The sequence below is a fragment of the Xenopus laevis genome, chromosome 2S (genome assembly GCF_017654675.1).
Source record: "Xenopus laevis strain J_2021 chromosome 2S, Xenopus_laevis_v10.1, whole genome shotgun sequence".
Classification (NCBI taxonomy): domain Eukaryota; kingdom Metazoa; phylum Chordata; class Amphibia; order Anura; family Pipidae; genus Xenopus; species Xenopus laevis.
In genome coordinates, this window is record NC_054374.1 from 165,731,638 (window position 1) to 165,799,642 (window position 68,005).

Sequence of the window (68,005 nt, forward strand, 5' to 3'; positions counted from 1 at the left end):
AACATGTGAATAAAATGTAAATTCCTTATCGGAGGGATGAAGAATTCTCCAAACATCATTCAAATTAGTTTGATCTAAAAAATTGGACTTTTTCTGAGATTTATTATACTGAGTATTGCATTTGTCCAAAAGCCATAGATGAGACTCATTAAAATCACCTCCTACTATTAGATTGGTAGCACTAAGGGAGGTTATTTTTTGGATGATGTCAGAAAAAAATAATGATTTATTATCATTCGGAACGTAAACAGAACAAAGATTCCAAGTTTGATTATTAATTAAAATTTCCACCCGTGCGAATCTGCCCATATTATCCTTATCAGAGCTTATTTTGTGATATTATCATTTTTTGTTAAGCAAAATAGATACTCCTCCCTTTTTTTTAATTGCTGGAGAACTAATAGATTCTCCTACCCAAGACGCACAAAGCTTGAGACTATTTACCTCATCTAAATGGGTCTCTTGTAGTAAAGCAATATCTGCTCCTCTTTTTTTTAAACCTTGTAGTATTCTTTTACGTTTAATAGGCGAGTTAATTCCGTTGACATTCCAAGAAACTATTGTAAGTTTATCCATTATCAAAATATTTGAGCATCAAGTGATGGGAAGTGACCGAAATGGGGGTTCTAGCCTTTGGAGAGAAATAAGAGACAATATATATGCCATAAAACAAATCATAATGAAAAAACAGAATTTTTAAAGTAAAATTTAAAACAAAAAATAATGTAGATAGTAAAGTGTAACTGTGAGAACTATCAAACATAAACATTGTGAATGAGAATCAAAATGATAGACTCAAAAACACCTTCACTTTTTTTCCTAGAGTGAAGTCAGCTTAATAAATTCTTTCCAGAATTTAATCAACTAGAAACGAGGATCGCCCCCTCCTCTAAATTAATGGAAGTAATTAATAAACTCTTTGAAGCAATAACAATGCATTAGAAGTACTGAATCAAGTGTCCATCTCTGCAGAATGATCCTTGTCATGAGGAGATCTTGACCTTTGTCCAGAGGAAGATTTTATATCCCTTTTTTTGTAAGGGGTGACTTTTCTAGCAATGTGAAAGTCTTGATCACTGGGTGTTGAAATCCGATTTGGGTGAAATGATCTCTTTCATCAGAAATGTCATCAGTAGCTTTTCTCTTGTTCAAATCTCGTTCAAAATGAGAAATAAACCTCTCGGCCTCCCTAGAATCTTCAAATGTGTGAGTACCTGTTGTAAGGAAGATTTTTAATATGGCTGGAAATTTTAATTTGAGACGAAACAAGGTTTGACACGCTCCTGAGAAAGCTTGTCTTTTGTTTAGAAACAATCTGAGAAAAATCCTGAAAAATCTGAATTTTATTTTTTTCCAAAAAACAGATTCTTGGATTTTTTGTAAGCCTGCAAAATTTTTATCTTATCAGCATAGTCCAAAAGTTTTGCCAAAACTGTTCTAGGTTTTTGACCATTTGAGTCCTTAAAGGGGAAGGAAACCTAGTCCGCGCTAACCCCCCTCCCCCCTCCCGTGTGTTGCCCCCCCTACCTCCTCCCCCTGGCCTACCCCTCCCGCTGGGCAAATGCCCCTAACTTGTTACTTACCCTTCTGCGCAGGTCCAGTCCAGGGAGTTCACAGGCGACATCTTCTTCCACGCGATCTTCTTCCTCCTTTGACCGGCGTTTTGGCGCATGCGCAGTAGGATCGTTTAGCCGGTACGGATCTACTACGCATGCGCCAAAAGTCACGCGCATGCGCAGTAGATCGTACCGGCGAAACGATCCTACTGCGCATGCGCCGGTCAAAGGAGGAAGAAGATCGCGTGGAAGAAGATGTCGTCTGTGAACTCCCTGGACTGGACCTGCGCAGAAGGGTGAGTAACAAGTTGGGGGCATTTGCCCAGCGGGAGGGGTAGGCCAGGGGGAGGAGGTAGGGGGGGCAACACACGGGAGGGGGGAGGGGGGTTAGCGCGGACTAGGTTTCCTTCCCCTTTAAGAGCGCCGACTCTGTGAGCTCTTTCCACCTTTAAAATGGGAATGTCTTTTTGAAGGTTTAAAGCTTTAGGTAGCCACTGAGAAATTAGTGCATCCAAAGTCTCTTGTTTATAATTCTCCAATAAAATGAAGATTATTCCTTCTGGACCTGTTTTCCAGATCATCGTTTTTGGTTTCTAATTCCTTGACTTTTTTTTGCAGGAATAGCATTTTATTAGCCATGGAAGAAGAGCTATCCTCCAAAGAGGAAACCCTCTCCTCCATTTCCACCACCAGATTTTTCTGTGAGGAAAGCTGTTCAGTAAGCTTGTTTACATCCATTCTTATTGAGCCTACAGCTCTCTCAATAGATTTCTCCAAAGCAGGGTTAATAAGATTAGCTATTTCAGTAGCAATTTGCTTGTAATTCAAGCTGTCAAAATTGATAAATTTTGAGTTGTGAGGTAATTGCGCGATAGAGTTAGAGTTCCCATCAGCCATCTTGGATTTTAATTGAGCAGCGTCTTTTTTAGACTTATTATCAGGACTAGAACGTCCCGAAGCGGCTCCTTTGGAAACCGGATTACCTTTGGGTGAGTTTGCCGACATGTTAACTTTTTACTAATGCCACAAAGGGACTGAAAATTTAGTTGAAGGGAGGGTAACGACGGAGCGCTTCTAGTGAGCCGCCTCTCTTCTTGGCGCCATACCAGAAGTTATGCGCTCCCGTTATTAGTGCAGCACAGTTGAAGCAGAAATGAAGTTTATACAGACCTTGGGGCAAATTCACTAAAGGACGAAGCGCCTAACGCTAGTGTTTATTCGCTAGCGTAGTGCATTTTCGTTAATTCGCCAATTCACTAACGGACGCTGGCGTAAATTTGCTAGTGTTACTTCGCACCCTTACGCCTGGCGAATTTGCGCAACGGACATAACTACGCAAATTCACTGACGCGCGCATTTTTCTGAACGCTATCTTTTACGCCAGACTTCCATCGCCACCTCAGACCAGGCGAAGTGCAATAGAGTAGATAGGGATTGCTTCAAAAAAAGTGTAGGGCAAAATAAAAATTTTATTTGCTGTTTTGAAGGTTTCCCAGGCTTGTGTAGTGCTGCTACATATTCCTCCATTGTAACTTCAATTTGGCGCCATGTCCAAATTAACCATCACTAGCGTAACTTCGCTTTGCCTGGCGAATTATCGCTAGTGCAACTTCGCAACCTTACGCTTCACCTGAGCGCAACTTCGGATTTTAGTGAATTTGCGTAGCGCCGGCGAAAATACGCCTGGCAAAGTGCGGCAAAGCGTGGCGAAGCGGACGCTGGTGCAACTACGAATCTTAGTGAATTTGCCCCATGTCTGAAAGTATCACCACCAGACCACCTCCAGTGCGTAAGGTCCGCATTGATGTTAACCAGCACCTTGGACTTATTCCACGGATCCTCGGGTACGGGGGCCGAATGCAGAAAATAACGCAGTCTGAAAGAGAACGACACCCAATGGTGACGCAGTTTACCCTAGTGATTGGTTTAATTCGAAAAGTCTTTTTTGAAAGTAAGTGCTGTTGCTCCCTGTCCGACCATTGAATCAGAGCGTCCATTGACTCCACAACGTTCATCATTACTTATGCATACGTATGAAAAGCCTTAAACGAATGGACTCCGCGGTGGTTCAATATATATATATTGCTTTAAAGCAATGACACACACTCCAATAGCAACAATAGTATCACTAGGGCTATTGGAATGTGTTGGTTATTATATAACTACATTGAAATCCTGAAATATCTACAATTACAAAATAAGTAACAATATTAATACGCTGAACCTCAATGTTCAGCCATGACTAATCATAATACGAAAAAGAATCTAAATGCTAATGAAACATTTTTTTTTTTCAAATTTTTCAAAAATCTAAATTTTTTTTTAAAATTAAAAAATATTCAAACAGCAAAATAACGAAAGGCAAAATGAAAGAGGAAAGCAGAATCTGTATGTTTAACATGTGCACCCTTCTACTGGTCAGTTCTGGGGAATACATTGACTCTTTAGATATAATAATGATGTCTTGGTAACCTTGCTACGGGCTAAGACCAGAACGTTTGATAACCAATGGGTCTTTTATCCAAAAATTCTGAAATCCTATGCTGCAGCCAGGCAGGAACAGTAGTCTTGTATCATATTGGCTTTGTATCAATGACGAATTGGCCAAAGAACAGCAGGGAGTGAAGAGGAGCTGCAACATTTTGATCAACTGTCAGTTCCTCTTCATTTCTGGCTGTTTTGATCTTTCAGGTGTTTGACCTGAAGAAATGGAACAGTAGAAAGGTGGCCTTGGTCTGTATGGCCCCTCATATGTTATTTGTCAGATTGGCCTGTGAGATGTGAGTCCATAGACGCTGTGCTCCATGATAAACATTTTGAAACAAACAAAAAGGTATACTGTAGTTCACACAAAAAAACACTGTTGTATAAATATAAACACATTTTAATATTTAAATTCCCCTCAGTGCTGTACAGAATACAACTTCATGACATTTTTACGAATCACTTCATCTCTCAACCCATAAATGATTGGGCTGAGGAACCTGGGCAGGCAGGTGAAGAGAAGAAAGGTGGAGACGGTCAAGATTAAAATCGTGTTGAATGGGTATCTCTCTGTAATTGATGAGAGCAAAGAAGTCATGCAGAGGAGGAGCTGGAAGGCATGGAGCATGACAGTTTTGCTTGCCTTAATGGCAAATGACTTTCCCGAGCCAATCTTTCCAGCCACCAGCAAAACCTTGATGTAGGTGAAGAGGATGATGAGTGCGACCAGGGTAAAGCTTATGGTGAAGGTCAGAGTTCTGATAGTGTTTTGTTCTGGAGTCACAGACAGAGCTCCCTGACTACAGACCATGGGACGGAGTTTCCCAAAGGATGAGCTGATGGTGATGAAATCGGCGAGATTTGGGATGAGCGCCACCGTCCAGATCACAACTATGGCAACTGTCGCATTCCTTACAGTACAAAATTCTGCATGTCTGAGTGGAAAAGAAATGGCCACATATCGCTCTAGAGACATGACCGCCAGGTTGTATGGGGTCACCCTATATGTGGATGTGGCTACAGTATATGTAAAGTAGCAGAATGGCACGGGCAGGTAAATCAAATACCAGGCGCCCAGGAAGAGAAGGAGTCCTGTAACCAGGTAAACTGTGTCGTTGACCAACATGTGGGCAAAAAGGAGGTAGCGAGCATTGTCCCTGAGGTGAGGGGTCACGTAGATGATTCGGAGAATGACGACGATGGAATAGAGGAAACAGCAGAAGCAAAAGAGCGTGAGGAACACAACTGAATCGGCCGATCCTCTGGTTGCAAGTGAAATCTCAGTGACATTGTTGCTGATCCCTCTGGAATTCGACATGGAAGTGGCTGGTTGGGGGAATCAAAAAGAAAAGGGTCAAAACAGAGAAAACACATAAAGGAACATCTGATTAGATTGGAAAGTTCAATCAGGACCAGTAGAATGACCTTTTCGTTTACGATTTATTCCAACAAGATGAAGTGAAGACAATACAGGCTCTTTATCACCTTATCACAAAGCTCTCTGGTTGGGGGAACCTAAGGCCACTGATTATGTTCTCCCTCTCCATATTAATCACACGAATTACTCAATGAGCCGAGTAACCTACGGACACGTGTCTATGGAGATTCTCATTCAACCAGGTTATGATGTACAGTATCTACTAGAGTTGAATCTAAAGCAAATGGACTTTGTTGGGGTCAGTTATCTAAAAGTAAAGAAGTAGGATGGCACACACTTCTTTACTATATGGAACAAGGGAACCAGTGTCGGACTGAGACACCAGGGGCCCACCCAAAAACCTTACACCAGGGGCCCACCCAAAAACCTTACACCAGGGGCCCACCAAAGAACCATAGACCAAGGTCCCACTCTCAGTATTATTATTATTCTTCTCCTCACTCAACCTCTATTCTCCTAGTCTCTATTCTTTACATATTATAATCTATTATTTCATCTATTAAGCCTCTTTGTTCTCATGAAATAGGAAATGGCCATGAAATAGGCCAAATCTTTAGCAGCACAAGGGCCCCCTAACACCTGGGCCCACCTGGAGTTTTCCTGGTATCCCGGTGGGCCAGTCCGACACTGAAGGGAACCAAGTCAAGCAGCAAGGTTTCTGGATAGAGCACCACCATACATAGTCTTTTGAACTATTGTATGCTACTCAGTTATCTAAAACACTGGGTAAATTTGCACTTGGGCAATAACCCATGGCAACCAATCAGATGCTTGCTTTCAATCCTTGTCCTGCAGCTCGCTGAAAACAGCTAATATGGCCTATGGAGTGTGGTTTTATTGTGCCATGAAAATTATACTTCACACAGACAGAAAATCCCAGCCATACTGTTGGGCTTTAATTATACAATTTTTGGTATGAATGAATGTTTTTACCAAACATATTCATTAAAAGGAGCTTACTCTAACTGCACTCTCTTTTGATAGCTAATTCTGGTTTGCCGTTTGGAGAACTTGTTTTAAGTACTTGACTTTAGGTTCTTTGTCTCCTGTGAGTAGTACATTGTCTTCTGCTCAATTCATGGCCCATGAAAAAACATCCTATGGTTAGGAATCTGCTCATGAAACAGTGGACAATATCCAAGAACATTATCTTGGTTCAGAAAGTTGACCATGACCTGAGTTCACAGGAGAGAAAGAGTGGAAACTACAGGTATGGGATCCGTTATCCAGAAAGTTCCAAATTACAGAAAACCTGTCTCCCATAGACTCCATTTTATCCAAATAATCCAAATTTATAAAAAAACTTTTCTCAGTGTAATAATAAAACAGTAGTTTGTACTTGATCCCAACTAAGATATAATTAATCCTTATTGGAAGCAAAACTAGCCTATTGGCTTTATTTAATGTTTATATGATTTTCTAATGGACTTAAGGTATGAAGATCCAAATTATGGAAGATCCATTATCTGGAAACCCCCAGGTCCAGAGCATTCTGGATAACAGGTCCCATACCTGTATCTTGTACTTGATCCAAAGTAAGAATTTATAAAATACCCTTTTTCTCTGTAATAATAAAACAGTAGCTTGTACTTGATCCCAACTAAGATATAATTAATCCTTATTGGAAGCATAACCAACCTATTGGGGTTATTTAATATTTACATGATTTTTTAGTAGACCTAAGATATGACGATCAAAATTACGGAAAGCTCCATTATCTGGAAAACCCCAGGTCCTGCGCATTCTGGATAACAGGTCCCATACCTGTACACGGAAAGCTTTTCTTTGTTTATAGACACCCGGCCATCTAAAAAAACATACTTTGATGCAGTAAGTTCACTTCAGAATAGAATTGACTGTTGGGTTTATGACTCTTGAGTTATACTTCCCGGGGAGTGGAGACTCTGCTAATGTGTGGAAGAATGAAAAGTTGAAGTTCATGCCTTATCTTATCAGCAATTAGCTTTTATATGTCCGCTGCAGGCAAACAGCTAATATCTGATTGGTTGCTATGAGTCAATGCATAAATGACTGCAAATATACACACACACACAAAGATACGATCTATTATCCAGAACACTAGGGAACTGGGGTTTTCAGGATAGGGAATCTTTCTATAATCTGAATCATAGAAAGCACATTAAAGGGGAGGTTCACCTTTAAGTTAACTTTTCATATGTTATAGAATGGCCATTTCTAAGCAACTTTTCCATTGGTCTTCATTATTTTTTTTTTTTAGTTTTTCAATTATTTGCCTTTTTCTTCTGAAAGCTATGCATGTATTTTTATTGCTGCTTCTGATTACTCATCGTTCTATTCAGGTCCTTTCTATATTCCATTTCTTATTCAAACCAGTGCATGGTTGCTAGGGTAATATGGACCCTAGCAACCCGATGACTGAAATTGCAAACTGGAGAGCTGCTGAATAATAACAAAAAAAACACAAATAATAAAAAACGAAGACCAGTTGCAAATTGTCTCAGAATATCCCTCTAACTAACAGTTGATTTAAAGGTTAACAACCCCTTAAAGGCTTATAAATCATTTAAGCATTAATCCCAATAGGATTGTTTTGCCATCTACTGTATATCAATTTGTGCAGCTTAGGTGGGATCAAGAACAAGCTACTGTCTTATTAAAGCTCATTAAAAGGAAATCCTTTGTAAAAATTTGAATTATTTGCTTTTAATGGAGTTTACGGGAGTTGGCGTTCCTGTCATTTGGTGTTTTCTTTATAATGGGTTTTGGATAAGGGATCCAGGGGATAGCTCTTTGAGACAAAACTGCTAATGACTATTATCTAGCATCGGGCTGGGGGTGCTGGGGCCCACCAGAGCTGCCAACTCACCCAGGGCCATGAAGCAAGATGATACCTTTGCCTCAGGCAGCAGCGAGTGGCCAGTTATAAAGGGCGGCTAAAAGTCGTCTCTTGTAACTTTAAGAGACTAATTTTCATTTTTTTAACCCAGAAATTCAGTTCCGCTAGTCAGGGCCGGAACTAGGGGTAGGCAGAGTATACGGCCTCCTATGGCGCCATCATTGAGGGGCGCACTTATAAGAGGAAAATTATTTTTCTTTTTTTTTAATTTATATGAGAATTTAACCCGTAATGAAAAAAATCCTCCCTCCTCTCCCCCAGCCTACCTGCCCCCCCCCAGGCAAATGCCCCTAGTTTTTTACTGACCCCTCCGTGCAGATTCTGGCCGCGGAGTTCACGGCAGCCATCTTCTTTCTTTGATCTTTTTCGGAAGTTTCCGCGCATGCACAGTTGGAGTAATTTTCCGGTCCGGAACCACTGCGGCGAAAGTCACGAAAGTTTCAAAAAAATTTTGGTGACTTTCGGCGAATGTGCAGTTGTTCGAAATTTACTCCAACTGCGCATGCACCGAAAATGCCATCACGACAAGAAGATTATCAGAGAAGAAGAAGATGCCGTGAACTCCAAGGCCAGAATCTGCACGGAGGGGTGAGTAAAAAATTAGGGGCATTTACCTGGGGGGGGGGGCAGGTCAGCTGAGGGGGAGGGGATTTTTTAATTACGGGTTGAATTCTCCTTTCATTTAATAATCTGCATGCCACAACCCTCTCTTTAATTGGGATCCACATCCCTGCCACTTTCCTCACCTCCCACCTGCGGGTGAGTAGTAGCCACCTTAAGCGCTTCTCATTTACATACTCTGGCGCGGTGGTGCGTGCGCACGTCAATGGTTGGGCAGTAGAGAGGGGCAGAGAGTTGGTGTGACTTGGGACTCGCTGCTTGAACTAAAGACATTCCAACAGAAGTAAAGAAAACCCTGGGCTTGTTGTCTGACACTTCCTGCTGGCACACGTACAGATTTGGAGGCCATATTTTTGCTGTTGCTGTTGGCACAGGTACATTGATATTTGGGGCAATATGATCTGATGTATTTTTGGCTGCTGCTGGCACAGGTAAAGATTGGCAATATGATGGCTCAGTGTCGGACTGGCCCACCGGGATACCAGGAAAACTCCCGGTGGGCCCAGGTGTCAGTGGCCTTTTGCTTCTAACCATTTGGCCTAATTCATGGTCATTCCCTATTTCTTTATGGCAACAAAGAGGCTTAATAATGGAAGAATAGAGTATAGTATGTAGACTTGGAGAATAAAGAGGTTGAGTGAGGAGAAGGTTTGGAAGGTGGGCCCTCAGCCTAAGGTCTCCTGGTGGGCCCAGTCTGACACTGTGATGGCCGCTGGGCTTGCTGGTACAGGTACAGGGGGTAGTGTGGCTGCTGGTACAGGGTGGAATATGATGGCTTCTGGTACAGGTACAATGGGCCAATATGATGACTGCTGGGCTTGCTGGTACAGTGTGGCAATGTAAGAAAATTATCCTACTGAAAAACAAAACCGTAATGGTAAGGTGGGAAATCGTAAAGCTTAATGTGTTGGGGGGCGCTGTTTGAAGCCCATGATCCGATCCGATGCTGATTTTTAAGTGTGAAGCAGGGGCGGCATCTGGGTTGCAGCAGCGCCAAAATCGCTCCTGAACTCACCCCCCTGGACCCCTGCTGCAGCCACAAAGGCCCCCTCCAAAATCCTTCCCAAGCCATGACCCCCCTCCAGCTCTTCTCCATGCCCTTCTTTTTTCTTCTTGTGTAGCCAGTTAGGGAATTGATGAGCAGCAGCAGGGTTACATGCAGGGAGTGGGTCTGGGGCCCTCCAGGTTTTTTCTTGTGTTTTGCCGGCCAATCCTCCCTCCTTCTCTAATTAAGTGCTGAGATTTCAGCAAATTTTTTTTAAATAAACTGTTTCCAAACTCTGATGAATACAGACTGTAAGAACAGATTCCCCCCCCTCTATATTTCCAAACTGTATCCAATACAATATAATACAATTCATCTTTAAACAGTCCCTCCCCCATGTTCCCTTATTCTTCTTTCCTTACTTTGTGCTCAATTTCTAATACCCAAGGACATTCTGGAAAGTTGTACAAAAGCATCTGACTGAGGGCTGCGCTGGAAGAGAAAAGAGTCGGGATGAAAAGGGAATGAGAATAAAGAGACAATGGGGAAAAGAAAGGGAAAGGGAGACTTTGGACAGAGGAGGAGACAGAGGGACAAGTTGAAAGGATTTGGGAAATAGAGAAGGGGTCTCATTGCACCTCTATACAACACATTCCCCTCTGATTGGAGAGAAGCATTACTGCAACAAAACCTGTTATTAAACATATTTGATCAAAAGTAACTTTCTATGAAACACCCCTCAGACTGTAGTTCAATATCTGGAATATCTCTAAATGAATAAACACAATGATAAGGGCGACAGACAAGAAATAAATCACAGAAACAAACACTCACATTCAGTGGGATTAGTTGGCACAAGCGCAGGTGAGACGGCTGGTCGTGTTCCTACAGCAATTGTGACATGTTGTGGCATCCGGGAATATTTATACTCCCTGTAACTCCCTGTAACTCTCTGTTGCCTGCAGCGTCATTTACCCTTAGGGTGCTGGACTATGTGCCATGCATTGCTTCACTCCTTAGGGGTTTTATTTATATTCATGTTCTTTGCCTGTAGATTTAGCAAGGTCTCCCCTAAGGCTCACACTGGATATTAAACAGCTGCTCTTTCCTTAAGGGGCCCCCATTGGACATAATATACTTTATATAATATATTGTATCAATAGCAGGACCGGCCTTAGGGTTTTCTGAGGGGCCCAGAAGACTGCCTGCAATGTCCACATTCGCTCATAATCAGCCAATTTTTGCATGATCTCTGTAATTTAGAGAGGGTGAGGTTAGAGGTACCCACCTTGCATTCCAAGAATGTCAGTTTTATAAGATTAGTAAAGGTCTAGGGCAGTGATCCCCAACCAGTAGCTCGTGAGTAACATGTTGCTCCCCAACCACTTGGATGTTGCTCCCAATGGCCTCAAAGCAGGAGCTTATTTTTGAATTCCAGGCTTGGAGGTTTTGGTTGCATAAACAAAGCCTCAATGTAGGTTGACAATCCACATAGGGGCTACTAAATAGCCAATCACATCCCTTATTTGGCACCCCAGGAACATTTTTCATGCTTGTGTTGCTCCCCAACTCCTTTTACTTCTCAATGTTGCTCACAGGTTCTAAAGGTTGGGGATCCCTGCTCTAGGGTTTGTCCAAAATGTCCAATATTTTCCATTTTGGAATGTTACAAAATGAGGGCAATATAGGAATGATGGGGCCACTACGGAGTGTAGAAAATTAATATATAGGGTCAGAGTGGGGTACATGGCCCATAACCTCAGCCTAGAGAGGAGATAGAGACATTCTATAGAATCATTACCTGTTTGATGAATCAGGCATTGATTCGTTTCTCCTGGCAGTGTCACATGACTAACTGTATCACGTGATGTATGATGGCTCTGCGCAGTGTGCAAGATGCTTCCCCTGTTGTAATGAAGGGAGAAGACCGATATCAATACAAATACAAATCCAGGCCTGACCAAAAGTGTGTGTATGTATATGTGTATATATATATATATCTACAAGTATCAAAAAGGGTCCGCGCACACAGGACTTAGGTGAGAAAGAAAAAATGACGTTTATTCAATGTTTCGCCCCAGTCACTTGAGCCGTCCTTATTGTTTTTTAAGTTCCAGCACAGAGGCATCCATTTTGTGTTCTGGGTGCACCGACCCCACGCTGTTTATATATATATATTGTGATGTTTGGGGGATCACAGCGGGGTTTTTTTCACCAAACATGCAGGCCACTCCACGTTAAAGGAAACATTTAGTTTATTTTCTTCAGTTCACATAAATCTCTCATAGACAAGCAGTGGCATAAAAATCAAAACAGCTTCAGTTCAGCAACAAATAAGTCCCAACAAAAGAGCCGGGTACTTGCCAAGAAAACTTGCAGTGTCCAGTCTGCCGGGAGTGAACTCCCTAGTCTTTTAGAAAAGAACTTTCTCCAACTCCACAGTGAGTAGCCACACATGAAAACCAAACTTTTCTGTTTAACACAGCAGTGACTTTCCACCCCCTCTCACCTGCTGCTCACCTCCATTAAACACCCCTTGGATGTCCAGCCCACCTCTGGCTGGTTAACCCCATGGTGTCTTTTAAAGAGGTAATTTTAAAACCTAAAGAATGGGGATATATACTGGTCATCTACAATATATCCCCCCCAGCTTCTACATATCCCCACCCCCTCTGCCTCAACCCAGGGGAGGTGGAGGCACCAGAAGAGCCCAAACAATGGACTCGGGAAAGAGCATCAGCATTCAGGTGCTGTTTTCCCGGGTCTGTGCTCTACCCTAAACTTGAACTCCTGGAGTGCCAGGAACCACCGTGTTACTCTGGCATTTGCCCCTTTTTTCTGCTTCATCCATGTGAGTGGGGCATGATCAGAAACCAGCCTGAACCTTCTACCTAAAAGGTAATAACGGAGCAAGTCCAAGGCCCACTTGATGGCCAGGCATTCTCGCTCAACTATTGCATAGTTTTTCTCTGCTGTAGTCAACTTTCTACTGAGGAACACCACGGGATGCTCTTCCCCATTAATGACCTGAGATAATACAGCTCCCAAACCTACATCTGAAGCATCGGTCTGGACAATAAATTCCTTGGAGAAATCTGGAGCCACCAAGATGGGGTGATTACAAAGTGCGGACTTGAGCTCCAGAAAGGCCTTTTCAGCATCAGTGTTCCACTCAATCATAATTGACTTACGACCTTTGGTCAGGTCTGTTAATGGAGCAGCTATAGTGGCAAAATCGGGGACAAACCTACGGTAGTACCCAACTATTTCCAGGAAGGCTCGTACCTGTTTTTTTGTTTTAGGGCGGGGCCAGTTCTGGACTGCATCTATCTTATTTAACTGGGGTTTTACTAGCCCTCTTCCAACGATGTACCCAAGGTACCTTGCCTCTTCCATACCTAGGGCACACTTTTCTGGGTTCACTGTGAATCCTCCCTCTCTCAAGGAGTCAAGAACTGCCTGGACTTTAGGCAAATGGGACTCCCAGTCCCTACTAAAGATAACAATGTCATCCAGGTAAACGGAGGTGTACCTGTGATGGGACCTCAAAAGCTTGTCCATTGCCCTTTGGAACGTAGCGGGGGCTGTTTGTAAACCAAAGGGCATTCTCCTATATTGAAAATGGCCATCTGGAGTGGAAAATGCAGTTTTCTCCCTTGCTGCCTGAGTTAGGGGTATTTGCCAATACCCTTTCGTGAGGTCCAAAGTGGTGATATACCGGGCAGGACCCAACCTCTCTATAAGTTCGACTACCCGGGGCATGGGATAGGCATCAAATTTGGAAATTTCGTTGAGTTTTCGGAAATCATTGCAGAATCGCAGAGTACCGTTGGGCTTGGGTACCAACACAATAGGACTCGACCATTCACTCTGTGACTCTTCAATAACTCCTAATTCCAACATTTTTTTTACCTCCTCTGAGACAGCCTTCCGGCAAGCCTCTGGAATACGGTAAGGCCTTAGACACACCTTTACTCCCGGCTCTGTAATTACGTCATGCTCTATGACATTAGTGATCCGAGGCAAATCAGAAAAAATATCTTTGTTTCTCTGCAGAAACTCCCTGACTTGCTGGGTCTCAGCTTTTGACAATGCTGTTGCCACACGGACACTGTCAGCACCAACCTGAGACTCAAGTTTCCCACTAGCCAGTGCCGAAACTGGTTCTCTATCCCTCCAAGGCTTTAACAAATTTATGTGATAGATTTGGTAGGGCTTTCTCTTACCAGGTTGGTGAACCTTATAGTTCACCTCACCCACTTTTTCTACAATTTCAAATGGGCCCTGCCACCTGGCCAAGAATTTGCTCTCTACAGTGGGAATCAACACTGCTACTCTATCTCCCACCTGGAATTGCCTCACTTTAGCGGACCGGTTGTATACCCGGCGCTGAGCCTCTTGGGCACTTTGCATGTGTTCCTTAACCAGTGGCATCACTTCTGCAATTCTTTCCCTCATTTGAGAGACATATTCCAAAACACTTTTGTGGGGAGTAGCTTCACTCTCCCAAGCCTCCTTTACAATATCAAGCAGTCCCTGGGGCCTGCGCCCGTACACCAACTCAAAGGGGGAGAAACCTGTGGACGCCTGAGGCACCTCTCGAATTGCGAATAAAAGAGCAGGTAATAAACAATCCCAATCCTTACCATCTTTTTGCACCACCGCCTAAGCATTGTTTTTAAGGTCTTATTAAAACGTTCAACCAAGCCATCTGTCTGAGGATGGTAGACAGATGTATGTAACTGCTTTATCTGGAACAAGTTACACACACCGGCCATAACCTTTGACATGAATGGGGTACCCTGGTCAGTGAGTATCTCCTTTGGGAAGCCTGTCCTTGAAAACATTAGGAACAGCTCATGGGCAATGGCTTCAGATGTGGCATTCCTTAAGGGAATAGCTTCCGGGTATCGGGTGGCATAATCAAGGATTACCAAGATATACTGATGCCCTCGGGCAGATTTTACCAGGGGACCCACTAAGTCCATGGCTATACGTTCAAATGGTACTTCGATAATGGGTAAGGGCACCAAGGGGCTACGAAAATGAGAAGCCGGGGCTGTTAACTGGCAGGTGGGACAGGACGCACAGTAGGTTTTTACTTCAGACTTTAAAGGAGAAGGAAAGGTTAAAACTAAGTAAGCCTTATCAGAAAGGTCCATCTAAATATACCAGTAAACCCCCAAAGTAATGCTGCTCTGAGTCCCCTGTCAAAAGAAACACTGCATTTCTTTCCTTCTATTGTGTACACATGGGCTTCTGTATCAGACTTCCTGCCTTCAGCTTAAACCTCATTGCCCTGGGCAAGAGCATGCTCAGTTTGCTCCTCTCCCCCACCCCTTCCTTCTCTACTGTAATCTGAGCCCAGAGCAGTGAGAGACTCAGGCAGGAAGTGATGTCACACCACATTAATACTGCAGCTCCTATGCTAAACAAACAGAGTTTCTAGAGCTTTTTACTCAGGTATGGTAAAACATTCTACAGAATAAATATAGCATTCTAGCTTGCACTATTGCAGCTAATCTATTGGCAATAAAATGCCTCTGTAGCTTTCCTTCTCCTTTAAACCTGGCCAGAAAAAACGGTCTGTGATTCTTGCTTCGGTCTTCTCTGCCCCCAAGTGTCCACCCAGGGCATCATTATGCGCTAGGTCAAGTACCATTCGTCTGTATGGCCGGGGAACTAACAGTTGTTCAACAACCTCCTCACGGACCTTGGTGACTCTATAAAGCAGATAACTATTTACAGCAAAGTGTGGCCATCGGTTATCTGCACCTGGTTCTTGGGGAACACCATTTATCACCACCACCTGTTCTCTAGCATTAACTAAGGTGGGATCCTGCATCTGGGCCGTGCTAAAGGCTCCCCTTGACACATCCAGATCAGGAGATACAGGATTTGATGAATCATTCTCATCATCCTCCCCTAGCATTACCTGTAATGGAGAGAAACCCCCCCCCCCCTCAGAGGACAGTTCGGTCTTCTGACTGGGATCCTCTATTGCCTTATTACTTTTCTCCTGAGTTTGGGGCAGTGACACATTATCATTTTGAAAATCATACATCACATAATTTTCAATATCACTGGGTATATCAATTATCACATCCCTTGGGTTTTGGGGACCCAATCCCACCCTCAAGTCGGTGGTTTCCTTCCACACACTTTCCCACAATTCCCAGAACTTTGGAAAGTCACGTCCCAAAATAGCGGGGTGCAACAGTTTACTCACCACCCCAACTTCACGCACAATGGATTCACCGGCAATAGTGATGGTCACTGGGACTAGCGGGTAGGACCGGATATCCCCATGGATACAAATTACCCGGAGTGATTTGGCTACTGGTTTGAATTCTCCAATAACACTGTCTAGTACCAGGGTTACCATACTCCCCGAATCTAGGAGAGCCTTGACAGGAATCTGATTGATGTAAACATCACACTCTCGGGGGCCACCTTTCTCGCTCTGCAGTCCTCTCAAACGTGGCAAGAAAGGCCTCCACATCATCCGTGGGACTCAACTTTTGGAGAAAATAACTTGCCCGGGTGGTTACCTGGTTCCCCTGAGGCACGGCAGCAGACTCCCGTCCTGGAGCACATTGCTGTACAGCCTCAGCCAATGCCTTGGCTGGGGCAATTGTAGCCTCGTGTAAGGCGGTGGCTTGTAAAGTTACAGACTCTCGCAAAACAAGCAACTGAGCATCTGTGGAGTGCTGTTGAGATACCATGGCCGATAGCTGGGCCTCCAGGCTCTTTTGCTGAGCATCTGTAGCCTGCTGCTGCACGACCATGCTCTGCTGTAGCTGAACTGTAGCTCGAGCCAGTTGCTGCAACAGTTCCTCCATCTTAGCAAAAATGGGTTACTGGCTCTTTAAATGTCAGTTTTCAGAGAGAGAAGAAAAAAAAATGTCTTTACCCTTCGGTAGTGCCTGCGCGCATCCGAGCACCAGTTGTGATGTTTGGGGGATCACAGCGGGGTTTTTTTCACCAAACATGCAGGCCACTCCACGTTAAAGGAAACATTTAGTTTATTTTCTTCAGTTCACATAAATCTCTCATAGACAAGCAGTGGCATAAAAATCAAAACAGCTTCAGTTCAGCAACAAATAAGTCCCAACAAAAGAGCCGGGTACTTGCCAAGAAAACTTGCAGTGTCCAGTCTGCCGGGAGTGAACTCCCTAGTCTTTTAGAAAAGAACTTTCTCCAACTCCACAGTGAGTAGCCACACATGAAAACCAAACTTTTCTGTTTAACACAGCAGTGACTTTCCACCCCCTCTCACCTGCTGCTCACCTCCATTAAACACCCCTTGGATGTCCAGCCCACCTCTGGCTGGTTAACCCCATGGTGTCTTTTAAAGAGGTAATTTTAAAACCTAAAGAATGGGGATATATACCGGTCATCTACAATATATCCCCCCCAGCTTCTACAATATATATATATATATATATATATATATATATATATATATATATATATATATATATATATATATATAAAATATATAATAATATATACTAAACAGTAAAATATCATGAAAAATGAGACGCAGAACATTAGGTTCAGCCATTACAGCCAATGTCAAATTATACCCGTATGAAAGCCAAAAATATATATGTTTTATCTGAACTTAAACTGGCCCAATATGTGAGCCTAAAGAATAAAAATACCTGTAATGATACAGAGCAACCACAAGATGGCACCATTGCAATGGGAGCTCTGTAGCCCTCTTTAGGGAAATGCTATGGCCAGTGGTGTAAAAGTGGCGATTTTGCCAAACGAGTGGATCTCTCCCCGATATGCCCACATTAATGTGGGCGATATCGGGCTGATCCGATCATGGGCCCTAGGACCCAAGGATCGGATAATAATGCAAGGAGTATGGGCGGTTGGATAGTGGGACCACATTAACGAACAGACGTGGCCGCGATCCAAAGGGATTTTTAACCCTGGTCGACTTTCGGACAGATATCAATCAGGGGAAGCCTGTCCGAGGGCCCCACACATGGGCCAATAAGCTGCTGACTCGGTCTCTCTGCAGATTTTATCGGCCTGTATATGGCCACCTTTATTAGATGTTACCGGGCCCTACAGCAGATTAATTTTATGACCCCTATCAGATCCAAAGATTGTCCTGTTTTACCTATATATATATTGAAATTGCTCATTACCCCTATACCACCTAGGCCCCCCTGCAGCCACAGGGTCTGCTTCCTCTGTAGTTACACCCATGGCTGTTGCCTATAGAGCACTGACCAGTCTTACTACTATAAGTACTTCAAGGGTTAGATGTATTTATTGATGCACAGTGAACTGGGAACTCAAATTTCATGCATTACAATTCCGTTGCGTTTTTTACAACCAAAAAAACTGATTTCTTCCCCAACAAGATACAGAACACAAAATGACTTTGTAACACATAAAATGAATTCTGTGCACACACAAAAAAAAGTCACAAAATGATATTTGTGCCCTCTAAACAAATTTGTTGTAATATCAACACAAAGATAATGTTGTGGTCCGAAAATTAAACCCAAAATTTGAGTTGTGCCCAACAACCTGGGTAGTTATTTTCCTAAAACATAGGATTCTAAAGGAGTCAGGCAGAATGTTGTGCCGTGTTCCCTGCGTATCAAACCTTCAGGATTAGAGGGTGGGACATTTTATACACTGTCAGTATCTCTAGAAATAATGATAATAATAATAATGACACATCATTCTTTAAAGAGATGTGGGGGTCCAATCTTAGGATCTCGGCCCTTCTTTGCATCAGTGGATATAGTGGGATTCTACCCTTTCAAACCAATAAGTCAATGTGCAAGAGTTAATGCATGGTGGTGTATGAGACTCAGTGTAATGTATTTGGCCCTTTAAGAGTAATATGGATACATTGAGGATACCTGATCTTTAAAAGCCAACTATTGCTGAGTGGACAAGCAAATAATGGGGGTGTGGGCCCTTTAAGAGGAATAGAAATTTGGTGATGGGGCAAGTGAAAGTCAGGGCTTTATATGGTTCCATAGCAGAATAAGGCAAAGCAGTTTTCAGTTTTTACTTTAAGTGAACACTGCCTGATTTCTAGCTCATCCAGGGTCATGGGGGTATAATAGTGGTTTGGGCTCTAGGGCAGCACCTCTGAGATTGGATATAATGGGGTTGACAGCATTAAAAGCCAGTGGATCATTGTATTGATGAGTGTATAGTGAGTGGCGGTCCCTTTAAGACTCCATGTATACCTATGATCAATATCTACAAACTATATACACTGGGGGTTTATACATAATGAGAGAAGTGCATGTAGCCATTTTAAGAACCAAATAGTGATAGTGAGTATGGTTGGTTTATTGAGGCATCATTGTATATCAGAAAATGCATGTGGGATAAGTAACCCTTTTAAACAAGTGAATGTAAAATTGATGAGAGGGCTATTCTAAGCACTTTTGTCATTGATATTCATCATTTATTTCCATTCCAAGATATTAAGAGATACATGTACTGTTAATATGAATGAATTGTGTTACAACAGCGCCACCTGCTGGTCAGTTTCCCACCAGTCTGACCAGCAAGTAGTCAAGGAAGTTGTCAGGAGAAAGAAAGAGGCTGATGTTCTTCTGCTTAGGAATAAAATTAGAAACCTTTCTCACATCTTTCCCAAGCAGAAGAACATCAACCTCTTTCTTTCTCCTGACAACTTCCTTGACTACTTGCTGGTCAGACTGGTGGGAAACTGACCAGCAGGTGGCGCTGTTGTAACAAAATTCATTCATATTAACAGTACATGTATCCCTTAATATCTTGGATTTAAAAATAATAAATAATGAATGTAAATGACAAAAGTGCTTAGAATAGCAGCCTCATCAATTTTACATGCACTTACTTTAAAGGTTTACTTATCCTTTAATCAGGGACTGACCGGGCCGGTGGGCCACCGGGAAAAAACCTCTAGTGGGCCCTACCAGCCCAGATCCGCAACCTGGATTTCTTCCTGGCTTCTGTCTCAGGGCCCCACCTCCGGACCCTGAGGGCAACTGCCTCAGGGCTTTCCTTCCGACGACCTTGCTGCTGCTCGTGTTCGCAAGTTTGTACACAGAGAGGAGGAGGAGAGAGGAGGGTTACCGGACGGGAGGCCCTGAGGCCACAGCCCCGGTGGACCCCGAGCCCCCCAGTCCGACACTGCATTTAATAGTTAAGAAGTACCTGTTCCAGGGCCCTGGTCACATTGTTGAAGGCTTTCTAAACAGAACTCTAGGTTGCACACTGATGGGATTACACCAACGATAGATGGAGCTACAGGTTGCTCTACTATCTAGCCCTGACTAGCCTTAAAGGAGAAGGAAAGGTTAAAACGAATTAAATTTTATTAAAAATGTCTATATAAATACACCAGTAAACTCTCAAAGTAATGCTTCTCTGAGTCCTCTGTCAATAGAAACAGCACATTTCTTTCCTTCTATTGTGTACTCATGGGCTTCTGTATCAGACTTCCTGTTTTCAGCTTAAACCTTCAGGGCTTGGGCTTGAGCATGCTCAGTTTGCTCCTCTCCTTCTCTCCTTCTCTCCTTCCATCTGAGCCTAGAGCTATGAGCAAGCAGGAAGAGATTCAGGCAGGAAGTGATGTCACAGCAAGCTAATATGGCTGCTGCTATCCTAAACAAACAGAGAGCTTCTAGAGCTGGTTACTCAGGTATGGAAAAGCATTCTACAGAATAAATATAGTGTTATAGCTTGTACTATTGTGGCTAATCTATTGGCAATAAACAGGGAGTGTCATGTAAGCCTGAAACTACCTCTTGCTGGTCCTTATTCCCCTAGGCCTCCTTCTTCAATGGGACCTACCCCAGGGTCATAGCAACATTCACCCCACTCCATAAGAAAAGTCCAAGGAAATGAGTAGGGCTCCTGCATTATCTAGTGCATGGGGGGAACTAACTTCTCGAGCATAGGCTCACTAAGAACAACTGTATTGGGGTATTTCTAAAGCACCAACATATTCTGCAGCGATGTACAACAAAAGGGTTTATATATCAAACATACACATGTAACAGCCTTTAGGAAACAGAGTACATGTTTGAACTTTAGGCTGGTAGTGGTTTTACCCAGGCTGCCTTTAGGGTGTAACATATGAGCTCTTTTCCAAGGTGGACCCTCACTTAACTGTTGGAGGAAAGGTTAACACCATTGTATCTCCACCATGAAACAGATTCTTCAAATAACTTGGGTGCCAGTGGTTCTCCTTGTTGGAGGCTTGTAGCCTCTGGCTGCTCTACTAACTAAATAAAATAATAATGTCCCAAACAAAGGGGCAGGCCTATCAATGGTCGAGGGGAATTTTCGAATTCAAAAAATTCTAATTTCGAGCTATTTTTTGTGTACTTCACCTAGGGAATAGTCCAAATTCAATTTGAATTTTAAAAAAAATCAAAAATTTTATATTGAAATTTATCATGCACTGTCTCTTTAAAAATTCGACTTCTACCATTCGCCATCTAAAACCTGACGAATTGCTGTTTTAGCATATGAGGGACCTCCTAGAACCTATTTGGTGTCAATTTGAAAAATCTAAGTTTTTTTTGTCTTAATATAGCAATAAAACTGGCAAGAAGTTAGACGGATAGTACTGTACAGAACTAAATATCTAACACACTTCCGGTCTAGGCCTATGATTTTGGATTAAAGTACTGAATATTATTTAATTATCTAGTACTTCTTTTTCCTTCATTCTTTTTTTCTTTTTACTGCTTTTTTTTCTCTTTCTGTTTGTGATGGTGTAAATAGATATGATACACTGTATTGCTTCTTCTTTTTTTTTTTTGGAAAGAAATAAAATAAAGAATTAAAATAAATAAATAAAATATAGCAGTGTAAACCTCGCCCATTGGATAAATAAAAAACATGGAGAGAAAAGGAACTATTGTTCCATAAAAAGAATATGTTTGTAGTTTTAGAATAGGCATAAAAGGATAAGTCAACCTTTAAAATACGTGAGAATGATGAGTGGGCTATTCTAATCACTTTTGTAATGTACATTCTTTATTTATTTTGTTTTAATTCCAAGATATTAAGGGATACATGTACTGTTAATATGAATGAATTTTGTTACAACAGCGCCACCTGCTGGTCATTTTCCCACCAGTCTGACAAACAAGTAGTTGTTTATTTGAATCAAAATAGAAAGTATAGGTCAAAATTTAGTGGTTTTAGAGCTTTTTTAAACCAATTAAACTCTATGGGGCATATTTTCTTAAATTCGTATTTTTGTAATTGTTTTACCACTCCCAACCAAGATCTGGCTTAATTTGCTAACAGTTTGATCAAACAATTGTTCGTGTCTGGGAAAAATTTATCAAATTATTGAACGAAGACCAGCATCAAACAACCTGAAACTATTGAGAATCATAAAGGCAAAAAACATCTTCCAATTGCTAAAGGGACCATCTTCCATTGACTTTTACATGACTTCGACAAGTTTTAGCTGGAGTATTTTTTTTATCACATTTGGAGTATAATAAATCAAGAAAAATTTGACCTTTTCCCCTATAAAAAAATCTGATTTTTTTTTCCCCCCCTTTAAAACTCAACCACAAAAATTTGAGGCTTCATAAATAGGCCCCTAATTCTGTAAAACCACAAATGCCATGAAAGTTATTCGAAGATAAAAAAAATCATGAGTTTTCGGACAATTACAAGCGAAAAAAAATCCAAAACCTCCAAAAGTCTGAACGGTTAAAAAAGAAAAGAAAAAAGTCCAATAGGAGCAGTGCAGCTCTCTTTGACTTCTATGGGATGTTGACTGCTTTTACTTGGAGAAGTTTTGTATCAGAGTTTTTTTTAGAGTTTAAGAGTAATTTAAAAAACACACATTTTTGTGAAAAAAATAGAATTCCAAAATTGAGTAAATTGTCCCCCAGATCTTTTCTAAAAGAGAAATTACATCAGGGCTAAGGAGAATGTGTCAGGACCATTGAGTTTAGCAAGACTGTGAGACTTGCACCAATATTGAAAAATTCGTAGATGTTTGCAGTCACCCCCTCAATCCACCTGACTCCCCTTGTGGTCCTTGCCTTAACCCCACATACAATCAACTGCAAGTCTCTCTAGGTTCTTCTCAACATCCCAATGGTGGCAAAGATACCAACATCAACTTCTGGGAGATGGGATATCAATAGGGCAGGCCACCTCAAGCTCAACTCGGCCAAGACTGAGCTTATGGTCTTTACACCCAAACCAAGCCCTTCTCCTTTCACCATTACTATTGATGGCTTGACTATTAACCCGATTAACTCAGCATGCTGCTCAGGGGTCATCTTTGACCAGTCACTCTCCTTCTCTAATCATATTAATAATACTGCCAAAACCTATAATTTCTTCCTCGGTAATATAGCCAAGACACGCCCGTTTCTTTCAAACAACAGCCAAAACACTTGCTCAGACATTGGTCCATGTATGGTCATCCTAAGACAATGATGTCATTTTGCTCTCAAGTAGGGCTTTAGTTGTTTGAGTCCGACTTATTTTCTAAAGCCTTTATGTAGTTGTTGACCGAATAACATTTATGTCACAAGTTACAATCTATCAATGGGTATTACAATCATGAAGGTAAAGGTGAAGGTATACAAACATCAATGTGGAGATGTAGAGTTGCAGTGATAACACATGGATAGCAATGACATATCTTCTGCCAGTGGGCAGCCATCAAGTCACATCTTATATATGTTTTTAGACTTAAGAAACCATATTCTTTCTATATCTGGAAGTGTACAGTTGACTAAATTCAGCCAGAAAGAAAACAAAGGGGATCCAGTGTAGGACTATTGCTTTTATGCATAGAATAGTTGAGTTGGATGAAGTATCTTAATAAGGATTTAGGAAATCAAGTCGTCAATGACACCCAATCGGCACACTGTGGGACCCATGGGGTAAGGCAAAGTGATCACTTTCTTCCAGAATTCTTTACAATGTAGAAAATACACAGCAGGGACATGAAGAGGATTTGTTGGGGAAAATGTTGTGTAATACAACAGGGGGGCCAGTAGTAGCAGCCAAGGATTTTAAAATAAATTAGTCTTGGGCTGATTCCATGGCTTCTTCCCATATATCAGCATTAATGGTGTGTAAAATTGCGCAAAATGGAGAAGGCAATATATAGTAACATAGTAACATAGTAAGTAAGGTTGAAAAAAGACACATGCCCATCGAGTTCAACCTTTTTTTTTTATATATATATTAACTACCTATCTGCCAGTTGATCCAGAGGAAGGCAAAAAAACCCATCTGAAGCCTCTCCAATTTGCCTCAGAGGGGGAGAAATTCCTTCCTGACTCCAAGATGCAATGGGACCAGTCCCTGGATCAACTTGTACTATGAGCTCTCTCCCATATCCCTGTATTCCCTCACTTGCTAAACACCATCCAACCCCTTCTTATACCTATCTAATGTATCAGCCTGTACCACTGATTCACTTCCCAGCTCTCCCTGTAACACCCCTTTCCCTCCTCTAATCTCATTGGCTCCCTCCTGTCTGCTGGGAGGAGCTACTGGTGAATAAAGCATCCGACCCTTCCTTGTACCTATCTAATGTATCAGCCTGTACCACTGATTCACTTCCCAGCTCTCCCTGTAACACCCCTTTCCCTCCTCTAATCTCATTGGCTCCCTCCTGTCTGCTGGGAGGAGCTACTGGTGAATAAAGCATCCAACCTTCCTTATACCTATCTAATGTATCAGTCTGTACCACTGATTCACTTCCCAGCTCTCCCTGTAACACCCCTTTCCCTCCTCTAATCTCATTGGCTCCCTCCTGTCTGCTGGGAGGAGCTACTGGTGAATAAAGCATCCAACCTTCCTTATACCTATCTAATGTATCAGCCTGTACCACTGATTCAGGGAGTGAATTCCACATCTTCACGGCTCTCACTGTAAAAATTCCTTGCAGAGCCCTATACAGGTATAGGACCTGTTATTCAGAATGCACAGGGGTTCTTTCCATTATATGGATCTCCATACCTCAAGTCTACTAAATATTAAATAAACATTAAATAAAGCCAATAGGCTGGTTTTGCCTCCAATAAGGATTAATTATATCTTAGTTGGGATCAAGTACAAGTTACTGTTTTATTATTACACAGAAAAAGGAAATCATTTTTAAAAATATGAATTATTTGATTAAAATGGAGTCTATGGGAGATGGTCTTCTGAGTTTTATGGATAATGGGTTTCCAGATAACGCCTCCTACACCTATCAATTGTATTGACTCAGGAGTGATCTTTTGTTTGACTGACATTTTACTATTCTGCCTTCCCAGTATGAAATGCAAACGTAACTTAGGTAAAGTCCTTTAGAAAGAAGAACATTCTGACAGAAATCTCTTAGAAACATATGTTTCTTAGGGGTCTATCTATTAAGCCTCAAATTTTTCAGTTCGAGTTTTTTTTAGGTCAAATCTAAATTTTTAGAGGGAAAAAAACTCAATTTTTTTTCAAGATTTATTAAGCTATAAAGCTGCTTAATCAGAAAATACTCCAACTAAAACCTGTCATTTTTGTTACAACAGCGCCACCTGCTGGTCAGTTTCCCACCAGTCTGACCAGCAAGTAGTCAAGGAAGTTGTCAGGAGAAAGAAAGAGGCTGATGTTCTTCTGCTTAGGAAAGATGTGAAAGGTTTCTAATTTTATTCCTAAGCAGAAGAACATCAGCCTCTTTCTTTCTCCTGACAACTTCCTTGACTACTTGCTGGTCAGACTGGTGGGAAACTGACCAGCAGGTGGCGCTGTTGTAACAACATTCATATTAACAGTATTAATATCTTGGGATTAAAAATAAATAAATAATGAATGTACATTGCAAAAGTGCTTAGAATAGCCCCCTCATCAATTTTACATTCATTTATTTTAAAGGTTTACTTATCCTTTAAAGGCAAGAGACACTTTTATGAAAAACTGAACACAATATTTGTATTTCTCCATTGACAAAAAAAATAGAATCTTTCTACAATTTCTTCACATCTCTGGTCGCTCATCTAGGAAACAAATTCTTGTTAGAAGTTCACCGCTGATTTTTTTTTTTCATTTTTTTTTAGCTTTACATTTAACCTTTTAAAAATTTCATAGCAGTTTATTAACCAGAAAAACATAAAAATTAATTGTACATAATTAATGTGAACAACATTATAGATTTTTCATTATATTTATTATATTATTAAAATAACATTATAAATAACATTTTCAACAATAAAAAAACTTAAAAGATAAAAAAAACTAAAATTGCAATAAAAACCAATGCAACAAAAAAAAATAACAATTTCTTGCTCAGTCTTCAGATCTATTCAGATCTTCGGATGTATATTTTTTTATGCATTATTTTTAGTACATTTACATTTACATTTTTAAAAAACATTAATTTAATAAATTACGGATTCGGATTAGGCTAAATCCTTGTGCCTGGCTGAACCAAATCCGAATCCTTAAAATCATGTGACTTTTTGTTACAAAACAAGGAAGTAAAAAAAATTTTTAGCCATGAGATGCAAATGCAAAATAGGGTTCGGATTCGGTTCAGTATTCAGCCGAATCTTTCACAGAGGATTTGGGGGTTCAGTCAAATCCAAAATAGTGAATTCAGTGCATCCCTATTTTTTATGGGTTTCTTTCTGACAAACTGCTATAAATTTTCAGTTTAAAAAACTAACTCTTATTAGATTTTTAACTGCTGCCAGTATTGTTGTATTCTTATTATTGTATTTGTTTTAGTAATATTTCTGAATTCTTTCATCCTTCACAATTTTTTATTATTGAAAACATTAGATATAATATTGTTGCAATTATATCCTTTTAGAATTTTTTTTTTAAAAAAAATCCTTATTTAATAGAGATAGAAGTATTTTTGGATTTCATTTTGTTTTTTATAGGATTTATGTTTTGTGTTTGATAATCTGCTATGGAATGTGGCTTAAGTTTAACACTAATTTAAAAAAAAAAAATTACTTTAGAAAGAGAGAAAACATGTTCTGCTGCCTCTATTTGATGTTTTCCATTAAATCTAATTTTGATAAAAAACAATTATGTTAGAGAAAAGTTATTTATTATTAGATATGTTGTGCTTAATTTTAAATTTGAATAGATATTTTTAAAAGTTGAAAAACTGAATTCAATATTTTTTTATACTATATGAACTGGGGTAAATTAGACATTAACAGTAGTAAGTTCGGGGTTTGGAGGGTTATAGGAATTTTAAGGCAATAGTCAGAGATAAAGTACACAGAGACTATTTTATTGGCTGTCGGGATTGCACTTTATGAGATGTGTGACCACAATGTAGCAATGCGCTTCTGAAACACTTCATCCCTTATCCCATAAATGATTGGACTAATACACCTTGGAAGGAGCAAGAGTAGGAAAAAGTTAATGTAGTGAATGTAGGCAAAGTACCGTTGTAAGAAAGTATCCGTAAATGAAGAGGTGAAGGACATCATGCAGAGCAGAAGCTGGATAGCATGGAGCAAAACGGTTCTTCCAGCCTTGGAGGCTGAAGTTTTTCCGGAAGCAATCCTTCGGGCAACAGCCATAACTTTAACATAAGTGACCGTGATTGTGAGCCCCACCACGGTGAAACCAATAACGATGCTAATGAACCTGATTGTGTTTTGAATTGGGTTTATAATTAAATTGGACCACAAACAAACTATATTGAGAGAGTAGAAATTATTCTCAGCAGAGGCTTTCATGATCCCAAGCTCAATAAAAACTGGTATTAGCCCCACCAGCCACATTACTGAGATAGCGGAATTAGCTCTCTGCCCCGTGCAGAATTCACTGTGTCTTAGCGGGTGGCAAATGGCTACTTGTCGTTCCAGGGACATAATGGCAAGGTTGTACGGAGTGACCAGAAATGAGGCTGTGCAAAAACTGCCCATGGCACAACACATTGGCACCGGGATGCAAAGGTTGTTACTAGTTGCAATAAAGAGGACACATGAGATGGAAAGGAACAATGTGTCATTAATAAGCATGTGGGCAAAGAGGACATAGCGAGCCGTCTCTCGGACATGACTGGTGGTGAAGAACACGTAGAGAAGAACAGTGACGAAATAAAGGAAGATGCAGAAGGCAACAAGTAGGGCTGTTATTAATGTGACAGTCACAACTCCAGTGATCGTGGTGGTGCTGGACAATTCCGTCATGTTATGGAAGGCAGTGGTAAAGGTAGCCATGGCTTGGTTACTCTCGCTGACCGATGCTTCTGAGCTAGAAGAAGCACAAATACAGTATCATGAAAAATTCTCTAATTAGGGGGAGATTTGGGGTGAGTGTTTATTTGTGCCCTGGGTACCCCTGGAACTATAGCAGGGTGACACCCCAATGTTTCTATATATCTGTAACCTTGTTATGAGCTAAGGGTGCCCAGTCTGAAGGCCAGTTAGGGGGAGATTTGGGGTGAGTGTTTATTTGTACCCTGGGTACCCCTGGAACTATAGCAGGGTGACACCCCAATGTTTCTATATATCTGTAACCTTGTTATGAGCTAAGGGGGCCCAGTCTGAAGGTCAGTTAGGGGGAGATTTGGGGTGAGTGTTTATTTGTACCCTGGGTACCCCTGGAACTATAGCAGGGTGACACCCCAATGTTTCTATATATCTGTAACCTTGTTATGAGCTAAGGGGGCCCAGTCTGAAGGTCAGTTAGGGGGAGATTTGGGGTGAGTGCTTATTTGTGCCCTGGGTACCCCTGAAACTATGGCAGAGTGACACCCCAATGTTTCTATATATCTGTAACCTTGTTATGAGCTAAGGGGCCCAGCCTGAAGGTCAGTTAGGGGGAGATTTGGGGTGAGTGTTTATTTGTACCCTGGGTACCCCTGGAACTATAGCAGGGTGACACCCCAATGTTTCTATATATCTGTAACATTGTTATGAGCTAAGGGGCCCAGTCTGAAGGCCAGTTAGGGGGAGATTTGGGGTGATTGTTTATTTGTACCCTGGGTACCCCTGGAACTATAGCAGGGTGACACCCCAATGTTTCTATATATCTGTAACCTTGTTATGAGCTAAGGGGGGCCAGTCTGAAGGTCAGTTAGGGGGAGATTTGGGGTGAGTGTTTATTTGTGCCCTGGGTACCCCTGGAACTATGGCAGGGTGATTTAATCTTGTTATGAGCTAAGGGGACCCCAAACATATGTTGCAGCTTAAATTGCAGCTATATTGCTGTTGGGCTGCAGTTGTAACCTGAAATGTGTAGATCTGATAAAATAATAAATAATTACCTTATAATAAATCAAGTGTAAGCAGCCATACTCACATTATATGTCCAAGACTGTGGCAGCAGCAGAATTAATGGCAGATAAAACCTTGTATGGTTTAATGGTACAGCCAGCTACAGCTACAGGTATTTATCTGCTTCCCATTGTCTGTGCCATTGCATCTCTTTAACTCTTTGGTTAACAATTTTGATGGTGGCATATAGATCTAAGATCAAATACATGACTGTATGGGAAGAATAGAGTTAAAATGTTAATGTTCCATTGTTTCATCACACAGGTTTCCTATTGGTTCTTTTCTATTTCCTGAAGGAACAAGATCCCTCCAAAGTGTTACACAATTTTATAGCCCAGTCCTCCCTGTGGATAAACTGTGTATTAAACGTCAGGTCATTTGTCTAAACAGGAGAAGTCATTTTTACCTAACAATGAACATACACATTTCTATAATATCTGGATCATGTTAAACGCAAAATAATGTACAAAAAGTGATAGAGATGGAGTCGGTTATATCATTTATTATGTATGTGCATCAATCTATGGCTTGTACAGAGAAACAAGCAGGAGTGATGGTAAAATCACAATACCAGGGGCTTAACTATAGAGGAAGCAGACCCTGCGGCTGCAGGGGGGCCCAGGAGGTATAGGGGCCCCATGAGGCCCTAATTCATATACAATTTCAATAAATATTGGAGAAACAAGTCAACCTCTAAACATTTTGGGGGCCTGAAAAATAATTTGCTGTGGGGCCCAGTAATATCTAGTTACGCCACTGCACAATACTGTTTATTTGATAAACAAACAAATGTCTGCCCTATTTCATACAAATTTGTATGAAATCATTAGCAATACTATAGACCAGTGGCCCGAGGACGCTTCACTTGTGTGGCCCCCACATGAAAGTCTACCAGCTGTGTCTGCTTAACATGTGTAAACTTTAACATTAATCACTACAGAGATTAACTGGCCCCTGCATTGTTTACACCTCAAATTCACCCTATAAATGCCTGTTTTGTTCACACTTGAGACACCTCAGTCGTTCACACCCCTAAAGCCCCTGTACTGTTCTACCTGAGACCCAAACTGAAACTGCCACATTGTGCACCTGTTCACACTTTATACAAAATGGTAATTGGGCACCAGCACTGTGTCACTGAGGTCCTGATAGGTTTCCCTGTCTCCTGCTCTGTTCTGACTCACCTATGCTCCCTGTGTGTGCCATACTCTGCCTGTCCTATGCTCCCTGTGTGTGTCATACTCTGCCTGTCCTATGTTCCCTGTGTGTGTCATACTCTGCTTGCCCTATGCTCCCTGTGTGCATCGTACTCTGCTTGCCCTATACTCCCTATGTGTGCCATACTCTGCCTGCCCTATGTTTCCTGTGTGTGCCATACTCTGCCTGTCCTATGCTCCTGTGTGTGCCTTCCCTATGCACATATGAGTAATAAGTGATATCCCTGCAGTGAGCACTCACCATTTGGTTTTTTGGTGTGCTATCACAATTAATGTGGACATGGTCTTGTGGTAACATGGGTGTGATATAAAGTGGGTGTGGTTTAAAAATACTGGCTTCCATTATCTGCCCTAGGCTAGAAAAATTCCAGGAGACTTCAAAGGAGGCTGGCACAAGCCTGGGACCCACGAGATAGTAGGGAGAGATGGTGCCTATAGTAACAGTGGGATAATAGTCTCTGGGAAGGGAGTGTGACTGTGGGATAGCAGGTATAGTAGGGAGAGATGGTACCTATAGTAACAGTGGATAATAGTCTCTGGGAAGGGAGTGTGACTGTGGGATAGCAGGTATAGTAGGGAGAGATGGTGTCTATAGTAACAGTGGATAATAGTCTCTGGGAAGGGAGTGTGACTGTGGGATAGCAGGTATAGTAGGGAGAGATGTGTCTATAGTAACAGTGGATAATAGTCTCTGGGAAGGGAGTGTGACTGTGGGATATCAGGTATAGTAGGGAGAGATGGTGCCTATAGTAACAGTGGATAATAGTCTCTGGGAAGGGAGTGTGACTGTGGGATAGCAGGTATAGTAGGGAGAGATGGTGCCTATAGTAACAGTGGATAATAGTCTCTGGGAAGGGAGTGTGACTGTGGGATAGCAGGTATAGTAGGGAGAGATGGTGTCTATAGTAACAGTGGATAATAGTCTCTGGGAAGGGAGTGTGACTGTGGGATATCAGGTATAGTAGGGAGAGATGGTGCCTATAGTAACAGTGGATAATAGTCTCTGGGAAGGGAGTGTGACTGTGGGATAGCAGGTATAGTAGGGAGAGATGGTGTCTATAGTAACAGTGGGATAATAGTCTCTGGGAAGGGAGTGTGACTGTGGGATAGCAGGTATAGTAGGGAGAGATGGTGCCTATAGTAACAGTGGATAGTAGTCTCTGGGAAGGGAGTGTGACTGTGGGATAGCAGGTATAGTAGGGAGAGATGGTGTCTATAGTAACAGTGGATAATAGTCTCTGGAAAGGGAGTGTGACTGTGGGATAGCAGGTGTAGTAGGGAGAGATGGTGTCTATAGTAACAGTGGATAATAGTCTCTGGGAAGGGAGTGTGACTGTGGGATAGCAGGTATAGTAGGGAGAGATGGTGCCTATAGTAACAGTGGATAATAGTCTCTGGGAAGGGAGTGTGACTGTGGGATAGCAGGTATAGTAGGGAGAGATGGTGTCTATAGTAACAGTGGGATAATAGTCTCTGGGAAGGGAGTGTGACTGTGGGATAGCAGGTATAGTAGGGAGAGATGGCATAGTAGCCTATAGTAGCCCCACTTCCCAGAGACTATTACTCCCACTGCTGCTATAGCCACCATCTATAGTATTGTCTATAATTAGACATACAAGAGGCCTAGGATTACCAAGGCTCACCAGGAGTACCTATGCCATACCGAAGGGCTGCACCGCACTAGCCATGATAACTAGAGATGTCGCGAACTGTTCGCCGGCGAACTTGTTCGCGCGAACATCGGGTGTTCGCGCTCGCCGGAAGTTCGCGAACGTCGCGCGACGTTCGCCATTTTGGGTTCGCCATTGTTGGCGCTTTTTTTTGCCCTCTCACCCCAGACCAGCAGGTACATGGCAGCCAATCAGGAAGCTCTCCCCTGGACCACTCCCCTTCCCTATAAAAACCGAAGCCCTGCAGCGTTTTTTCACTCTGCCTGTGTGTGCTGAAGAGATAGTGTAGGGAGAGAGCTGCTGCCTGTTAGTGATTTCAGGGACAGTTGAAAGTTTGCTGGCTAGTAATCGTTTTGATACTGCTCTGTTATTGGAGGGACAGAAGTCTGCAGGGGTTTGAGGGACATTTAAGCTTAGGTAGCTTTGCTGGCTAGTAATCTACCTTCTACTGCAGTGCTCTGTATGTAGCTGCAGTGGGCAGCTGTCCTGCTTCTGATCTCATCTGCTGACTGCTGCAATAACAGTAGTCCTTGTAAGGACTGCTTTTATTTATTTTTTTGTTGTTTTACTACTACTACTACTACTACTACTATAAGAGCCCAGTGCTATTAGTCTAGCAGTGTTGGGGAGTGGGACTGGTGTGCTAATCTGCTGCTCCTAGTAGTTCAGCAGCACCAACTTTAATTTTTTTTTTTAATATTCATTTTTTTTTTATTTTACTTTTTTTTATTTTACTACCGCTGTAGTAGTGTATAAGTTGACCTTTTAGGCATTATTTGCCCTGTAGGCATTATTTGCACACTGTTTTCTTCAACCCGCCATCGAGCTGTGTGACCTTGTTCACATTCTGTCTAAATATCCATAATATTACCGTCTCCAGAAAAAACACCGGAGTGACTTTTTTCAAGCAGCATTCATATATTTTACGTAATCCGTATCCACCGCTGTAGTAGTGTATACGTTGGCCTTGTAGGCATTATTTGCACACTGTTTTCTTCAACCCGCCATCGAGCTGTGTGACCTTGTTCACATTCTGTCTAAATATCCATAATATTACCGTCTCCAGAAAAAACACCGGAGTCACTTTTTTCAAGCAGCATTCATATATTTTACGTAATCCGTATCCACCGCTGTAGTAGTGTATACGTTGGCCTTGTAGGCATTATTTGCACACTGTTTTCTTCAACCCGCCATCGAGCTGTGTGACCTTGTTCACATTCTGTCTAAATATCCATAATATTACCGTCTCCAGAAAAAACACCGGAGTCACTTTTTTCAAGCAGCCATAATATATTTTACGTAATCCGTATCCACCGCTGTAGTAGTGTATACGTTGGCCTTGTAGGCATTATTTGCACACTGTTTTCTTCAACCCGCCATCGAGCTGTGTGACCTTGTTCCCATTCTGTCTAAATATCCATAATATTACCGTCTCCAGAAAAAACACCGGAGTCACTTTTTTCAAGCAGCCATAATATATTTTACGTAATCCGTATCCACCGCTGTAGTAGTGTATACGTTGGCCTTGTAGGCATTATTTGCACACTGTTTTCTTCAACCCGCCATCGAGCTGTGTGACCTTGTTCACATTCTGTCTAAATATCCATAATATTACCGTCTCCAGAAAAAACACCGGAGTCACTTTTTTCAAGCAGCATTCATATATTTTACGTAATCCGTATCCACCGCTGTAGTAGTGTATACGTTGACTTTGTAGGCATTATTTGCACAGTGTTTTCTTCAACCCGCCATCTAGCTGTGTGTATTATCGTTTCCAGAAAAACCAACTGAGTTTTTGTTGTTGTTGTTGTTTTTTTAAAAATAATGCCAGGCAAAGGCAGGCCGCCACGCAGAGGCCGTGCTAGGGGCCGTGCTGCTATGCAATCCTGTGGCCCTAGCAAATTGCCCAGTTTTAAAAAGCCAATGACCCTGAACTCCCAAAATGCTGAAGAGGTAGTTGACTGGCTTACACAGCACACCCCATCCTCTACCGTTTCTAACTTTACCACAACATCCTCCTCATCCTCCACTGCTATGGCCACCCCACGTAACACTTCCTCCACCACCGGTGCCCCTTCTTCACTGGGGTCAGAGGAGTTATTTTCCAATGAGTTTCTTGAACTGAGTAATGCGCAACCATTATTGCCAGAAGAAGATGAAGGAGATGAGGACCTTACACCAGATTTAATTCTGGCAGAGAACACGATAGAGATGGACATAATGAGTGATGAGGAGGAGGTCCCCGCTGCTGCTTCCTTCTGTGATGTGTCAGAAGAAATTGATGCATCTGAGGAGAATGATGATGAGGAGATTGATGTTTTGTGGGTGCCTAGTAGAAGAGAGCAAGAGGAGGGTAGTTCAGATGGAGAGACGGAGAGTCAGAGAGGCAGTAGGAGAATAAGACTTAGAAGAAGCAGGGAGGACAGCCCGCAGGGATCAGTAGGGCAACAACATGTATCGGCACCTGTGTTCAGCCGGCCAACGCACCCGCCATTGCCGCCAATACCGCCAACTCCGCCAACTTCTACTGTTACCGCCAGATCGCACACTTCCAAAAAGTCAGCAGTGTGGGATTTTTTTAATGTGTGTGCCTCTGACAAAAGCATTGTAATTTGCAATGAGTGCAGTCAGAAACTGAGCCTTGGTAAGCCCAACAGCCACATAGGTACAACTTCTATGCGAAGGCACATGAGCGGCAAGCACAAAGCACTTTGGGAGCAACACCTCAAAGGCAACAGGCAAACTAAAAGCCACACTCCTTCTGGTCCAGCATCTTACTGCTCTACCTCTGCTCTCCTTGACCCGTCTGAACCACCCTCCACTCCGCCTTCCACCTTGACCACCTGTTCCCATTCCCAGTCATCTGCCACCAGCCAAGTTTCTGTGAAGGCCATGTTTGAGCGTAAGAAGCCAATGTCTGACTGTCACCCCCTTGCCCGGCGTCTGACAGCTGGCTTGTCTGCACTCTTAGCCCGCCAGCTTTTACCATACCAGCTGGTGGACTCTGAGGCCTTCCGCAAATTTGTAGCAATTGGGACACCGCAGTGGAAGGTACCCAGCCGCAATTTTTTTCTAAAAAGGGAATACCACACCTGTACCAACATGTGCAGAGCCAAGTTACCGCATCTCTGTCACTTAGTGTTGGGCCAAAGGTCCATATGACTACTGACGCATGGTCCTCCAAGCATGGTCAGGGCAGGTATGTCACCTACACTGCCCACTGGGTAAACTTGGTAATGGCTGGGAAGCAGGGAATGGGTAGCTCAACAACAACAGTGGAGTTGGTGTCACCGCCACGGATTGCACGCGGTTCTGCCACCACCTCTACTCCTCCATCGCTCTCTACCTCGTCTTCTTCTTCTTCTTACTCTGCTGCTGGGTCCTCCTTCTCCTCCTCCACACCTGTGCACCCCCAGCTCCCCCTAGGCTATTCGACGTGCCAGGTACGCCGTTGTCACGCTGTCTTGGGGATGACGTGCCTGGAAAGCAAAAACCATACCGGATCTGTACTCCTGTCATCTCTGCAGTTACAGGCCGATCGGTGGCTGACCCCACACCAACTGCAGATCGGAAAAGTGGTGTGTGACAATGGAAGCAATCTGTTGGCAGCGTTGAGACTAGGCAATTTAACACATGTGCCCTGCATGGCACATGTGTTAAATTTAATAGTCCAACGTTTTGTCTCCAAGTACCCAGGATTCCAGGACGTTCTCACCCAGTCCAGAAAGGTGTCGGCCCATTTCAGACGTTCCTACACAGCCATGGCACGCCTTGCTGACATTCAGCAGCGCTACAACATGCCAGTCAGGCGTTTGATTTCTGACAGCCAGACTCGCTGGAATTCAACGCTCCTTATGTTGGAACGTCTGCTGCAACAACAAAGGGCCGTCAACGAGTACCTTTTTGAACTGGGTGGTAGGACTGGATCTGCACAGCTGGGGATTTTTTTCCCCCGTTACTGGGTGCTTATGCGCGATGCCTGCAGGCTCATGCGACCTTTTGAAGAGGTGACAAATATGGTCAGTCGCACCGAAGGCACCATCAGCGACCTAATACCCTTCGCTTTCTTCCTGGAGCGTGCCGTGCGACGAGTGACAGATGAGGCTGTAGACCAGCGTGACGAGGAGCTGGAAGCGCACGATTTCTGGTCGGAATCACCAGAACGAACCCAGGCACCTGCTGCAACGCAGGGAGAGGTGCCAGAAGTGGAGTCAGAGGAGGAAGGTGGCTTTGTGGAGGAGGAGGAGGAGGACCAACAGGAGCAGGCTTCCCAGGGGGCTAGTGGTGACCTTTTGGGGACCCCTGGTCTTGTACGTGGCTGGGGGGAGGAGACCGTGGATGATGCAGTCCTTGATAATGAGGAAGCGGAGATGGATAGCTCTGCATCCAACCTTGTGAGAATGGGGTCTTTCATGCTGTCATGCCTGTTGAAGGACCCCCGTATCAAGAGGCTTAAGGAGAAGGACCTGTACTGGGTCGCAACGCTACTAGACCCTCGGTACAAGCATAAAGTGTCAGAAATGTTACCAACATACCACAAGTCCGAAAAGATGCGGCATTTACAAACCAGCCTGCAAAACATGTTGTACAATGCTTTTAAGGGTGATGTCACTTCAGGAACTCATCAACATTCCAGGGGCAGAGGTGCCAGTAATCCTGCCACGAGCACACCTGCAAGGACAAAGCCCTTTGGCCAGTCTGTAACGTCAGACATGCAAATGTTTTTCTGTCCAAGGCAGCGCCACAACCCTTCTGGATCCACCCTCAAAGAACGCCTCGACCGGCAGGTAGCGGACTACCTGGCATTAACTGCAGATATCGACACTCTGAGGAGCGATGAACCCCTGGACTACTGGGTGCGCAGGCTTGATCTGTGGCCAGAGCTGTCACAATTTGCCATGAACCTCTTGTCTTGCCCAGCCTCAAGTGTGCTCTCAGAAAGGACCTTCAGTGCAGCAGGAGGGATTGTAACTGAGAAGAGAACTCGCCTAGGTCACAAAAGTGTCGATTACCTGACCTTTATTAAAATGAATGAGGGGTGGATCTCGGAGGGTTACTGCACGCCGGAAGACTTGTTCTGACTTCTATGCAGCTGTCCTTCTCTTCAAGCCTCATGACTCCACACACAGCTGTCCTTTAGCGTCCTCCTCCTCCCTCCGCCACCGTTACAAACTAGGGTGCAAACCCTACTGGTTTAATTTTTTCTGGCCTCTGTGCTTCAGTGGCTGCAACCAAAAAAACTGGGCAAACAATGTCTACAAGGTCAACGTATGGCAAAAAATGACTATTTTCAGCATTTATATGGCATATTTTTTCTGGCAACTGTGCTTCAGTGGCTGCGTCCAAAAAAATGCATATTTTCTGCATTTATATGGCATAATTTTTCTGGCCTCTGTGCTTCAGTGGCTGCAACCAAAAAAATGCATATTTTCAGCATTTATATGGCATAATTTTTCTGGCCTCTGTGCTTCAGTGGCTGCAACCAAAAAAATTTATATTTTCAGCATTTATATGGCATAATTTTTCTGGCCTCTGTGCTTCAGTGGCTGCAACCAAAAAAATGCATATTTTCAGCATTTATATGGCATAATTTTTCTGGCAACTGTGCTTCAGTGGCTGCGACCAAAAAAATGACTATTTTCAGCATTTATATGGCATATTTTTTCTGGCCTCTGTGCTTCAGTGGCTGCGGCCAAAAAAACTGGGCAAACAATGCCTACAAGGTCAACGACGTTGACCTTGTAGGCATTGTTTGCCCAGTTTTTTTGGCCGCAGCCACTGAAGCACAGAGGCCAGAAAAAATATGCCATATAAATGCTGAAAATAGTAATTTTTTGCCATACGTTGACTCAACGTATATGGCAAAAAATGACTATTTTCAGCATTTATATGGCATATTTTTTCTGGCAACTGTGCTTCAGTGGCTGCGACCAAAAAAACTGGGCAAACAATGCCTACAAGGTCAACGTATGGCAAAAAATGACTATTTTCAGCATTTATATGGCATATTTTTTCTGGCAACTGTGCTTCAGTGGCTGCAACCAAAAAAACTGGGCAAACAATGTCTACAAGGTCAACGTATGGCGAAAAATGACTATTTTCAGCATTTATATGGCATATTTTTTATGGCAACTGTGCTTCAGTGGCTGCGTCCAAAAAAACTGGGCAAACAATGCCTACAAGGTCAACGTATGGCAGTTGTTTAAAGAGAACAGTAGATTACTAGCCAGCAAAGCTACCTAAGCTAAAATGTCCCTCAAATCCCTGCAGACTTCTGTCCCTCCAATACAGAGCAGTATCAAGCAGATTACTAGCCAGCAAACTTACTATCATCTGTCCCTGAAATCACTAACAGCTCTCCCCCTACACTATCTCTTCCAAGCACACACAGGCAGATTTTTCAGATACATTTTTGCCCTTGATCCCCCTCTGGCATGCCACTGTCCAGGTCGTTGCACCCTTTAAACAACTTTAAAATCATTTTTCTGGCCAGAAATGTCTTTTCTAGATGTTAAAGTTCGCCTTCCCATTAAAGTCTATGGGGTTCGCGAACCGTTCGCGAACCGCTCGCGTTTTTGCGCAAGTTCGCGAATATGTTCGCGAACTTTTTTTCCGACGTTCGCTACATCCCTAATGATAACTATACAAACTGATATTTAAAAGATAAGTAAACCTTTAATGTAAAATTGATGAGGGAGCTATTCTAAGCATTTTTGCAATTGAATATTCTTTATTTATTTATTTTTAATTCCAAGATATTAAGGGATACATGTACTGTTAATATGAATGAATTTTGTTACAACAGCGCCACCTGCTGGTCAGTTTCCCACCAGTCTGATCAGCAAGTAGTCAAGGAAGTTGTCAGGAGAAAGAAAGAGGCTGATGTTCTTCTGCTTAGGAAAGATGTGAGAAAGGTTTCTAATTTTATTCCTAAGAAGAAGAACATCAGCCTCTTTCTTTCTCCCGACAATTTCCTTGACTACTTGCTGGTCAGACTGGTGGGAAACTGACCAGCAGGTGGTGCTGTTGTAACAAAATTCATTCATATTAACAGTACATGTATCCCTTTCGATCTTGGAATTAAAACAAAATATATAATTTTTTTAAAGGTTTTTATTTAAGTTCTCAAGGGAGGTTGGACAAAAGAAAAATAGGGGAGAAAAAACAAGTAATAACACATAACATATGGTTCATATCCAAAATACATAGTGTTCAGAGGTTCCTCAATTGTATTTGCAAGAGTACAATAAATACAACATTACACATAGCAGGTTACAACAAACACATCTCTTTCTGGGTGGGGAACAAAAGAAATAATGAATGTACATTACAAAAGTTCTTAGAATAACCCCCTCATCAATTTTACATTCACTTATTTTAAAGGTTTACTTATCTTTTAATAGTTTTTAAATTATCACTGGCATCCTTTGTATTGTTGTGCATGTGATACTATTTAACCTCAGACTGGCACAGAATGGACATTTCTCATAATAAATCTCTCATGCCCCCACTAAATAGTTATGGAATTTTCAGCTGAAAGGGTCTCGGCACAGACACAGCGGGAGCTGAATAAACAAGCTGTACTCAAGGCTTGTGTCACCCAGTGGGATTCATTAGAGATTCTTTAACAAAGCGAATAATAATGAGACTCATTAAGGCAATTAGACTGGCACCTACAAGATGTTATTTATCTGTACACAACAGGTTGGAAGAAGATAAACATGTTTAATTCAGCTGGGGAGAGCCCACTGGGTGCCATAGAGAGTCAGCTGTACGTATCAGAGATACCAGTAAATGAACAGGTTTCCAAACATAGAGAGGCCCATCCGGAGAAATCCCCCTGTCGTGTGGCATTTAGTTCTGCCGTCTCCCATAGACTCCATTGTAATCAAATAATTCTAATTTTTAAAAACTATTTCCTTTTTCTGTGTAATAATAAAACAGTAGCTTGTACTTGATCCCAACTAAGATATAATTAATCCTTATTTGAGGCAAAACCAGCCTATTGGGTTTATTTAATGTTTATATGATTTTCTAGTAGACTTAAGGGGGGAAATACACTATAGGGCGAAGTGACTAACATTAGCGAAAGTTCGCCAGCGTGACGTCATTTCGGGACTTCGACAATTTACTAACGGGCTATGGCTTAAATTCACTAGCAAAGGAGATAGACTTTAAGGGTACTTAGCACTCTAACACCAGGCGAATTCGCCACCTCAGACCAGGCAAAGTGCAATAGAGTAGATAGGACTTCTTCAAAAAAGATTTGAACATTTTTCTAAGTCCCAAAAAACGCTGGCAGTTTTTCAGAGTGATAGGCTGCAAAAGATGGTAAATTGTTTTTTAGGGTACCAGGGTCCCCCCTACATTTTCTAACATACGGCACATAAACTATACACTGGGCTCATGTGTAGGGCAATATAACAACTTTATTGTCTTTATTAACATTCCCTGGGCTTGTGTAGTGTAATGTATTTGCTGCAACATATACGTCCATTGTACTTTAACTTCCCGCTTTATGCAAATTAGCCAATGCTAGCGCAATTTTGCTTTGCTTGCTGAATTAACGCAAGCGAAACTTAGCCATCGTTCGGCGCCCTGGACGCAGCTTTGCATTTCAGTGAATTAGCATTTTCCTGGCGAAGTGCGGCAATGTGAGCGAAGCCGTCACTAGCAAATTTCCACAGGTAAGTGAATTTGCCCTAAAGTATGAAAATCAAAATTACAGAAAGGATCAGTTATGTGGAAAAATCCCAGGTCCCGAGCATTCTGGATAACAGATTTTTTTTATTGAAGCTCGAGCGTGTTTCGTTTCACCCGTGCTAGTGTCACACAAAAGTGCTCACACAGTGCTCCCAGGTGCGTTGGGACAGTCTTAAAAAAGACAAGTCCCCGTTAAAACTCCGGATTATCCAGCCCAAAAGGTGCACAGATAAAACAGGGTCTTCAGCACCACCGTCGCCGAAGCTAAGGTGGAGCCCTTTATCCCCGACCCCCCCCGGCCAAAAGGCACAGACAGGGGGCAAGGGTCTTCAGATCCCCTTCGCCGCAAAGCTAGGGGGACCCCTTTCTCCGATCCCCGAAAGGAAAGGAACAATTGACCTCCGAAGTGGTCCGTGTGCGCCCATCGTGGGCCAATGTTCAGGGGGAGAAGGAACCAGATGGCCACACATCTCCCCCCTAGACGAGTACAAACCCGGAGGTATTGCGCCCATCCAAAAAAGTGCAAAAAAGTGCTAAGTGCTGTGTAAAAAATAAATAAGGGGTGGGGAAATTAATAAGTTTTTAGGCAGTGTGCTGCCCCAGCCTTTCGGCTGGAATATAAAAATTGTCTCAGCTCCCAGCCAAAAGGCACGGGGCTAAAGAGCATAGTGCAAGTAATAAAGTGCAAGAGTGCGTTAAAGTGCCAATTCCGCAGTGACCAACTGTGGTTTTTTAGGGCACCCCAGGTGTGCAAGGCCTGGGACGCATAGCTCGAGCTCCAAATTACAAGCCAGCCCCTTGGCCAGAGGATCAAGTGTTTCCCCTTTCTATCAGAAGGGTCTGAAACAACCCACCAAGTCTCCTTCATTTCCATATCAGTCAAAGTTGACCAATCACAAGAGCACTTTCCAATCCAGGTCAAAGACTGCCTGTCAACAACATAGCCATTTGCCTAGACTCTATCCCGCTATCCCGTAATACCTTGGGAAGAGAACAACCCACAAAGTCTCCTTCATTTCCATATCAGTCAGAGTTGACCAATCACAAGAGGACTTTCCAATACAGGTCAACAACATAGCCCTTTGCCTACCATAGGGAGAGAACAACCTATCCAAATCTCCTTCTTTTCCATATCAGTCAAAATTGACGAACCACAAAGGGACTTTCCAAACCAAGTCAACAACAAAGCCCTTTGCCTAGACTGTATGACAATTTGACATCGGCGCTATCCCATAATACCATAGAGAGAGAACAACCTACCAAATCAACTTAATTTCCATATCAGTCAAAGTTGACCAATCACAAGAGGACTTTCTAATCCAGGTCAACAACATAGCCCTTTGTCTAGGCTCTATGACAATATTACATCGCCACTATCCCATAATACCATAGGGAGAGAACAACCCACAAAGTCTCCTTCATTTCCATATCAGTAAAAGTTGACAGATCACAGGAGGACTTTCCAACCCAGGTTAAAGACTGTCTGTCAACAACATAGCCCTTTGCCTAGCCTCTATGACAACTTGACATCGCCACTATCCTGTAATAACATAGGGGGAGAACAACCCACCAAGTCTCCTTCATTTCCATATCGGTCAAAATTGACCAATCACAAGAGGACTTTCTAATCCAGGTCAACAACATAGTCCTTTGCCTAGACTCTATGACAATTTGACATCACCGCTATCCCGTAATACCATAGGGAGAGAACAACCCACCAAGTCTACTTCATTTCCATATCGGTCAAAATTGACCAATCACAAGAGGACTTTCCAATCAATGTCAAAGACTGCCTTTCAGCAACATAGCCCTTTGCCTAGCCTCTATGACAATTTGACATTGCCGCTATCCCTTAAAACCATAGGGAGAGAACAACCCACCAAGTCTCCTTCATTTCCATATTGGTCAAAGTTGACCAATCACAAGGGAACTTTACAATCCATGTTAAAGACTGTCTGTCAACAACACAGCCCTTTGCCTATTATAGATTACCCCCTTCCATACAAAAGAATAGGAAGACCCACACCCATCTATCTATCACAAGAACTGTCAGTCACATAGCCCTTTGCCTAGACTGTATGACAATTTGACATCACCCAATCCCTTCCATGATAAGGTCTGACATTCCAACACATTACCATGGGTTGAGCTGTGCCAAGTAAGCCTCAACTTCCCTATCCCACAATACCATAGGGAGAGAACAACCCACCAAGTCTCCTTCATTTCCATATCAGTCAAAGTTGACCAATCACAAGAAGACTTTTCAATCCATGTCAAAGACTGCCTGTCAACAACATAGCCCTTTGCCTATTATAGATTAGCCCCTTCCATACAAAAGAATAGGAAGACCCACATCCATCTATCACAACAACTGTCAGTCACATAGCCCTTTGCCTAGACTCTATGACAATTTGACATCACCCAATTTCTTTCTTTAACTTTATTTACAGAAAAAAACATACAGAAAGAAACATTTTTTTTCACAAAACTAACATATTCCAAGATTTAGGTCTCCATAGAAATTCAGCATGTCTTCCCTAAATGTTTTACATCTCTTGTAAAATACAAATACATTTTTGCTAGGCATAATCCAATACATTGCTCTGGAGTTATGTTATCACGTTTAAGCAAAAGTATGTTACGAACTTTCCACAGTGATTCCTTCATGCAGTTTACAGTATACCATGCACGTCGTTTTTTATCCTTATTATTGCATTCTAAGGTACCAAAAAATGCATCATTCATATCAAAGTTTTTTACATCAAAAACATTATACAATAAAACAGACAATTTTCCCCATACAAACTTAGCATAAACACAATCCCAAAAAACATGTTGAACAGTTTCTTCATATCTACACTTTTCTCTAGGACACACTTTGGTTGAATCCGAGCGCCTCATATACTGAAAAGACCTAGTGGGTAAACAATTCTGCACAATTGACCATGCTAAGTCTTTTTGATGATTTTCCATTTGCTTTTCTGACACATTTCTCCGAATCCTTTTGCTTTGTTCAACAGAAGAATTGTCCACAATAATAACATCCTCTTTAGATTGGATCCATTTCGTTAATTTCTTTTGGTCAGATAAAAAGTCCTTAGGGGCATCACTTAAAACATATTTTTTAAAGATTTTTTCCAATAAAATGTATTGGGAGGAAACATTCATTAAAACTGGAATTGTCAAAGGGAAAGTACATAATTAATAGTTTCTAAAGAAAGCTCCAGCACAATAAGATATAAAACAAGATTGAATTTCAAATTTTTTAAGATTTCGATAAATAAAACAAAAGAATTTAACATACAGGAATCTTTCAAAATCAGGAAAAAAATTTCCACCATTTTCTTTTGCTCTAATAACCTTTATTCAACTTAACTTTTCCATCTTAGAATTCCATAGGAAAATGAAACATAATCTAATTATTCTCTTCATATTTAGAGTAGAGGGTGGAAAAATCATTGCAATATACAACATCATCGGCAACAATACTGACTTAACAATTAAGGTTTTCCCTTCCATTGTCAGCCCTCTAAGTGACCAATACTCTAATTTTTTCTGCATTTTTCCTAGTAAAATATCCCAATTAGGTTGACCATCATTTTCTGCACCAAAAAGAATTCCTAAAATTTTTATTCCTTTGTCTTGTATTGTCACTTCACAATTAACATTTTCCAAATTACCTATCCCCAAACACTCACATTTATTTACATTTAGCTTAAACCCAGATGCTTGACAATAAAATTTTGTTAACAAAAGAGCTCTTTGAATTGCGGCCGGCTTTTCACAAAAAATGGTTACATCGTCCATGTATGACACAACTTTAATTTGAACACCGTTACCACCCGGTACCGGAACTCCTTTCACCATTTTATCTTTTCTCAAAGCACATAACAATGGTTCTAATGCACATATAAATAAGATAGGGGACAATGGACATCCCTGTTTAACACCACTCAAAAGGGGAATTTCACGTGTCCTATTACCATTTATTTGAATTTCACACACAGTTTGACGATAAAGTGCATGGATTTGATTTAACATAACATCAGGTAACCCCATTTTCTTTAACACTGCAAGTAAAAACTGATGGGAAACACGATCATACGCCTTTTCGAAATCTAAGGATAAAATTGCTAAATTTTGCTTACGGTCATTAGAATACCATATTATATCCCGGATTAGGGACAAATTATCCCAAATACACCTTCCGGGCACCCCACATACCTGATTATAATGAATTACTTTTTCAATTACCAACTTAAACCTGTTTGTTAATAATTTAGCAAAAAACTTATAATCAGAATTTAATAAAGAAATTGGGCGCCAATTTTTAATATCAGAAGTATCACCTTTTTTATGAATTAGAACCACAACACTTTTTCTCCAAGATGATGGTAAAACCTTCGCATAAAAACATTCACTAAAAAGACCCAGCAAATCCTCCTTTAACATTCCCCAAAATTTCATGTAAAATTCACTTGCAATACCATCCAAACCTGGGGTTTTTCGCCTAGTAGCACTTTTAATGACCTCTAAGATCTCCTTTTCAGTAAAAACCTTTGACAAAGTGTCACAATCAGAATCATCTAGAACACTTTCAATATTACTTATACAATCATTGAAAAACACCGGATCTACAACTTTTTCATTAAATAACTCTGAGTAAAAATCGGTGGCCACCTTAAGTATACCATCCATGGAGGTTTGACCATTTAAACATTCAATTTTTTTTCTCCCAGAATGCAATTTTTTGAAAAAAAATAGTGTGCATTTCTCATTTTCTTCCAGAGACTTAATTCGGCTATTAAAGATAATTTCCTTTCCCTTATGATCAAGATATTTGGTAATTTCCTTTTTAACCATGACAATATCATTTGAAACATCAATCCCAACCTCTTTTAATTTGTATAGAGTTTGGAGACGAGCATTCAAAACAGAATAATACCTTCTCCTTTCCTTAGCTTTTTCTTTACCACAGGAGATAAAAAAAATCTTTAATTTTTAACTTTATTTTCTCCCACCAACACATAAAGCTTTCTTGTGGTGATTTTTGTTTTCTCCACTGAGAATATTTATTTTTAAAAATTCTCAATAACCACAGGGTCATCTAGTAAAGACACATTCATTTTCCAGTAATTTTTATTAACCTTTTGTGTTCCCAAGCATGACACCTTAACCAATAATAAATTATGATCAGAAAAAATATTTTGTACCAAAGTAGCACTAATAGGATCCAAATTCTGCGACACAAAGGCGAAATCGATCCTTGAACTTACATTCCCATTTGTCCAAGTGTAACCAGGTTGATTTTTATTGCACTTTGCCCACACATCAGTAAAACCTAGATCAGACACCATATTTTTTAAATAATTAGCTGATTTATCCATTGTTCTGTTCACAGCCCCCCCAGCCCTCTTCTCCCCGGGGAGAACACAATTAAAATCACCCAATAAAAACATTGGCTCAGAACCAGGTAAGAACAAATTCAAAGTAGCAAAAAGATCAGATCTTAATTCCTTTCCAGGTGATGCATACACATTCACAATTTGAAAACTTATACCATTAAAGGATACTTTTACCAAAACCACTCTCCCAGGTATAATATCATGAACGGCTTGAATTTTAAAATCATGACCTTTAAAAAGAATAACAACACCTGAAGATTTACCATCGTTACCACCTGACCAAACCGATTGACCTAAACTCCATTCAGTTTTTAATAAATCATAGTTTGGCATAAAATTTAAATGACACTCTTGCAGACATAAAAAATGGAAATCAATTGTTTGTACATAATCGAAAAAAGCAGCTCTCCTCTGAGGACTCTTTATGCTCCTGACATTTAAGGAGCCAGTTTTAAAGATAAGGGTCATAAAAGGAAAACATTTTACCCATTATCATGAAACTCGGATCCATCTGGTGGTTTAACCCCTGAACACTGCACACCAGATGACTCAGCTGAAACCTCCATCTCATCAGCAGATGATACGGCCTCCCCAGAGGAAGGATTAATATCCTGTGTTGGGTTTTTAGCTTTTTTCTTTTCCTTTTTGGTTTGTCTACTTTTCTTGGCCTTAGGAACACCAGTTTCGGCCTCTGGAGGAAAATTAGACCTAGGCTTTTGTTTCACACTTTCCTCCTCAAACCTAGGACCTTCAGTGGTAGCAACAGAAACCCTTGCACTGCTGCGCTGAACCCTCACCTCCTCCACCTCAGGTTCTGCAGGTAAAACAGTGACCTCATTAGCATTTACCTGCCTGGCTGCTTTTGTCCTATTTGCATAAGACATTGGACAAACACGGTATACATGCCCACTTTTACCACACACTATACAAAAAATTTCTGATACACAGCCAGCTGTAACATGATCTTTAGACCCACAATGACGACATATTTCTATGTTACAATCTTCTTGAACATGCCCATAACATCGACATTTCCTACAAAATTTTGGTTGATCTCTGTAAAAAAAATAACCCTTATTAGGGCCAATCATGAAATTTGCAGGTGGGTGTGATTGGCCTCCAGGGCCGGTCTTGTCAGCTTTTAAGACGACCACAAATTTTCGTCGAGCATTCCACACCCCCAACTCATTTGTAGCCTTGCCAATATATTTCACTGACTCGCAGAATCTCAGCAGAAAAAGAGAAACGTCTTCATTTGGCACATGTGGGTTGTACATGTGTACAAACAAAAGCTTAGTATCTTGGGTGTATAACAAAGAAACTTTGATCCTTCCAGAAGAGGGTCATCTTTATGCTGAGAATAAACATGATGGAAATTCTGGCAGACGACTTGGCTAACGAAGGTAACGTCATAGACACCCGCCTTTGGAAAATCCTGGATGCACAAAATATCCTCTTTCTTTAGACCACAAAGGCCAAAAAGAATCTTTTCTCCAATGAAGCGTAGACCTTTTTCTCCACAAAATTTCTCCTCCACTGCCACCTTAACAGTATCTTTCATCCGCACCTCAGGGAAGATCGGAACACGTACATCGGCATGGCTAGCCATAACGATCATAGGAAGCAATCAGATCACAACAGACAAGTCATGGGTCAATTATCTGAGACCTACAAACTTCCACGATCTTGGAATGCCAGTCTCATGATAAGGTCTGACATTCCAGCACATTACCATGGGTTGAGCTGTGCCAAGTAAGCCTCAACTTCCCTATCCCATAATACCATAGGGAGAGAACAACCCACCAAGTCTCCTTCATTTCAAAATCGTTGAAAAAAAAGTTGTCCAATCACAAGAGGACTTTGCAATTCACGTCAAAGACTGCCTGTCAACAACATTGACCTTTGCCTATTACAGATTAGCCCCTCCCATACAAAAGAATAGGAAAACCCACAGCCATCTATCACAAGAACTGTCAGTCACATAGCCCTTTGCCTAGACTCTATGACAATTTGACATCACCCAATCCCTTCTATGATAAGGTCTGACATTACAACACATTACAATGGGTTGAGCTGTGCCAAGTAAGCCTCAACTTCCCTATCCCGTAATACCATAGGGAGAGAACAACCCACCACGTCTCCTTCATTTCCATATCAGTCAAAGTTGACCAATCACAAGAGGACTTTCCAATCCATGTTAAAGACTGTCTGTCAACAACATAGCCCTATGCCTAGCCTCTATGACAATTTTACATCGCCGCTATCTTGAAAAACCATAGGGAGAGAACAACCCACCAAGTCTCCTTCATTTCCATATCGGTCAAAGTTGACCAATCAAAAATATGACTTTCCAATCCATGTTAAAGACTGTCTGTCAACAACATAGCCCTATGCCTAGCCTCTATGACAATTTGACATCGCTGCTATCCCGTAATACCATAGGGAGAGAAAACCCCACCAAGTCAACTTTATTTCCATATCAGTTAAAGTTGACCAATCACAAGAGAACTTTCCAATCCATGTTAAAGACTGTCTGTCAACAACATATCCCTTTGCCTAGCCTCTATGACAATTTGACATCGCCGCTATCCCGTATTACCATAGGGAGAGAACAACCCACCAAGTCTCCTTCATTTCCATATCGGTCAAAGTTGACCAATCACAAGAGGAGTTTCCAATCCATGTCAAAGACTGCCTGTCAATAACATAGCCCTTTGCCTATTATAGATTACCCCCTTCCATACAAAAGAATAGGAAGACCCACACCCATCTATCACAAGAGCTGTAAGACACATAGCCCTTTGCCTAGACTCCATGACAATATGACATCACTCAATCCCTCCCATGAAAAGGTCTGACATTCCAACACATTACCATGTGTTGAGCTGTGCCAAGTAAGTCTCAACTTCCCTATCACGCAATACCATAGGGAGGGAACAACCCACCAAGTCTCCTTCATTTCCATATCAGTCAAAGTTGACCAATCACAAGAAGCCTTTTCAATACATGTCAAAGACTGCCAGCCAACAACATAGCCCCTTGCCTCTATGACAATTTTACATCGCCGCTATCCCGTAATACCATAGGGAGAGAACAACCCACCAAGTCTCCTTCATTTCCATATCGGTCAAAGTTGACCAATCACAAGAGGACTTTCCAATCCATGTTAAAGACTGCCTGTCAACAACATAGCCCTTTGCCTAGCCTCTATGACAATTTGACATCACCGCTATCCCGTAATACCATAGGTAGAGAACAACCCACCAAGTCTCCTTCATTTCCATATCAGTCAAATTAGACCAATCACAAGAGGACTTTAAAATCCATGTCAAAGACTTCATGTCAACAACATAGCCCTTAGCCTATTACAGATTAGCCCCTCCATACAAAAGAATAGAAAGACCCACACCCATCTATCACAAGAACTGTTAGTCACATAACCCTTTGCCTAGACTCTATGACAATTTGACATTGCCGCTATCCCGTAATACCATAGGGAGAGAACAACCCACCAAGTCTCATTCATTTCCATATCGGTCAAAGTTGACCAATCACAAGAAGACTTTTCAATCCATGTCAAAGACTGCCTGTCAACAACATAGCCTTTTGCCTATTATAGATTAGCACCTTCCATACAAAAGAACAGGAAGACCCACACCCATTTATCACAAGAACTGTCAGTCACATCGCCCTTTGCCTAGACGCTATGACAATTTGACATCACCCAATCCCTATCCTGATAAGGTCTGACATTCCAACACATTACCATGTGGTGAGCTGTGCCAAATAAGCCTCAACTTCCCTATCCCGTAATACCATAGGGAGAGAAAAACCCACCAAGTCAACTTTATTTCCATATCGGTCAAAATTGACCAATCACAAGAAGACTTTCCAATCCATGTTAAAGACTGTCTGTCAACAACATAGCCCTTTGCCTACCCTCTATGACAATTTGACATTGCCGCTATCCCGTAATATCATAGGGAGAGAACAACCCACCAAGTCTCCTTCATTTCCATATCGGTCAAAGTTGACCAATCACAAGAAGACTTTTCAATCCATGTCAAAGACTGCCTGTCAACAACATAGCCCTTTGCCTATTATAGATTAGCACCTTCCATACTAAAGAACAGGAAGACCCACACCCATTTATCACAAGAACTGTCAGTCACATCGTCCTTTGCCTAGACGCTATGACAATTTGACATCACCCAATCCCTATCCTGATAAGGTCTGACATTCCAACACATTACCATGTGGTGAGCTGTGCCAAATAAGCCTCAACTTCCCTATCACGTAATACCATAGGGAGAGAAAAACCCACCAAGTCAACTTTATTTCCATATCAGTCAAAATTGACCAATCACAAGAGAACTTTTCAATCCATGTCAAAGACCGCCTTTCAACAACATAGCCCTTTGCCTAGCCTCAATGACAATTTGACATCGCCGCTATCCTGTAATACCATAGGGAGAGAACAACCCACCAAGTCTCTTTTATTTCCATATCGGTCAAAGTTAACCAATCACAAGAGGACTTTCCAATCAATGTCAAAGACTGCCTGTCAACAACATATCCCTTTGCCTAGCCTCTATGACAATTTGACATCGCCGCTATCCCGTATTACCATAGGGAGAGAACAACCCACCAAGTCTCCTTCATTTCCATATCAGTCAATGTTGACCAATCACAAGAGGACTTTCCAATCCATGTCAAAGACTGCCTGTCAACAACATAGCCCTTTGCCTATTATAGATTACCCCCTTCCATACAAAAGAACAGGAAGACCCACACCCATCTATCACAAGAGCTGTAAGACAGATAGCCCTTTGCCTAGACTCTATGACAATTTGACATCACCCAATCCCTTCCATGATAAGGTCTGACATTCCAACACATTACCATGAGTTGAGCTGTGCCAAGTAAGCCTCAACTTCCCTAACCCGTAATACCATAGGGAGAGAACAACCCACCAAGTCTCCTTCTTTTCCATATCGGTCAAAGTTGACCAATGACAAGAAGACTTTTCAATCCATGTCAAAGACTGCCTGTCAACAACATAGCCCTTTGCCTAGCCACTATAACAATTTGACATTGCCGCTATCCCTTAATACCACAGTGAGAGAACAACCCACCACGTCTCCATTTCCATATCGGTCAAAGTTGACCAATCACAAGAGGATTTTCCAATCCATGTCAAAAAACGACTTTCAACAACATAGCCCTTTGCCTAGCCTCTATGACAATTTGACATCGCCGCTATCCCGTAATACCATAGGGAGAGAACAACCCACCTAGACTGCTTAATTTCCATATCGGTCAAAGTTGACCAATCACAAGAGGACTTTTCAATCCATGTCAAAGACTGCCTGTCAACAACATAGCCCTTTGCCTAGCCTCTATGACAATTTGACATCGCCGCTATCCCGTATTACCATAGGGAGAGAACAACCCACCAAGACTGCTTCATTTCCATATCGGTCAAAGTTGACCAATCACAAGAGGACTTTCCAATCCATGTTAAAGACTGTCTGTTAACAACATAGCCCTTTGCCTATTATAGATTACCCCCTTCCATACAAAGGAATAGGAAGACCCACACCCATCTATCACAAGAGCTGTAAGACACATTGCCCTTTGCCTAGAGTCCACGACAATTTGACATCACTCAATCCCTCCCATGAAAAGATCTGACATTCCAACACATTACCATGTGTTGAGCTGTGCCAAGTAAGCCTCAACTTCCCTATCCCGCAATACCATAGGGAGAGAACAACCCACCAAGTCTCCTTCATTTCCATATCAGTCAAAGTTGACCAATCACAAGAAGCCTTTTCAATACATGTCAAAGACTGCCAGCCAACAACATAGCCCTTTGCCTTGCCTCTATGACAATTTTACATTGCCGCTATCCCGTAATACCATAGGGAGAGAACAACCCACCAAGTCTCCTTCATTTCCATATCGGTCAAAGTTGACCAATCACAAGAGGACTATCCAATCCATGTTAAAGACTGCCTGTCAACAACATAGCCCTTTGCCTAGCCTCTATGACAATTTGACATCACCGCTATCCCGTAATACCATAGGTAGAGAACAACCCACCAAGTCTCCTTCATTTCCATATCGGTCAAATTAGACCAATCACAAGAGGACTTTAAAATCCATGTCAAAGACTGCATGTCAACAACATAGCCCTTAGCCTATTACAGATTAGCCCCTCCATACAAAAGAATAGGAAGACCCACACCCATCTATCACAAGAACTGTCAGTCACATAGCACTTTGCATAGACTCTATGACAATTTGACATCACCCAATCCCTTCCATGATAAGGTCTGACATTCCAACACATTACCATGTGGTGAGCTGTACCAAATAAGCCTCAACTTCCCTATCCCGTAATACCATAGGGAGAGAAAAACCCACCAAGTCAACTTTATTTCCATATCGGTCAAAATTGACCAATCACAAGAGAACTTTTCAATCCATGTCAAAGACCGCATTTCAACAACATAGCCCTTTGCCTAGCCTCAATGACAATTTGACATCGCCGCTATCCCGTAATACCATAGGGAGAGAATAACCCACCAAGTCTCTTTTATTTCCATATCGGTCAAAGTTGACCAATCACAAGAGGACTTTACAATCCATGTTAAAGACTGTCTGTCAACAACATAGCCCTTTGCCTAGCCTCTATGACAATTTGACATCGCCGCTATCCCGTATTACCATAGGGAGAGAACAACCCACCAAGTCTCCTTCATTTCCATATCGGTCAAAGTTGACCAATCACAAGAGGACTTTCCAATCCATGTCAAAAACAGCCTGTCAACAACATAGCCCTTTGCCTATTATAGATTAGCCCCTTCCATACAAAAGAATAGGAAGACCCACATCCATCTATCACAAGAACTGTCAGTCACATAGCCCTTTGCATAGAGTCTATGACAATTTGACATCACCCAATACCTATCATAATAAGGTCTGCCACTCCAACACATTGCCATGTGTTGAGCTGTGCCAAGTAAGGCTCAACTTCCCTATCCCGCAATACCATAGGGAGAGAACAACCCACCAAGTTTCCTTCATTTCCATATCGGTCAAAGTTGACCAATCACAAGAGGACTTTCCAATCCATGTTAAAGACTGCCTGTCAACAACATAGCCCTTTGCCTAGCCTCTATGACAATTTGACATCACCGCATACCGTAATACCATAGGTAGAGAACAACCCACCAAGTCTCCTTCATTTCCATATCGGTCAAATTAGACCAATCACAAGAGGACTTTAAAATCCATGTCAAAGAATGCATGTCAACAACATAGCCCTTTGCCTATTACAAATTAGCCCCTCCATACAAAAGAATAGGAAGACCCACACCCATCTATCACAAGAACTGTCAGTCACATAGCCCTTTGCATAGACTCTATGACAATTTGACATCACCCAATCCATTCTATGATAAGGTCTGACATTCCAACACATTACCATGGGTTGAGCTGTGCCAAGTAAGCCTCAACTTCCCTATCCCGTAATACCATAGGGAGAGAAGAACCCCCCACATCTCCTTCATTTCTATATTGGTCAAAGTTGACCAATCACAAGAGGACTTTCCAATCCATGTTAAAGACTGTCTGTCCACAACATAGCCCTTTGCTTAGCCTCTATGACAATTTGACATTGCCGCTATACCGTAATACCATAGGGAGAGAACAACCCACCAAGTCTCATTCATTTCCATATCGGTCAAAGTTGACCAATCACAAGAAGACTTTTCAATCCATGTCAAAGACTGCCTGTCAACAACATAGCCCTTTGCCTATTATAGATTAGCACCTTCCATACAAAAGAACAGGAAGACCCACACCCATTTATCGCAAGAACTGTCAGTCACATCGCCCTTTGCCTAGACGCTATGACAATTTGACATCACCCAATCCCTATCCTGATAAGATCTGACATTCCAACACATTACCATGTGGCGATCTGTGCCAAATAAGCCTCAAATTCCCTATCACGTAATACCATAGGGAGAGAAAAACCCACCAAGTCAACTTTATTTCCATATCGGTCAAAATTGACCAATCACAAGAGAACTTTTCAATCCATGTCAAAGACCGCCTTTCAAAAACATAGCCCTTTGCCTATCCTCAATGACAATTTGACATCGCCGCTATCCCGTAATACCATAGGGAGAGAACAACCCACCAAGTCTCTTTTATTTCCATATCGGTCAAAGTTGACCAATCACAAGAGGACTTTCCAATCCATGTTAAAGACTGTCTGTCAACAACATAGCCCTTTGCCTAGCCTCTATGACAATTTGACATCGCCGCTATCCCGTATAACCATAGGGAGAGAACAACCCACCAAGTCTCCTTCATTTCCATATCGGTCAAAGTTCACCAATCACAAGAGGACTTTCCAATCCATGTCAAAAACAGCCTGTCAACAACATAGCCCTTTGCCTATTATAGATTAGCCCCTTCCATACAAAAGAATAGGAAGACCCACACCCATCTATCACAAGAGCTGTAAGACACATAGCCCTTTGCCTAGACTCCATGACAATTTGACATCACCCAATCCCTCCCATGAAAAGGTCTGACATTCCAACACATTACCATGTGTTGAGCTGTGCCAAGTAAGGCTCAACTTCCCTATCCCGCAATACCATAGGGAGAGAACAACCCACCAAGTCTCCTTCATTTCCATATCAGTCAAAGTTGACCGATCACAAGAAGCGTTTTCAATACATGTCAAAGACTGCCAGCCAACAACATAGCCCTTTGCTTTGCCTCTATGACAACTTTACATCGCCGCTATCCCGTAATACCATAGGGAGAGAACAACCCACCAAGTCTCCTTCATTTCAATATCGGTCAAATTAGACCAATCACAAGAGGACTTTCCAATCCATGTCAAAGACTGTCTGTCAACAACATAGCCCTTTGCCTATTATAGATTACCCACTTCCATACAAAAGAACAGGAAGACCCACAACCATCTATCACAAGAACTGTCAGTCACATAGCCCTTTGCATAGAGTCTACGACAATTTGATATCACCCAATCCCTATCATGATAAGGTCTGACATTCCAACACATTAGCATGTGTTGAGCTGTGCCAAGTAAGCCTCAACTTCCCTATCCCATAATACCATAGGGAGAGAACGACCCACCAAGTCTCCTTCTTTTCCATATCGGTCAAAGTTGACCAATCACAAGAGGACTTTCCAATCCATGTTAAAGACTGCCTGTCAACAACATAGCCCTTTGCCTTGCCTCTATGACAATTTAACATCACCGCTATCCCATAATACCATAGGGAGAAAACAACCCACCAAGTCTCCTTCTTTTCCATATCAGTCAAAATTGACAAATCACAAGAGAACTTTCCAATCCAGGTCAAAGACTGCCTGTCAACATAGCCCTTTGCCTAGACTATGACAATTTGACAAGGCCGCTATCGCGTAATACCATAGGGAGAGAACAAACCACCAAGTCTCCTTCCTTTCCATATCAGTCAAAATTGACCAATCACAAAATTACTTTCCAATCCAGGTCAACAACATAGCCATTTGCCTAGGCTATATGACAATTTGACATCGCCGCTATCCCATAATACCATAGGGAGAGAACAACCCACCAAGTCTCCTTCTTTTCCATCTCAGTTAAAGTTGACCAATCACAAGAGGACTTTCCAATCCAGCTCAACAACATAGCCCTTTGCCTAGACTCTATGACAATTTGACATCGCCACTATCCCGTAATACCATAGGGAGAGAACTGACAGTTTTTCAAGCATGAATAAAGATACAATACAACTGATCTTAAAGGTGTACTACAAAAGCACAAATGGCCCTACACTAATATTAAATTACTACTGTCCTTTTTTCTATATGGCATGACACCGACATGTTTAAAAGTGCTCCATAGTGGAGCTTACAATTTACAACCCATATCACTCATAAACACAACAACTAGGAGGAACCAGGAAAACTCCCGGTGGGCCCTCATGCTGCTAAACTTTTGGCTTATTTCATGGCCATTCCCTATTAATATGAGAACAAAGTGGCTAAATAGATGAAATAATAGATTATAGTATGTAAAGAAAAGAGACTAATAGAATAGAGGTTGAGTGAGGAGAGGAAGAAAATAGTACTGAGGGTGGGCCCCTGGTCTAAGGTTTTTTTGGTGGGGCCCTGGTGTCCCAGTCCAACTCTGGTGAGAACATACAAACTCCATGTAGATAATACTCTGATCAGAATAAAACCCTGGACCACAGTCAATATAAATCCAATATGTCTTCCAGTAGAATAAAATCACCCTAATGCTCCCCACTGGAGCTTACAATCTACAGCCCCTATCACACACAAACACACCAACTTGGAGGAAAACCAGGTGCCTGGAAGAAATCTACAAGCAAAGTGAGAACATACAAACTCCATGTAGATAATACTCTGATCAGAATCAAACCCTGGACCCCAGTCAATATAAATCCAATATGTCTTTGAGTAGGATCAACACACCCTAATGCCAGACCAGAGTGGCGCCTGGATTCTACTTTAGCCCTAGAAGAATCATCCACAACACTTCACCAGAGGAACTGTTTATTGAACTAAAAGAATTGGGTCGATAAAAGGGAATCAACACCTGGGTGACCTATTGCAGAACGATACATACATGTCATATCCTGAGCTCAAATGTGCTCCCAGGAGTCTACGCCTGTTCAGGTACTTTCAAATCCGTCATGTATTCAAGGCCCAATTTGTCATGCTCTCTCCAACTCTGACCATTCTGGCAATGGAGGAGACCCTCTTTGGTAAAGCTTAAGACTATGGGCAAGAGATATGATACCTGTTCTAGGAGTAGAACTCCAGTGGGTAACTTTATACACATGATCTGGGCTTGTCCAGTAATAAACACCTATTGGTATCAGGTAATGGCGGCCCTAGCAACTACCCTGGACTTTCCACAGGTGCTATCTCCTATAGTGTGCCCATTGCCCATGCAAGACAGAGTTTTAGGGCACTACTGTTTTATGCAAAACTAATTATAATTATGCATTGGATGGGGCCAACCCCTCCCACTAGAGACTCCTGGATTAACCTAGTCAACTCTGTAATACCCTTGATTAAGTTCACATACTTACTGCCCCTAAATTTGATAAGATGGAGTCCCTGGTGGCAATCAGGCCCTGCCCGGCACCCAACTGTAATAGCTTATTGTTTTTGTTTGTTTAACGTTTTGTTAATGTTTATTGTTCTTAAAAACAAATAAAGCATTACCTGTAAAAAAAAAAGTGTTGGGTGGATACTTTAGATAATGAGCAAAAGGAAGAGTAGAAGGTTGTGTAAAATCAAAGGAAAGGTAGAAATATAACACATGGAAGGCTGTGGAAAAGCAAAATAATTGGGCAATATTGAATAGCACAGTATTAGTATTAGTTGTGGGAGTAGATGCCTATGGTGGAGATAAAAAAGGCCTGATGGAAATTGTACTACGCTGAGGCCCACTAGGAGATTCCCTGCTACTCCAACAGTCTGACTGTGAGAGAGTGGATTGGAAAGATGATCTACTTGCTGGGCTGAGACATAACTACAGAGCAAATATTTCCATTGTCTCCATCGTCTCACGTACAGCCCAGGCCTGAACTCCACTGACTCAGAGTCCATGGAAATCCTGCACCAAATGTGCATTTGACCCTAAAGAAAAGAGGGCATGAACTTGACAAAGCATTCCGACAATTCTAAGGGAAGCGACAGACAAAAAGATTCGGGGAGATTAGTTGCCTGGTGACAAATCACCTCTTCTTCGTTGGCGACTAATCTCCCCAAACTGCCTCCCCACCAGCTAGAATCAAAATCACCAGCGGCATGGCACATGGATCGCTTTGTTTTCCGAAGTCGTCCAAACTCACAAGGAAACTTCGGTTAACTTTCGGAAAACGAATCGCACCAAGTGTCATCCCGCCGTCGATTTACATTCTAGCCAGCGGGTGTCTCTGCTCTTATTCTAATAATTCTAACTACAACTTTTGGATTCAGAGGCAATAAAAATTAACAAGTAAAAACAAAATACATTTCCAGGCTGATAATGGTGCCATATGGGTTTTGCCCAAGCTGTGGGCAGTGAGGTGCCGTTGAGAATTGTGGATTCATGAAACCCATTAAAAGATGTCGGTTGTGTTTATCTAAACGTTGCCCAGTGACTAATATGAATTAAAGCCTTTCTTGACCTCAAAGGGGTTGTTCAACTTTCAAACCTTTCAAACTATTGCAGTTGTTTTCAGATTGTTCAATAAAGACTTTTTTTTTTTTTAAATTGTTTTCCATCTTTAATTTTTCACCATTTTTCCAAAATTGAAGCTTAAAGTTGAATGTTCTCTGTCTCTGGTGTTTGAGTCTGGTAGTTCAGTGATTCGAGTTCAGATTCTGTTACAATTCTCTCCATTAGTTGATACATTTCTCAGCTGGGGGGAATATTAGCTGGCCATAGATGCAAGATGTGGTGTTTTTGTGGCGTTTTTACATTGCACTTTTAAAAAAGAACAGCCAGGCGTAAATACGTATAAACTGCAATACCACTGAAACTAATGGAAAACGCATTATGGCAATTCTCACAGGGCGCTTGCAAGCTGAAATCTGCCACAGGGCACCAGTATTGGCCAATACATCAAGAAACTACCAAATCAATAGACTCTATGGGATCTGCACGTTTGAAACCACACTTTACGTAAATACACAGCGTATTTTAAATATGACGTCCAAATTCAATGAGAACACTGAGAACAATGAGAAGTGCATGTTGGGAAAAGAATCCTACTGCTGAAAAACGCATGAAAAACGCATATTGACGGTCGCTTGTGGTTTCAGTGGCGTATTTACGCCTGGCTGTTCTTTTTTAAAAACGCCACGTCTGGCCTTGCCCTAATGTTACAGATCGAGGCTTAATATGACTTTTGGACCGGGTTTAGATCAACCCAATATTTTTCGTATCATGGTGATCTGTCATTTAGTCAATGGGACAGGTTAGAAGATTTGTGTTGGCTAATGATAATATCTCTGCATGTATTGCCTGTCTGACCATATCAATGGGCAACTGTCACATCTAATTGTCACACATAACTTTCCTATAATTTGTGTTACAGCCAGAACATCATCTGATTTGTTCTTTTACTACTTTATTTAATCTGAATGGTTAGCGGCAGGTTGGAAGATCCTTCGTTGGATACAAAGCTCAAATCTGCCTCACGAGGAAACTTCGAGCGACTTCGGAAAACGAATCGATCCGAGTGCCATCCCCCTGGCGATTTTCATTCTAGCCAGTGGGAAAGCAGGGGAGGCAGTTCGGAGAAATTAGTCGCCCTGAAGAAGAGGAGATTTGACTCCCCGAATTGCCTTGTGTGTCTCTGCCCTAATGGAACTCAGGAATTCTGCTCAGCAAGGACAAAGATAAGAAATGGATCAATTTAGAACAGTTGACAGAGTCGCTGACCCCCCTCCCCATGAGCTGCTTTAAAAAGACAAATTAAACTTTAAACGTTAACATTAGAGAAACTGTTACAAAAAAGGAAATAGAAAGTAATTGACCAAAGTTTCACTTGGTTTCAGTAAAATGTATGTTGACCGACCAATATCTAAATACTATTATTTAATGCTCCGCCCATTTTATAACTGCAATTTGGAGAAAATGAAATCGTTCAGACTAAAAAAAAAAAAAGAAAATATCTGACCAACTGCAAATTCTCACTGAATATCACTGCCCAGAGAAGCTAATGTCGAGCTGAAAGGCTCCTCTAATTTAAAATGAGTCTAAAAAGCAATTCTTGAACTCGCTGCTGAGCGCAGGACTGAGCAGAATCCCCCGGGCACATAATTGATCATTAGTTTGATAACAAAGAAAAGGGAATTTTGAGTAATTAATGAATATCATGTTTTCTTTTTATATGTTAATTTGTCTGTCTGGCGTGTAAATAATGAGTCCCAAGAGGGAGAGAGATAATGCTGAACTAACACTAGGGAACACTCTGCATGGAGGGACCCAGTGCCGTTAATTAGAGAAAATTTCTAAAGAAGGTTCTATGGGGAACCTGGGGAATGTTCTAAATAGCAAACAAGATGCTAAACGTGATACAACAGGTCTAATTAGTGACTGATCCCTGGGCACAGAGTGTGACCGGCACCTGTAATTAATCTCCTATTAAACACCAAATCCTAAAAACTGCACAAATGTATAATATATAATATATAATGTATAATATCCCTGACAGGCAAACATTCATTATTGAAGGCGTGATTTATTTATTATGGCATGATGTTTCTCTGGATACTTCTACACAGGATTTACATATTGTATCACTCATGTATTATAAGGGATAATGTACCCCCTACTGTAAATGATAAGGATATTAGAAGTCACTGAGGGGTTGTTCTGTGACCATATAAAGACACAAGGCTGCAGGCTGAGTTATACAGGGAACTCTGAGTATCACTCATGTATTATAAGGGATAATGTACCCCCTACTGTAAATGATAAGGATATTAGAAGTCACTGAGGGGTTGTTCTGTGACCATATAAAGGCACAAGGCTGCAGGCTGAGTTATACAGGGAACTCTGAGTATCACTCATGTATTATAAGGGATAATGTACCCCCTACTGTAAATGATAAGGATATTAGAAGTCACTGAGGGGTTGTTCTATGACCATATAAAGGCACAAGGCTGCAGGCTGAGTTATACAGGGAACTCTGAGTATCACTCATGTATTACAAGGGATACTGTACCCCCTACTAAGGGATACTGTACCCCCTACTGTAAATGATAAGGATATTAGAAGTCACTGAGGGGTTGTTCTGTGACCATATAAAGGCACAAGGCTGCAGGCTGAGTTATACAGGGAACTCTGAGTATCACTCATGTATTATAAGGGATAATGTACCCCCTGCTGTAAATGATAAGGATATTAGAAGTCACTGAGGGGTTGTTCTATGACCATATAAAGGCACAAGGCTGCAGGCTGAGTTATACAGGGAACTCTGAGTATCACTCATGTATTATAAGGGATAATGTACCCCCTACTGTAAATGATAAGGATATTAGAAGTCACTGAGGGGTTCTGTGACCATATAAAGGCACAAGGCTGCAGGCTGAGTTATACAGGGAACTCTGAGTATCACTCATGTATTATAAGGGATAATGTACCCCCTACTGTAAATGATAAGGATATTAGAAGTCACGGAGGGGTTGTTCTGTGACCATATAAAGGCACAAGGCTGCACGCTGAGTTATACAGGGAACTCTGAGTATCACTCATGTATTATAAGGGATAATGTACCCCCTACTGTAAATGATAAGGATATTAGAAGTCACTGAGGGGTTGTTCTGTGACCATATAAAGGCACAAGGCTGCAGGCTGAGTTATACAGGGAACTCTGAGTATCACTCATGTATTATAAGGGATAATGTACCCCCTACTGTAAATGATAAGGATATTAGAAGTCACAGAGGGGTTGTTCTGTGACCATATAAAGGCACAAGGCTGCAGGCTGAGTTATACATGGAACTCTGAGTATCACTCATGTATTATAAGGGATAATGTACCCCCTACTGTAAATGATAAGGATATTAGAAGTCACTGAGGGGTTGTTCTGTGACCATATAAAGGCACAAGGCTGCAGGCTGAGTTATACAGGGAACTCTGAGTATCACTCATGTATTATAAGGGATAATGTACCCCCTACTGTAAATGATAAGGATATTAGAAGTCACGGAGGGGTTGTTCTGTGACCATATAAAGACACAAGGCTGCACGCTGAGTTATACAGGGAACTCTGAGTATCACTCATGTATTATAAGGGATAATGTACCCCCTACTGTAAATGATAAGGATATTAGAAGTCACTGAGGGGTTGTTCTGTGACCATATAAAGGCACAAGGCTGCAGGCTGACTTATACAGGGAACTCTGAGTATCACTCATGTATTATAAGGGATAATGTACCCCCTACTGTAAATGATAAGGATATTAGAAGTCACTGAGGGGTTGTTCTGTGACCATATAAAGGCACAAGGCTGCAGGCTGAGTTATACAGGGAACTCTGAGTATCACTCATGTATTATAAGGGATAATGTACCCCCTACTGTAAATGATAAGGATATTAGAAGTCACTGAGGGGTTGTTCTGTGACCATATAAAGGCACAAGGCTGCAGGCTGAGTTATACAGGGAACTCTGAGTATCACTCATGTATTATAAGGGATAATGTACCCCCTACTGTAAATGATAAGGATATTAGAAGTCACTGAGGGGTTGTTCTGTGACCATATAAAGGCACAAGGCTGCAGGCTGAGTTATACAGGGAACTCTGAGTATGTATTATAAGAATATTAAAACTCTTTCGATTCACCCTGAGGACATATAAAAAAGTGACATTGAGTAACACAGTAACATAGTAAGTTAGGTTGAAAAAAGTCACACGTCCATCAAGTTCAACCTTAAGTCTATATATAACCTGCCTAACTGCCAGTTGATCCAGAGGAAGGCAAAAAAAAACCATCTGAAGCCTCTCCAATTTGCCTCAGAGGGAGAAAAATTCCTTCCTGACTCCAAGATGCAATGGGACCAGTCCCTGGATCAACTTGTACTATGAGCTACAGTATCTCCTATAACCCAGGAATGAGATGCAAGATGACATTTAGTACAATTTGTGGGGGGGGGGTGGTACTTTTTCTATTTATTTTATAACTTTCATATTTCTTGTTTATTATAAACTTGATTTCAGGTGTCGATGGATTTGTTCTTTCCCTTTAACCAGTCACGTGACTGTAACAGAGAGAATTCAGGCAGATAGTAGCTGAGTAAGGAACATGAGGATTATGAGATGAATGCTGGAATTACCGGACCCAAGTTTGGAACCAGCACCAGAATTCCAGATATCCGTTGGTTCTGCTGCTCGGGACACAAGGATTCCATAGTGGAACATTTCTCAGTACTGTGGGTATTTAGGGACAATATTTACGGACTATTTGCTCCAGTCCAGACTTGGCTCGATCAGAACATTTCTATAAACATGTTTTTCTTCCCAATCAGTACACCGCCCCAATTAAACTCCTCCCTTTTATTAGGAGCCATTCACTCATAAATAGAGCCCACCAGCAATCTCTCTGCTGCAGATCCCACCATGCTCCGTGCTGCCGTCATTCTATTGGTCGTCTTTGCAGTGGTGCTTAGTGAGTATCAGCTGAACATTCCTCTGCCCACAATGTTATTTAATGCTTTCTGCTTTAGGCTTTGTTCTTATGGTCACATTTTAACACTTGTTCATCATTCCCCATCAGTTCCTGCCCCAGTGAGCTTACAATCTAAGGTCCCTATCACATTTCCATCAGTCCCTGTCCCAATGGAGCTTACAATCTACAGTCCCTATCGCATTCCCATCAGTCCCTGCCCCAGTGGAGCTTACAATCTAAGGTCCCTATCACATTCCCATCAGTCCCTGTCCCAGTGGAGCTTACAATCTAAGGTCCTTATCACATTTCCATCAGTCCCTGTCCCAGTGAGCTTACAATCTAAGGTCCCTATCACATTCCCATCAGTCCCTGTCCCAGTGGAGCTTAAAATCTAAGGTCCCTATCACATTCCTTTCAGTCCCAGTGGAGCTTACAATCTAAGGTCCCTATCACATTCCTTTCAGTCCCTGCCCCAGTGGAGCTTACAATCTAAGGTCCCTATCACATTCCCATCAGTCCCTGTCCCAGTGAGCTTACAATCTAAGGTCCCTATCACATTCCCATCAGTCCCTGTCCCAGTGGAGCTTACAATCTAAGGTCCCTATCACATTCCCATCAGTGCCTACCCCAGTGGAGCTTACAATCTAAGGTTCCTATCACATTCCCATCAGTCCCTGCCCCAGTGAGTTTACAATCTAAGGTCCCTATCACATTCCCATCAGTCCCTGCGCCAGTGGAGCTTACAATCTAAGGTCCCTATCACATTCCCATCAGTCCCTGCCCCAGTGGAGCTTACAATCTAAGGTCCCTATCACAAACACACACAGTCTGTCTGTATATTTTTGGGGTGTGGGAGGAAACTGGAAACCCATGCAGACATGGGGATAACATGAATAATATATATATATATATATATATTAGTATAATTATCAATATATAATTATGGGTAACATGCCAACAACAGAGCAATTGAGATGAGCAAACACAGGATTCAAGAGTGACGGGATGTCAGAGTAACATAATAGTATTGTCTGTATTGACTTATGAATCTGACTTGACTCTTGTACTCAGGTGGCCAAGAACTCTCAGATCTGTCCTTTCTGACATGTGCAAATTACAGAGGGTACTGCCGCCACCATTGCTTTGGGCACGAGTATAATCTGGGGGCCTCCAGCTGTCCTAAAAAATTCAGGTATTCATATGATATTGGCTCTGCTTAAATCTACTGGAACTCTTGGCTTAATCTCCCCCATACATTTAGGATAATTATTTTCTTATTGGCTACATGTATTGGAATAATTTCCCCTTCTTTCCCCCCAATAAGGTGCTGTATCTCTAGAACATAAGATGCAGTTTGGATGTGCCCATGAGACTGATCAGCAGTGGTTACTACATTATGTTCCTATTAACTGAAAATCCTTGTTCAAGGCACCAAGATATTCTTCAATGTTATATAAATTTAAATCTCCGGAACAACTATTGTATTATAAAGATGCAATAAATACTTATTGTGGTTGAGCATTTCAGTCTTTTTTTTACCCTGCTCCTATCATTAGGTAATTCTCTCTCTTCATTGCCGTTCTTTCATTACAATAGAAGTTTAAAACAATTAGGTTGTAACATATCACATTTGACAATAACTTGCTTTCTACAATAGGGTATGTAGGGCCCTGTGACTCAACTGCTTGTTATAATAGGGTATGTAGGGAGCACGGACTGGACTGCTTGCTATAATAGGTTATATAGGGAGCTCAGCCTGGACTGCTTGCTATAACATAACAATATATAAGACTCAAATTCTTGTTATAATAGGGTATGTAGGGTATTCATCAGGACTGATTGCTACAATATGTTATGTAGGGTGCTCAGCCTGGACTGCTTGCTATAATAGGGTATGTAGGGAGCGCAGACTGGACTACTTGCTATAATAGGGTATGTAGGGCCCTAAGACTCCATTTCTTGCTATAATAGGGTATATAGGGTATTCATCAGGACTGATTGCTACAATATGGTATGTAGGGTGCTTAGTCTGGACTGCTTGTTATAATAGGGTATAATAGGGTATGTAGGGTGCTCAGCCTGGACTGCTTGCTATAATAGGGTATGTAGGGTGCACAGCCAGGACTGCTTGCTATAATAGGATATGTAGGGCCATGTGACTCAACTGCTTGCTATAATAGGGTATGCAGGGAGCTCAGACTTGACTGATTGCTATAATAGGGTATGTAGGGTGCTCAGCCTGGACTGCTTGCTATAATAGGTATGTAGGGTGCTCAGCCTGGACTGCTTGCTATAATAGGTATGTAGGGTGCTCAGCCTGGACTGCTTGCTATAATAGGGTATGTAGGGTGCTCAGCCTGGACTGCTTGCTATAATAGGGTATGCAGGGAGCTCAGACTTGACTGATTGCTATAATAGGTATGTAGGGTGCTCAGCCTGGACTGCTTGCTATAATAGGTATGTAGGGTGCTCAGCCTGGACTGCTTGCTATAATAGGTATGTAGGGTGCTTAGCCTGGACTGCTTGCTATAATAGGGTATGTAGGGAGCTCAGCCTGGACTGCTTGCTATAACAGTCCAGTTAGGGCCATGTGATTAAACTGCTTGCTATAATAGTACCTTATTTTTTTATTATGAGCCCCTGCCGACTACTGTCACCATATTTAGAGACTTGTATAAAAACGGCTGTCTCTCATTTCATACGGAGCCCGTCTGCATGAACACTTCATCAAATTAAGAAGCAGGAGGCTCAATGGGATAAATGACTTCTTGAAACATTATACGGTTTTAGTCGAGCAGCTTTTAACTCTGTACACAGGGAAGGAAAAAAAAAAACTAAAAGGAGCCCTGCGACGTAAACACTACTCCTGCCATGTTGCTCTTAACTGAAAGATGAACCAAAATTGCTGTCCTGTCCAATGAGCATGGAGATGGCGAAGACAAAGGTGCAACATGTAATACTACATAATAAAAGGCAGGAGCAAATATTAATAAGAGGGGGACACTGTGAATCTTAGGAGAAATAAAGGAGGCTTGTCTCATATCAGAATTCCCTGGTATTACAGTGGAATGTCAGAGTTAGTCTGGTGCATGGACAAATCTGCTAACAGTGAAGTTACATATTATATATCAAAGAAAAATGTTGACTTTTAAATACTGGTAGCAAGAGGACTTTTTTTTTTTTTATAAAATCTCATAACAGAATAAATTAAAAAGACAAAAAATAAGAACACTCTAAAGATTAATAAACATCCCTTCCAGGATTTTTTCTGTGACTGTACGTTTTGCCGTGGGCTTCACCCTTGCTGCACTCCCAGTGCCCCAGAGGAGTATGGGAATAGGTTGTGTGTGTGCAATACGGCATGTTTCTCTGTTAGATGAGAAGGCTCGTGGTTTAGTACCTTAAAGGGGACCCGTCACCCAAAAAAATTATTAAAAATCCTATTTTATCAGATTAGTCAAGGAAAATGAACTTTAATTACACTATATAAATTATTTGAATCTTGTTTCCTTCAGTCTGGGAATTCATAATTATAACAAGCAGGCAGGAGCCATTTTGTGGACACTGTTATTAAGACAAGCCTTGTATCATCTCAGAATCTTGTTTGTGCACCAGAATGGGGGACCTGATGTCCATCCCCATGCCCTGGCTACACAGATATATGGTAAAGAGAACTGGGGGAATGTGTGGAGAGCAGTGACATCTAAGAAGTGCTGAATGGAAAGTGAAAGTAATTGTCTGCCCCGCCTCTATGCCCGGGGCATAGAGGCAGGGGAGACAAAATTTGATTGACAGCTAAGATTTTTAAATGCGCTTACAACAGCTATGAATGCTTAAATAAAAAATAGAAATTGGATTTCATATTTAATTTGAAAAGGACTTTTATTATACAGATTTTTGTGTCTGGGTGACAGGTCCACTTTAACCTTTAGTTTGTAAACTCTTAATCTCTAGGTCCTTCTACCCCTATTGTACTCTGTAATCCTTGTTTGTTATCCACCATTTATTCCCTGTTTGCTATAACTGCAGTAAAGCACTGCGTATCTTGACAGCCCTATATAAATAAATGATGATGATGATAGGAATGCAGGGAGCTCAGACTGGACTGTTTGCGGTGAGGTTTCCATAGCCCCAGGTTATATAGGTAGGGTGAGATTCAGTGATTCATATTGGCTTATAATAAAAGCAATGGCATGTGGCCGGTGTAATCTGTTTTTAATTGGCAGCCTATGGGTTGTTTCCATGAATATTGCGTTGGGAAATCCTCAATAATCTATTTACTGCAGTACATAAAAGAACAGAATTACCAATAATACCTGTTTTGTAACACTGAAACGATCCTGCGCTTGTGATAAACCCAACAGTTGTTCTAGAAAGTTCTACTGTTTGGCTCCGTTATTCTCCCCGTTTGTGCAGTTGAGAAAACAAGAGATTTTGCTTCTAAATGAAAACATGAAGGGTCCTCTCTTTTTCTATACATTGGGTTTGTGTTCCAGTCAGCTGAATATCTGTTTTCTCAGCCCCAGTCATATGTCCAAAAGCTGAACAAA

The 68,005-nt window shown here is 41.7% G+C and overlaps 2 protein-coding genes and 1 long non-coding RNA gene across 3 annotated transcripts; 1 reads left to right on the forward strand and 2 right to left on the reverse strand.

Annotated features, from left to right (window-relative positions):
* Nucleotides 1-4,458: 4,458 nt before the first annotated feature.
* Nucleotides 4,459-5,645, reverse strand: LOC121400811 (odorant receptor 131-2-like). Its single transcript, XM_041584767.1, has one exon. It carries the CDS (start codon nucleotides 5,356-5,358, stop codon nucleotides 4,459-4,461), a length of 900 nt encoding a protein of 299 aa, XP_041440701.1. The 5' UTR covers nucleotides 5,359-5,645.
* Nucleotides 5,646-27,247: 21,602 nt separating this feature from the next.
* Nucleotides 27,248-47,828, reverse strand: LOC108709039 (olfactory receptor 51M1-like). The gene is made up of 3 exons (XM_018248666.2): nucleotides 47,542-47,828; nucleotides 46,706-47,086; nucleotides 27,248-28,199 (listed from the first exon to the last, which is right to left on the reverse strand). The coding sequence occupies exons 1-3, from the start codon at nucleotides 47,826-47,828 to the stop codon at nucleotides 27,248-27,250; spliced, it is 1,620 nt and encodes a 539-aa protein (XP_018104155.2).
* Nucleotides 47,829-63,369: 15,541 nt separating this feature from the next.
* On the forward strand, nucleotides 63,370-64,973 carry LOC121400373. The gene is made up of 3 exons (XR_005965704.1): nucleotides 63,370-63,455; nucleotides 64,527-64,647; nucleotides 64,780-64,973. It is a non-coding gene; the product is annotated as an uncharacterized LOC121400373 (long non-coding RNA).
* Nucleotides 64,974-68,005: the final 3,032 nt, after the last annotated feature.

Bases quoted from the DNA above. Each gene is read 5' to 3' on its own strand.
- LOC108709039 (XM_018248666.2), bottom strand. From the start codon at position 47,828: ATGGCTAGCCATGCCGATGTACGTGTTCCGATCTTCCCTGAGGTGCGG. The intron at 47,087-47,541 runs GTTTCTTTGTTA...TTATGCAAATAG, and splicing joins CCTCTTCTGGAAGGATCAAA to GACAAAAGCAGCCAGGCAGG. The intron at 28,200-46,705 runs GTAAAATGTTTT...TGCTTCTTCTAG, and splicing joins TCCGAGTTTCATGATAATGG to CTCAGAAGCATCGGTCAGCG.
- LOC121400811 (XM_041584767.1), bottom strand. From the start codon at position 5,358: ATGTCGAATTCCAGAGGGATCAGCAACAATGTCACTGAGATTTCACTT.